Source organism: Terrapene carolina, unplaced genomic scaffold, assembly GCF_002925995.2.
Source record: "Terrapene carolina triunguis isolate 2854851 unplaced genomic scaffold, T_m_triunguis-2.0 Scaffold374, whole genome shotgun sequence".
NCBI classification, from domain to species: domain Eukaryota; kingdom Metazoa; phylum Chordata; order Testudines; family Emydidae; genus Terrapene; species Terrapene triunguis.
This window is the reverse complement of record NW_020664725.1, coordinates 9,665,713-9,737,801: the sequence shown is the minus strand read 5'-3', so window position 1 is coordinate 9,737,801 and position 72,089 is coordinate 9,665,713. Positions and strand designations below refer to the sequence as shown.

At 43.2% G+C, this 72,089-nt stretch overlaps 1 protein-coding gene across 2 annotated transcripts; it reads left to right on the top strand.

Moving 5' to 3' along the window:
• Window positions 1–12,188: 12,188 nt before the first annotated feature.
• ATP12A (ATPase H+/K+ transporting non-gastric alpha2 subunit) lies at window positions 12,189–44,878 on the top strand. Of its 2 annotated transcripts, none has more exons than XM_026657910.1 (23): window positions 12,189–12,197; window positions 21,055–21,204; window positions 24,737–24,796; window positions 25,917–26,120; window positions 27,159–27,272; window positions 28,261–28,395; window positions 28,977–29,094; window positions 29,874–30,142; window positions 31,769–31,967; window positions 32,603–32,712; window positions 33,523–33,657; window positions 34,415–34,607; window positions 35,179–35,354; window positions 36,562–36,698; window positions 37,251–37,401; window positions 39,274–39,442; window positions 40,248–40,402; window positions 41,198–41,321; window positions 41,775–41,920; window positions 42,863–42,996; window positions 43,813–43,914; window positions 44,562–44,653; window positions 44,850–44,878. In XM_026657910.1, the coding sequence occupies exons 1-23, from the start codon at window positions 12,189–12,191 to the stop codon at window positions 44,876–44,878; spliced, it is 3,111 nt and encodes a 1,036-aa protein (XP_026513695.1). The 2 variants fall into 2 exon arrangements, with proteins under 2 accessions (XP_026513695.1, XP_026513694.1); XM_026657909.1 differs by lacking the exon at window positions 12,189–12,197 and adding an exon at window positions 18,973–18,981.
• The last annotated feature ends 27,211 nt before the right edge of the window (window positions 44,879–72,089 follow it).

Below are 72,089 nucleotides of genomic sequence, written 5' to 3'. Positions count from 1 at the left end.
TGGGTTAACAGTCCTATAAAGAATCAGAATATCTTATAAACACTCAAGTTCTTTTTGCAATCATTAAGCCAATGTTACAAGCCATTGCCTCCAGTTTCATACTGACAAACTAGCATCTGAACTGACAGTATCACAGGTAATTGGGTAATAAGATCCCAAATTTAAGAGTGCTTCAGACCATGGGATTTGATTGGGCTCATTATAGAAACAGGAGCTGTAATGTAGCCAGCCTTCTGTACTATAACTTCAGAGTCTGAATCATACCTTAGTGAAACCCTGTGTGATGATTCAAGAAAAGAAATGAATCAAAAACTCAAAGTTCTGAAAATTTCAACCAACTCTAGTGATAGTGTAAGAGCCAGGGAGAACCATTGGGTCTGTCTGAGTCCATAAACCTCAGTAAAGAATCCCCATTATATTCATTAAAAACGAATCCTGTCTCTTCTATCATGAGGGACACTACAGGGCCGAGCAGGGAAGTTCCCAGGATTTTGATTTGGGCCCCCACAGTAGTATAAATATATATTCTAAGTATCAGAGGGATAGCCGTGTTAGTCTGGATCTGTAAAAAGCAACAAAGAGTCCTGTGGCACCTTATAGACTAACAGACGTATTGGAGCATAAGCTTTCGCGGGTGAATACCCACTTCGTCAGACTATACTTCCTATGACCAGAGAAGAGCCGAAGACATCACTAGTGACCTCATCTCAGCCTCATTGAGCTACAATCCATCAGAGCTCTTCATGGAAGATGTTTAACCAGGATCCTCCCAGCACAGGGTTATCTGCCTCCCACTTCAAAAATTGGTGTTTTGCCAAATGTGCTTCTGGGTATTATGCAAGAAGTCAACTAGTTGATTTTAATGGTTCCTTCTGGCCTTACAATGCATGAATCTAAATTCTACAAATCTAAAACTTTTCACCTACTTCCTTCAATGACTGACAGCACCATGTATATTTGATTATGCAGTGTCAGCCTCACTCCTTCAGATGGAAAATCTCCAGCCACTCTCACCTTTAGCCCGAACATGAAATGGATGCGCAAAAGAAACATGTTACATCCCAATGGACAGACTACTCAGGGATGGGACAAAGACTTCCCTTTATATTTCCGGGCATATCCCAACTCTCAAGAGATGTGAAAAATGGGGTCCAGGTTTCCTGTTAAGGATGGTCGAGTCTCAGAAGGTTTGAATGGATGTTATTCTGGAATATAAAAGAACCCATGGAAGCGCCTGCTAGCCCAGTGGTTCTCAAACTGTGGGTTGGGACCCCAAAGTCGGTCGTGACCCCGATTTAATGGAGTTGCCAGGGCTGGCATCAGACTTGCTTGGGCCCCGGGCTGAAGCTGAAGCCCAAACCCCACCACCCAGGGCTAAAGCCGAAGCCAGAAGGATGCAGGCGGGGTTCAGGTTACAGGCCCCCTGCCTGGGACTGAATCCCTTGGGCTTTGGCTTTGCCCTCCCCCGCCCCCCTGCATCCAGGGCGGTAGGGCTTGGGCTTTGGCTCTCTCACCCAGAGCGGTGGGGCTCAGGCTTCGGTCCCCCCTCCTGGGGTCATGTAATAATTTTCATTGTCAGAAGGGGGTTGCGGTGCAATGAAGTTTGAGAACCCCTGTAGCCCATCCCTTGCCAACAAGGCTTTAGCTCCCACCCACTTTCGCCCCTCCTCTTGCAGCCTCAAGCAACCTTGGGTCTCATTTCCACCTTCCCAAAAGCATCTCTGACTTTCCCTACAGTCTGGGCTACCCTGTCTCTTCTAGGGTCCCAGGTACAAACAAGTTTTGGAGCAGGATTCATTAATATATGTTTGGGTCCAGGTGCCTACACTGTCCACTTGCATCTGGTCTAGGGAGCTACAGAACGGAATGCAGAACCATAGACTGCATTGTGAACCAGAGCTAATGAGACCTTACAGCAGAGGCACCCAACAGCAGGTTATGCTATGCTATACAAAGGTAGGAGGGGGAGAAGCTGATATTCAAAGGGGGAGGTGGAATTCCCAGGCAGACAGGCATGTTACAGGAGGCCTCACACCAGTGCACTAGTGAGGGGATGGAACTGGATAGAGGGGATAGTGACTCGAGTATGTTTTCAGGGACTCTGCTTGGGGTTACTGAACTGATTCCCAACCTCACCAAAGGATCCACTTTGGACTGATTCAAAGAAAGGCCTGAACTGATTTTAGTCTTAAGTATTGCCAACCTCTCACTTCCACTTACAAGACTCTGTAATTATCTTTGATTTTAAACACAAACTCTCATTGACTTAAACAAGGTGGCACCTTAAAGACTAACAGATTTATTTGGGCATAAGCTTTCATGGGTAAAAATATATACACTATCAACAGAACATTCTGTAATTGCTATGGATACAAATGAATTACTGAACAAGAGGAATATGAAATAAAAACAAATGTTCATTCAATTAAAATACTAAAATATATATTAAAAAATAAAACAGATTTTTATACACAAATGCATGTGCAACATCAATCAGTCATGCTATCCTTGATGAGACATTTCCAAAAATCTAATAGAGTACAATAGATTGTATTTGGTACATAGTGAATTAAAAATGTCAAATGTCAGTATCCCTTCAGGATCTTCATTCCATCAGGCCTGGAATCCTGTCTCTAGCTGCAGCAATTGTCAGTACTTGATGTTTTAGGGGAAAAAAAGGGGGGGGGAGGGGAAATCACAATGCACCTGGCTAGCTGTGTAATACTACATAACAGAAAACAATTCCTTCCACATCCTTGCTGTGATCAATTTTTGCCCTGAAGCATGAGAATTCGTCAACTTTATCATTATCACTGGTCACAGAGAATTAAATAGAACACATATTCTCTGTCTACTTGAGAGTGACTTAGATGAAGAGAAACAGCAAGAACGAATGAAGTAGGGACTGAGGCTAAAGCCTTGTGATTGTGATAGTATAATGTGCACCTCGCTCTGCCAGGAACTGGAGTCTGACGGTGAGAATCCCAATTCAAGACAGCACTTGAACACATGCTCGGCTTTACGTATATTTAGATGCAGTCTTGAATCAGGGCCTGAGTCACTTCTTATAGAAATCAATTAGCTGTCAAAAGATAACCGCTTTTATTCACTGTCAGCGTTAGCAACAGTCAAACTGGGAATTTAGAAACAAAAAGGTCTTGTATACTCCTTGAACCACAAGCTCCCGCTAAATGTACTTTAAACCACCTGGAAGTGGACAGAGCACAGGCCCGGCTGGCTGACTTAGAATCTTGGCACCGTCAGAGTTTCTCATTTAATTGCAACTTTGTCTCTGTTTGCATTTAACAGGTGGGTAGACTGGTTCTGAGCAACCCGCTCAACAATATTTAACATAAATCAAATTAAAAGGTGTTTGCTTCCATGAGAAAAGTAGGTGAAAGGTCCTGGGTAGCATGTTAGGTCGGATGGATTTTCCCATCACAGCTACGCCAAGCTGTAAAGAGCAAGGTAAAATACCTCCCACGTACAGGGGCACGTACAGCCTTGGTGTAAGTGGATGTAACTGTTCTGAAGTCAAGCAGGCTCAGCTCCATTAGATCAGAGCTGCATTTTTCCCATACAGTCCTGCATTTTAGACGCATACTTTGGGGATGGTGCTGGATGGATTGCAAGAATTTCTCCCCAGCTCTGTCTTACTCCCCCCCCCCTTACACCCCTCCTCTCCTTCTCTCCATCATTACACACATACACGTCTGTATCCAGAGGCTATAAATCACTGCACCCTCCCCTTTCCCTGGAAGGAGGTTTCTTTATTGTGGAGTTTATTCTTTACTGTGACATTTTTCCGGTCTTAGTGTGTATCCAAATCCTGAGGTCCTTACTATACTTTTACTCAGTCCCTTACTCAAGGACACTCTTACTGAAGTCAATGGGAATCTAATGGAGTAATACACGCAAATTTGTGAAGCGTTCCATATTTTTATGCTCTAATAAATTTGTTAGTCTCTAAGGTGCCACAAGTACTCCTGGTTCTTTTTGCGGATACAGACTAACACGGCTGCTACTCTGAAACACTGAACAGGGATCTCAAGCTTTGCACCCTGCTAACATAAGTCCATAAGTTTAAAATCAGTAGCGGACAATCAAAGAGGCTATATTTGCAAAAGCAGTGAGAAAGTGCATCGTGAACTTAACACATTGACGATCCCCAGCACTCCAACCGATTGCCCCATTCCATGAAAAGCTGCTACATAAAAGGGTTTAGTAGCCATGCACTTTACCATTTAAAATTGTTTGTCACCCACCGGGGAATCGCTAACCATATTTCTGCCTGTAGAAACATTAAGTGGGGCTCAGGGATAGGAATAAGACTGTTTCATCCTTCTATAGCCTCCAGGCCTTGAAATTCAAGGCCCTGTACACATTTTGGTCAACTAAACCTTACAACCCACCTGTGAATCCTGCACCTATTATTACAGATGGGAACACTGAGGTTCAGGGAGGTCGTTCTGTGCCAGAGTCCTGGTTCTTGGCTGGAAGCTTTTGCCAACCGTGAACCAGTACTTTGGCATTCACCCTTCAGCTCTTGCAAGCTGTGACGAAGCACTCTGGCACGCACCCGCTAGAAGCAGTTGCAAGCTGTGAGCCAGCATTCTGGAATTCTAATCTGGAAGCGCTCACAATTTCTGTGCTAGTGAACTGGCATTTTCATCTAGCAGAAACTCGCAGGGGAGATTGCAACAGCTGACGGTGATGGAAAAAATTACCCCTCTCTGTGAACAACCTACATGGGACTAACTGACTCATTCTTAACCACCTTCCAGTAGAGGTCATGCAGATTGTAAACATCTGGCCACACACACCTTACAACTCTCCAGTAAAGGTCATGCAGCCAGTCCAACAACTGGTCAATTATTGGTTAATTGGCTGCTTACAGTCTTAGGACCATGATGACCTGCTTTTCCTTCTACAACAAACCACAAGATGAAAGCTCTGGTATGGTAGCCCAATAGGCAAAAGAAGCATTTTTGCCAAAGTAACCATTTTGATTATTGTGCTTTCAATATCAACGCAGGAAATAAGTATTGTCCAACAAAGGATTGACTTTTGATGGGTCCTAGAGATATTTGTGGTGACCCTGGCCATTTCTATATTCAGAGACCCAAATATAGATGCAGAGGGCAACATCTGCATTTGGAAACCATTTCTTTGAGTAGATTGCCATTCATAGTCAATTATGGATGGGATTTTCAAAAGCATTCAAGTGTTTCTTAAGTGACTTAGGAGCACATATCCTGCTGACTTTCAACAGGACTTGTGTTCTAAAGTCATCAAGCATTTTTGAAAATCCCACCTTGTGCTGATTGTTAGGAGTATTGCTGACATGTTATGACCGATATGGGTTAATAGGTCTCCTTCTTTAACTCTGTAGACTTGTGTTCACCACAGAATTAACTGTTGCCCCGAACTCAAATCCCATCCAAGCACAAATACCCTTAACTTGAGTGTGGTGGTGCCATTAACTCGAGTTGGCTGGCCAGACAGGAGGTATAAAGCTTGAGTGACCACAATTCATCAGCCGCTAACACAACCACACTGTTCAGCTTGAGTGTTATTTCAGTGTGGCTTCTTTACGCGAGTGTAGATAATTCTGCAACGAACACAAGCCCTACATCTTTGTCCCTTCATTTTGGGAGGGCGGGGGGAACTGCTTATTCTACCTTGGTATTTCTACTAACGTGGCCATTATCACCATGGCATCTGCGAACCGTACTGACTTTTTGCTTCATTATCAGTATATTTTATCATTTACATTTGATACAGATTGTTCACCATTAAGACGTCTATATTTACCAGTTGCTCCCATAGCATTACATGTCAGGTATTACTCTCTACATAAGAGTAGGAGAAATCTGCAATATTGCAAATACCCCTACGTGGGAACCTTGATAAATGTTGACTTTGTAATGTCTCCCATTTTAGGAGAGGTGCAGAATGCTAAATTATTGTTAGCAGCAAGATTTTGAATTACACATTATTGGAAAGATGTGACGACTTCTCCTAAGGAATTGTGGCATAGTAAAATATGGACTGTCCTTGTAATGGAAAAGCTTCCACACCAAGTATGTACACAAGAGAAGCACCAAAAAGATGAGTATTTAGAAATTTGGTCACCCTTGTAAGAGTACTTAGAGGAGGAAGGCTCCTTTTTAGCCAAGTTCTTTGAATATTAATCGGCTTTTGAATAAGTTATAAGTAACGTACAGTGTGTTATGTTAATATTTTATTGTAACTTTGCCTTAATAAAAAGTTAAAAATAATAAAAATAATGTTTGTTGGCACTCAGAGTATAATTAAATGTTTTACTATCATTAGCGTGTATCCTAATATTCCTAAGCAGAAAGTCCTTCGTCCTCAAGAAATAAATTGGAGCGCAGGGTGACATTTTTCACATTTGTAAACAAAAATAAAATAAAATTCCAGTTTTTTTATTTGGAGAGGAGAAAACACTTCTCTCAAGATTTTCGTCAAAGTTTTTAACTCGTTATAGAGCTGGCTGCAATTTTTCTAATTTAGGTGGGGAAAAAATGAAGAAGAAACAAAAACTCCTGAACATCTCTAGTAGACTCAAGGGACCAAGTTCTCCCTTTAGCTGCATACATGAAGCTTCGCTGACGTCGGGGTGACACCCACAGTACGCCCCTGAACACTGCATGGGGTAACTGAGCAAAGAATTTAGCTGAAGGAATCAAAACATCCCAAAGAAACAAGGGACTTCCACAGTCCTGTGGGATAAAACTACCCTTTTAACACCACAAGAATTTTCAGTGCACAAGACTCTTCTCCATCTCTCTCTCAAAAACAAATTTATTGCATTAAGTGCATATATGCATTACATGTAATGTAAAGCTTTTAAAGAGCCACTGTCAAGATATTATTCGTATTTACACATTCTTTCCTCCATCTCCCTTACTGTTGTTTATAGATCTGGTTGAATTTGTTCCAGCTTCAACATTTCAATGAAATTCAGGGGGAACAAAATAAGGACAAACTTTGATTAGGTTTTTCTGAAATCCCCCATCAATATTTTTTAACTAACTTAGAGCTGGTTGAATTTTTTGGTTCTCAAAATTTTAATGAAATTTCAACTCCCCCCCCCAAAGGGCGGGGGGCAAGAAGGAGGAGAGACGTGTGCGATTTTGCTTCCTTTTATTGACTAACTCTATTATTTATTAGAACCCCCCTGGGAACGCATCGCAGAAAAAAAGTCACAATTGGTTCTCAATAACTGACCACCTCAGCACAGATCCCAGTGGTTGACTAGGCCACTGTTGCCAATTTAATGCAGCAGCCTAATGTGTCATACCACAGCTCCTCATGATCCCTACCCCGCACCCTTTTCCTCATCTCACCTATTCCCTTCCTCTGCTCTACCGCTCCCATTCCAGTGACCCAAATTCTCCTTCCCTCTCACCTTTTGTCCTCAGCCATACTCTACCGCCTCCCTTTTTCTACCTCATCTCCTCCTAATCTAGTGCCTGTGGCGGTAACTATCCACCCTAATTGTTGATTTAACATAACAGTTTTAAAACAGCAAAGATGAATGTACTTAAAAAGTCATTTCAAAAAGAAAAGAAAACTAACCAGACGAGTATATAGCCAGCAAAGAGAGTGAGACAATGTTGGACCGAGCCCTTAGACTGCAAGCTCCTTGGGCAGGTACAAAGTCTTATTTGTCTATGCTGCACCTTGCACTCTTCACACTTAGGCTATGTCTAACTGCAATCAGAGATGGGACTGCAGCGTGTGTAGACATAACTAGATCCAAGCTAGCTGGGGTAATGCCAATAAAATAGAGGTGAAGCTGCAGCAGAACAGACTAGCTACTGAAGTACATACACACGGTCCAGGGTGCATCTGCACTCTCGTGGCTTCACTAGTATTGAGCTATCTACATCAAAGCTAGCTCAGGCATGTCTACAACTCTGACTGCAGTAAAGACATCCCCTTAGAAAACAACAATGGAGACCAAATTGTGCTGTCCCCACTAGAGGTGGGAGATTCCACGACGGGGTTGGGGTACGTTGGCAGGGATGGAGCGGGCAGAGTTTTCTCTAGGGTTGCTCATGCTGACTCTGGATAAATAGTGGACTTCATTCTCCAGAGTTATCAGTTCATCACATTTCCCCAGCACTAAATTCTATTGTAAAACACAAAAATAGGATCATTTCCCTTTGAGATGAAAATCTCCCAAGCAACAAGAAAGTGAATAGTCAATAAAAGAAAGAATCTGAAAAATCCAGTCAGCTTCATTTGGTTGTGAGAAAAACAAATATTGTTTTAAAAAAATCACTGTGTTTAGGGAAGACATTTCTATGGCTCACACCTTGTTTTGATACCACATTGACCATACTTTCATTGGCTGCTAAATGCACCACAGGCAGCTATGGAGGAAATGGTGAAGAGACCATCGCTCTCAATTTTCCTCATTCTTCTTGCATTTTGTGCAATACGAGTGAGGTAACTACTCAAACAAATAGCTCCAAGAAGGAGAAAGAGGAGATTGAAAGAACCAAGAAAAGTTCCCTTGTCACTGTCTTGCTTTGTGTCTAGCTGTTTTCCTCCCAAAATAACCTCCCAGGACAGCGACCCCCCAGTGAAGGTTCCTTCCAAAACATAAGTGCCTTTGCAAGACATTTTTGTGCTTCATTTCCTTTTTCTTTTCTTTTCTTTTTCTAATTTATATTTTATTGACCCCTGCCCAAATAAAAGAACCCTCCCCATAAAATAATAAATTAATGGAAAGAGAGGGAAAGGAAACGGGGCAGGGAGGGGAAAGGAAAATCACACCTAGGTTTCCTTACACTAGGAATTAAATTAAAGATTTATAAAAAGTCAGACCAAATCTTTTCAAATTTGTCTGAGGTCCCATTTCTCCAAAGCATTATGCACTCCTTAGCTGCCAGGTTAGCCAGGTCGCTGTGTCAAGCTTCTATCCCTGGAGGCAGTCTGCTCCTCGATCTAAGCAATACGAGTCGGTTGGCTATAAGCACTCATCTAGAGTTAGAGAATTTCCAAGATGATGGGAAGTAATTTTTAAAGACCAGCTGTAGCCTGTTATGACTTCCTGTCCCAAAAGACCCTCACTAATTTAGATTGCATGTGCCAGGCCTACAACAAGGATGCATGTATAACCTTCAATCCTAGCCAATGTGGAAGTTCCTTGTAAAACGTTAAAAGCTCCACTATGAGTAAGGTTGATTCATGCTTCATTTTCTTTTCTTGCTAGGTTTCCCTTACATTTCCTTTATGAACAGGGCTATCAAATTATTAGGTACAGAATGACTGGCTCAGAAGTTGGTAATAGGCCTTGGAGACTTTCCCCTCTAGTTCGCTAGTTGAAATTAACCCAACCGTAGTTTTTGAAAAATGTTGTCATCCAGTGACTGCTTGGTGGCCTGTGTGAAATGCGTTGGTGAATCTCAGCCCATCTGGCAGTGAACAAATGTCCGCATCACAAAGATCACCACCGCAGTTGACACAAACTGACAACTTGCTGCTGTAGCAAACTAAACAGAGGCACCAAGGACTGAAGGAGGCACAGAGAACAAACTCCTCCCTCCCACTCAGCTGAAGCCCCTCCAGCTCAAGACTAAAGGACACTAATGGACAGGCAGCCGGATCTTTTGTCCATGCTGTTATTTGTTATATGGATGGTGCAGAAAATATCAAAGGGAGTCGTTTGCCTGGAACAGGAGCAGAATATGGCCCACCACTTGCAGCTGGGAAGTAAGATCTTTTTGCGTAATGATTCCCCACACACATTTAACTAACACTGATTATCTTTCTTGTGTGTCTAGTGCAGCCTCACATGAACCTGGCACTTTCTCTGTTAGGCTCGGCGATGTCTGACCTTCGCGCTGGTGAGGGGGGACAGAGGGTGCAAGCAGCCTGCTTGTTGTGCTCCTCCACCTGGTCCTCGTGCTCTCCTGAGCACAAGGTCGGCTTCCTGCTAGGCCCCTTTTGATTACAAGCCACTCCAAACAGGATGGAATGGGTGGAAGCAGGGCCAAGGGTTAACATAAAGGGAGCAAGGGAGAGACAAGGCAACATCTCCCCGTACTCTGTTAAAAGGGTGATTTTTGCCCTCCCTAGCTTAAGGGAGCAGTGCCTCCAAGCAGCTCCCCCTCCTCCTTGGCTGGTACAATGGGAGCTCCCTCTTCTGTTTCAATCTGTCTTCACCACTGATGCACCAGCCAGTGGAGCTGGCTGGCTGCAGTGTGGGCACGCTGCCTCACTCAGCCTCCTAGGGATGGTGCTTAGGTATGCTGCTCTTGGTCTGTGTGGCAATACATCTCCCTGGCACACAACACATCCTGGTTCTCCCCATGGAGTGCTGTCACTTGGCAGCACTCTCAAGGATGAGCTTCACAACATCAAACCAGTCCTTTCTTTTTAGTTTTGGTTTCAGGAAGAATCCTCCATGCATTCTGCCTTAAGGAAAAATGTCGCTTGATAATCAAGAGTGAGCCTGCCGCAACCTGCCAGAGCCAGACGCCCTTCCCAGATCAGGTGTCTGAAATCAGAGCTTTGTGGCTCAGATCCACTGCTACTGTTAATGCAATGAATGAATGAAAACTGGGGTTGTTATTTAACTCCTGCTCCCTCTGCTGACTCCCTCAGAGAGGGAAGCAGCACACCTATAAACAGCAGCTTGCGAAACCACATAAAAACACAGATCCATTCACAAGGCCACACAGGTGTCTGCTGATCTCGGTATGACACAACAACACTATTGTTAGGGATGCAGGTCCCGATTCAGCAAGATACTTAAGCACGTAAGTATCCCGCTGAAACCTACAGGACTACTCAAAGTTTAGCACACACCTTGCTGAGACTCCAGTCCAGCAAAGCATCTAAGCAGATAGAATCGAAGAATTGTGGGGCTGGAAGGGACCTTGAGGAGTCATCTAGTCCACCCCCTTGCACTGAGGTAGGACCAAGTAAACCTAGATCATTCCTGACAGGTGTTTGTTCAACCTGTTCTTAAAAACCTCCAGTGACAGGGATTCCCAACCTCCCATGGAAGCCTGTTCCAGAGCTTAACTACCCTGAGAGTTAGAAAGTTTTTTCTGATATCTAACCTAAATCTCTCTTGCTGCAGATTAAGTCCATTACTTCCTGCCCTATCTTCCGTGGACATGGAGAACAATTGACTAAAGTCCTCCTTATAACAGCCCTTAACATATTTGAAGACTTATCAGGTCCTACCTCAGCCTGCTTTTCTCAAGACTAAAAACATGCCCAGTTCTTTTAATCTTTTCTAAACCTTGTACAATTTTTGTTGCTTTCCTCTAGACTCTCTGCAATTTGTCCACATATTTCCTAAAGCGTGGTGCCCAGAACTGGACACAGTACTCCAGATGAGGCTTCACCAGTACCAAGTAGAGCAGGACAATTACTTCCCATGTCTTACATACAAACACTTCTGCTAATACATCCCAGAATTTTAGCCTTTTTTTCAGCTGCATCACATTGTTGACTCATGTTCAATTTGTGATCCAGTATAACCCCCAGATCCTTTCCAGCAGTACTACCACATAGCTAGTTATTCCCCATTGTGTAGCTGTTCATTTGATATTTTCCTTCCCAAGTGAAGTACTTTGCACTTGGCTCTATTGAATTTCATCTTGTTGAATTCAGACCAATTCTCCAATTTGTCAAGGTCATTCGAATTCTAATCCTGACCTCCAAAGTGCTTGCAACCCCTTTCAGCTTGATGTCATCTGCAAATTTTATAAGCATATTCTCCACTGCATTATCCAACCCATTAATGAAATAGTACCAGACCCAGGACTGACCCCATTACCTATGCCCTCCCAGTCTGAACCATTGATAACTACTCTTTGAGTACAGTCTTTCAACCAGTTCTGCACCCACTTTATAGTAATTTCTCCTAGACAGCATTTCCCTAGTTTGCTTATAAGAACGTCATGTGCGACTGTGTGAAAAGCCCTACTAAAATCAAGATATATCACCTCTACTACTTCCCCCACATCGACTAGGCCAGTAACCATGTCAAAGGAGAAAGTAGGTTGGTTTGACATGATTTGTTCTTGACAAATCAATGCTGGCTATTCCTTATAACCCTATTATCCTCCAGGTGCTTACAAACTGAATGTTTAATGTGCTTAAGGCCATCCCTATTCAGCACAACACTTAAGCATATGTTGAAAGTTAAGCATCTTTTTAGGTCCCATTCAAATCAATGGAACATATACTCATGCCTAAAGCTAAGCACGTGCTTACATGCTTTGCAGATTAGGGACAGAGTGCAGAGCTGGGTTGTCGTTGCAGACAACCATCAAATCCATTAGATCCTAGGTCTGAACCACAAACACTTTCACCAATATCTCCCATCTCTCCTCCACCTCCAAGACCACTGAATGTCCCTTCTATCACTGCTAACCTAATGTGTTATAACCTAATCCACCTATTGAACTGTGTCATAATGCTAGATCATGAGCTCTCTGGGGCAGGGACTCTCTTTGTTTTACTCCTGTGTACAGCTCCATGCACAATGGGTCTTCTAGGTGTTACCACAATATAAATACATAACAACAAAACAAGGGTGTCAACTGGTTTTAAGAGGAATTGCACGAGGGCATAGCTGAGGTAAGAATTTGGCCCACACATTTCAATACAGGAGAAAAACAAAACAAAATGTGATAATTAGAAAGGCTGGATTATTATTTTCCTAGACAGATGTTTAGAATCTAGAGGAAACATCCATTAATTCCCTTTTTTACATTCCACGGTGATGGGAGCTACATAGATGAATTAGATTAATTCTCCTCCAGAACACAACAATATTAAGTTTGGTTAAATAATCAGCCTACATTTACTGACAGCATCCCTCTAATTTTGTGTACACATTTAAAAAAAAATAAACTCAAACATTTCGGAGTTTGATTCTCTATCATTTGTGGCAGCTGATGGGGAAGGAAGATTTGTATCACTGATTATTTGTTAGTTCTTGAGTAACCATGGGGTATTTGTGAAAAGGTTCAAGAATTCCAAAAGATTCACTGATTTTAAAACATGAAGGGCTCATTCATATTCATATTCATGCCAGGAAATGAATAATTCACTATACTACACACCATCCTACCATTAAATAGCTATCCAGAGACTGGAAACAATACTATATGCTTTAGGAAACCAATCACTCACCACAAATAATGAACATTTTGCAAGCAACCCAAAGGCTGAAGACTACTCCAAATATTTCATGAATGACAAATATATTAGTGGTCATTGGGGTTAGTTTGTGATCTTAAAAATAGTTAAAATGTGCAATAAATATTATTCATAATGAAGATATGGAGGTATTATTTATTTGTATTGCAATAACACAACAAGGCCACAATCAGGGATTAAACCCCCATTGTGCTAGGTGCGGTATACACATGTAATGAAAAGACAGAATCCCTATAACTAGTCTCTGACATAATTTTTTTGAAAATCACCACCACTATTTCTACAAGAGAGATATTGCCCAAACAGCACAGAGATCACTCAAATACCGCTATGTGTAACAGGAGGGTGAACGTTTGGTTGGCATCTCTAAAGCAACAGTCTCAACCCTAACCTCTTTCTACATTATCTCATCTCAGTCTCATCGTAGTCTGGGGAATTAAATATGGATTCTTATAAGTTCTATAAAAGTAGCATTGTTTCCTTTGTGATTCTAAAGATTATGTGGATTCCTTCTCTTGAACTGGAATAAAATTCTAATCGTATTTGACAGTGCAGATGGTCTGGCAGAATATGTTTCCCGCTTCACTAAAAGCTGGTCTATACACAGTTTTTGTACTGCTTGGAAATCTCAATAGTTACAAGGTTACAACCCTATAATGTAGCTATACCAATAGAGTTTATTCCTATAAATTGAAGGGAACAAAATATATGGGTCTAAGTCACCTTTAAGCCACTATAGTTGCAACTACACTAGGGGGTGTCTCAGTGTAACTATTTCAATAATAAAACCACAGCCCCAAACAAAAGAGTTAAGCTAGTACAAAAACCATGGGTAAACTCAGTTTAAACGTTTTGGGTGCTCTGCTGCTGTATATTGTGGCTAATCTGCAATTTTAACACTGATCCTCAGGCAGAATGGTCACAATTTATAGAACACATTTCTTCCATCTCCTATTCTTTGCCTGCAAAACCTGCTAGGGTGGCACTGATAAAATTCCAAACCATGGATAATTACTAAAAATCATAGTCTGGCCTTTATCTTTGCAAATCTGTGGATGTCACAATACGCAAGGACACCGAATCCTGATTTCCATCTACCAGTTCTTACTTGTTCCTGGATTACAACTCTGAGTCCCCTGTTCATTGTTCTTCCTGGCTCACAGTTTCTATTTTGTAGGCCCGTCTGCACAGTTTTCATCATATCATTTTCAAATTAGATATATTTGCCCTTGCATCCCCTAGTTCCCAACTCAATCAGATCCCTGGCTTCCATTTCTCAATTTGCAAGTACATTTCCCCCTCATCCCCAGTCCCAATTCTCTGTTTTTAGGTCTATTTGGTTCTGTTTGTGTCCCCCAGGCTTCTAGTTCTCTAGTCCCTGGTGTGTATTTTAGCAACGTATAGGTTAATTTCATTGCAGTGTACTAATTTACAGGTCTGGACTCACTGGAGATGTTGAACAGAGCATTACTTTTGTGAATGACATATATTGTGAAATCCCAGTTACTTATTTACATACGAAAGAGTTTATATTGTAGCTGTTCCCATTAAGGGCCCAATCCTTTCTCACTTAAATCAACAGCAGAAGTGGGCCCTAAATAAAATTAGAATAAAAGCCTTTCCATTTATCTGTCTGTATATTTATCTTGTGCCATTGACCACATGATCCAAGGGCCAGTTGAATCATGCTGAGGACAGGGAATTAGGAAACATGAACCAGGAATTAGGAAGCTGGAAAAGGAATCTGCTTCAGTTTCAGAATATTAGTCATCATATTAAAGAGACTCGACCCCCATTTTATTTGGAATTTGCTCCTGGTTAATTACAGTACGGATTTGATCCTGCTTCTGTAGAAATCAAGAAGTGATTCACTGTTGATTTCAATAGGACTACAGCCTATATATTTTTAAAGGGTCAGTGTCAGTGATTTAGATTAGCAACTTTAATCGCCTATCAGAATTCAAAACTCATGCTAGCGATTATGTATCTTAGCAACATACAGAACAGTGCAATTCAGTAGTTTCCTGAGTTATGCCATTTAAATGGCCCATTATTGAAATACTCAGCCTTACTGCAAGACCAGTTTAGTCCAGTTAGAAAGGAATGTATTTTTTCTAAAAAATATAGTAAAAAGGAATCTTCCCCATATTTGATTTGATACTTTAAAAAAAAATCTAGAACGGGGGGGGGAGGGGGGAGAATGAGTCATTTCTCGTATTCTGGCCTGGTGAGAAGTCACGTAAGCATTTTATATCTTTTATCCTGATTTCCATTTCCTCCACCAAACATCAGCAAAGACAGAAGTTACCATTGCTTTGGAATGATGGGAAATGGAATTTATTTACCTGTACCTGGAAGTTCTTCGAGATGCGTGGTCCTCGTCTGTATTCCACACATGGTTATGCATGTGCACCATGCTCTTGAGTCCAGAAATTCTAACAAGCAGTGTCTGTTGGCCTGCAGATGCACAGTATATCTCCTTGTGCTTCCGAACTAGGGCATAAAAGGCAGTGCGGGCTGACGCCTCTCCAGTTCCTCTTCTTACCATGAATCCAATAGGATCCGAAGCAGAGGGGATGGAGAGCGGGTAGTAAAATACAGATGGGGACCTCATATCTCAAAGGACTTCCAGTTACAGGTAAGTAAACTCCATTTCTTCTTTGAGTGCTCGTCCCTATGTGTATTCCACATATGGGTCGTTGTCAAGCACTGCTCAGACTGGAGGGTGGTATGAGGAAGCCGGCAGCAAAGATGTTTTCAGTACTGCAGTTCCCAATATTGCATCCATAGCAGAGGCCTGAACTAGTGTGTAAGCCTAGCAAACATGTGGCTGGAGCTCCAGGTGGCTGCTCCGCATATGTCTAGTATTGGAATGTCCTGCAGGGATGCTGTAGAGGCGGCTTGTGCCCTTGTAAAGTGTGCCCTGACTCTGTCAGGACGAGGTATGTCTATTAACCTGTAGCATTCGATGATGCACCCAGAAATCCACGGAGAGATTCTCTGAAAGGATACTGCTTGACCTTGCTATGGCGAGAAAAAGTCTTGGTGATTTTCTGATAGGTTGGGTGCTTTGCAGGGCACAATTGAGGGAATGAAGTCTTCTCTCTTTAGCAAAAGTGTGGGGTTTTGGAAGGAGAACAGGCAAGGAGATACTTTAGTTGAAATAACCTTGGGGAGGAACTTAGAATGGAGGCAAATGGATACCTTTTCCCTGTGAAAAACCATGTAAAGAGGGTCTGCCTTGAGGGCTCCCAACTCACTAATCCTCCTGGCCAACGTGATATCAACTAAGAATGCAACTTTCATGGACAGTTGTGACGGATCTTTCTCAGAACCTGTGGTAGTTCGGGAATGGGAAGGAAGGCGTACCTGAGATAATTCATCCATGACAGCAGGACAGTGTCACCCTGGGAGCTGTGGCGCATAGCTCCTCTGGAGCAGTACAGAGAAAGTTTTCTGTTCATTTGGGACACAAAGAGATCCCATTGAGGTGTACTTCACTTAGTGAATATTTCTCCAGGACAGAGTCGTGAATCTCCCACTCATGGTCCACAGAAAAGTGCCTGCTGAGGTTGTCTGTTAAAAGAGATCTGAGCATCTGGAAGGTATGCAGCTTGGATAGTGGTGCAGTTTCTGGGGCACTCCTTCCTGATGCTTGGAGATGAGGCAATTTCTGAGACGCTGAAGTAGTATCATCCTCGGGGGTAATAATGTTCCTCAGGAGGGCTGGGCCGGAGATGATGGGAGACTCCATATGTCCTGGTGTCTAGGGAGTTTTGCGGTTGGGACCAATGGTTCCAGCACATCTCAGGAAGTAGTATGGTCCTTGGACAAGCAAGCTGGTACCGACGATGAGTCTGGACCTGCACTGCTATATGGAACTGGTGAGTGATGGTCCTTGTGTTTTGGAGCTAGCATCACTGATGGAACTGGCAGATCTTTCTTCTTGTGTTCTTTGCCCTCCAGCCTGGAGGTTTTCAGTGGTGCTGGTCCCTTAGGATCGACGCATGAAGGCTCAACTGCACTCGACAGGCTCGGGGAGGGATTGCGACTTTTGTGGATGGTCCTGGATGGGGATCTGTCCTTGCAACCGTGAGTGTGCACCTACTCTCATAGGAAGCCCTGGAGGAAGAGTCCTTGGGCTTAGGAGCTGCAGACTCCGCTTCTAAGCTCATACTTCAGGGGGCTCGGGGTGCTGCTCATCTGTTGGGGCCAATATACAGGGGATCTCCCTGGCCCGGATCAGTGTGGGGCCATATAGCTTTCTCCATAAGATGTTTCCTTAGATGAAGCTCAAGAGCAACAAATACTGCACTTTGCAGAGATATGCATCTCACCCAAGCAATAGAGGCAGTGTTGGTGATCCTCACTCTCAGAGAAGGTGCAAGGGCAGGAGATACAATTCTTGAACACTGGGAGTCCGGGCATAGTCCCAGACCATGGGCAGGGAGTCCCCAGTACGGGGGAAAACGAGCTATATTAACTATACTATAAAACGCTAGCTATCCTAATATAAAAGATATGAAGTATAAAACTATTTACAAATCAATTTGCAGGTTCTATCAGAAAAACTGCAGAAATCTGTGGACATAGGATTCCGACTCTGGTCAGCAGTGGTATGAAGGAACTGAAGAGACATCAGCCCGCACTGCCTCTTATGCCCTCGGTCAGGAGCACGAGGAGACCTACTGAGCATGTGCAGACCAACGGACACTGCTTGTTAGAATTTCCAGATGTGGGTGCATAGCGTGCATACATACCTGCGTGCAGAATACAGGTATAAAAAGTTTCATAAATCTTCTCTCTCAGAGCATATGGTATTTCACTTGGAGAGCTTGTGACTGATGCAAGATAAACACTTAAAAAATTACCCTGTTCTGATAACTGCACTTGCTTAGAAAGCCCTGGGCAGCAGCTGCCTCTCTTTTTTCTTTTTTACAACCTCGGGTTAAAAATCAGAGCAAACAAACCCCAGCTACACCAAGAATAGAAAAGTCAAAGTATAAACTTTTAAAGGAGCACTCTGCCCCTTATGATATTACAATCCAAAGTTATTGACTGAATATATAGCACCTATCCTGTTGGTACCTGAATGGCATAGTGATGTTATTTTTAGAGACCCCGTGCAGATACACGTCAGATCACTTAAAGGAGTGTAAATGACAAATGTTGCCCACACCCTTTCTGCCCCACCACATGTTTTGAAGACACTGGGAAATCATTTGCAGGAGGTCAATGCTGGCGAATCTCTGAAGGAAACTCATTGCTTTTAACAAGGTGAATAATGTACCTGTTCCTCAGTTGGAAGCAAACATTGCAAAGGAATAATTAGAAGCTATTTGACCTGAAACCCACATGCCCATTACTGTGGTATTTTTCCACCCTACTGCAGGTGAAGCAGAAGATGGGCTGGACCTGAAAGAGGAGGGGAGGAGTGGCAGAGCAAGTGCTTATTTATAAAGGGACATAAAGAGCACTCTCTCCCCACAGGCTTTGGAAGGCAAACCTGTCCTGCCTGAAGGATGCCTAAGTGCGGGGAGGATTCCAGCTAACATTGGCTTTCCAGTTGGGAAGAGGCTACAAACCCTGCGAGCTCTTGCACTCTGACAGTCACAACGATTCTGAGCTACTTGCATCTTGTGTTCATCATACCACTTTTCCTTTTCATCCAAGCACCTTACCTCAGTATATATCTTCCTGCCTGAGAGATCCTTTGCTCCACTAGAGCAGGGAAGGAATAAACTCACAAAAATGGGAAAGGTGAGTGAGCGTTCACTGAAACAGCTGCTATTTAAACATCTGGTTTCTTCTGCTAAGCTCTAAGAAATAGAATTTATTTGAGAAATTAAAAATGTATGTATGTTTGAAATGCTTTTCTGTATACATGCCTGCTAAGGCAGGAGAAAAAGGGGTCAGAAATGCAGGTTATTGTGTTTCATAATGATGGGAGATCCAAAGAGATTTCTGTCTTTCACTCTGTCTTTGCAAGCAGTTCTAATGCTAAGTGTTTTAAACCCAGAAGAGCAGAAAGATCAAATAGGAAGGGGAAATACTGTTGAGAATGTCTCCTTTGCAAATGGATGAAAGATCAAGCCAATATGAGAAGGTCTGAGAATTCAGGGTTAAAAGGAGGAACCCCCAAACCTTTCTAGGAACTAAAAGGAGATCTTGCATAGGAGGACAGAACAATTCATTAGCTTTTACTTATCTCCATGAATCTTCTCTCTTATGTCTGCTAAAGTTACTATAGTCCATAGAGTTGTTTACTAGTTTCCTCTCTTCATGGAGACTTGAAAAGCTGAGCAGATTTTTGGTGGGATGGGGAAAGGAAGGTGGAGAAAGATGAGAGTGAAAAAGATAACTCCAATAGATAACCCCAGCTTCTGTATCTTGCCCTGCCCCCCCATGCACCTCAAAAAAAAAATAGTCAAAATTGCAGCATTCCTCAAACTCAAGTGCACCTAGGGGTTGAAATGTGGCTCTTTTTGGTAGTTTTTAGTTCAGAAACATAGGAATTAATATTTTCTCATGTGCTTATCAGATGATATACACACCCATTATTTTAGCTGTTTGCCTTTGTATTTTTTTTAATTAAAATGTTCAGTTTTAAACAAATCTGCTTTTGTCAGTGTGGAAGTCCAAACATGGAAAAGCGTTCTGCAGAAGTTTACATATATGTATTAGATACACATTGTATGCAAACATAGCCAAGTAGAACAAGCCACTACCTGAAGTTCAGCCAATAAGTATGATTCAGTCTGAAACTCAAAAGATTAATCCCTAAGGAATCCAGTGAGAATGGGGTCAGCCGATAGCTCTTCCAAAGTATGGCAGGCAGTTTACAGAATAATTATGATCTGGAATTATGATTATAGAAACTGGTGAATTAACAACGCAGGAAGCCTGCCCTTAAGTCTGGGCTATTAGCTTGTAGTGAGGAGGCAGCAGAAGAAAACAGCTTATCAATAAATCTAATGCAGTTAAATAGGTTTGGCAGCTTCTCTGTGCCGGGGGTTGCTATTCAACTGCTGTATATACCCTGCAGAAAACTGGCAAAAACTGGGCTAACAGTTCACCAGCTCCTGATCTGTTCTGTGCTCTGTGCACAAGGAAGCAGAGTTCTCCCAGTATTCTGTGAACAAGAGGATCACTCTGACTAGTCAGTGCAGTTTTTGCCTCAGGGTATCACTATATGACTGAGAGGCCAATTAGACAGTGCTGCTAAATGTCATGATTTTATCATGAGTGTGACAATATGAGGTGTTTTTTCTTAAAGGACAAGCTCCTGGAGTCAGGTGAATATGAAATCTTAGCTTTTATTTGGAAAAAAAAAGTTAAAGATGAAATCACAAATCCTAAATATGCCAACAGCAGAAATTAAATAAAAAATCCCACATTTTGTTATTTTTAAAATTTCATGATTTTTAAGGCAATCTAATGACTTTTGGGGGGCCTGACTCATGATTTTTGAGTGATTTGCATGGACAATGGATCTTGGGCAATATTTTTACCCTAAGGGCCAGATTCTCAAACTCACCTAAATTGCCCTATCTCTACTGAAGTTCATGGATCTATGACAATTTGCACTAGCTGACGATCTGGCTGTCACTGTACGTTAATGCTATAGAAATTTCAGGTACAGGACAGCACCAGGAACTATCAAATTCCCAGGAGGAAGAGACTGCAGCCACCTCTAAAACATGGAAAGCTTAGAGGTCCTGGCTAGGCACAGTATTTCCCACTCCTGTTAGCTACAGTACCTATGATCACATGGCAACACGAAGCGTAATAAGACCAGTTAGACCTAACTTGCCTTCTCATTTCTGATTCTAGAAAAGGTCTGACATTTACTCGGTCGAGATCCATGGCACACAGGATCTGGAGAAAACAGACAAGGAAGATGAAGAGGAAAAGTACAAAGACCTGAAAGGCAACAAGAAAAAAAGCAAGAAGACAGATGACCTTAAGAAAGAACTGGACTTGGTGAGTGTTCTTTGGCGGGGGGAAGGGGGGCATATTTTGCTCCTATTGATGGTGCAGGATCAAACTGACCTGTATAAACAGAACGATTCTTGCAGAAATTAGCTGGTGTTGGAACAGTATCTCCTTTATTCCCAGCACTTCTCATCAGGTCTGCATTTTCCTAGGTGAAGTGGTTATAGCAGGATTTTACCATCACCTCTTTGGGTAAGGTTCCATTGGCATAGAGCAGACTGACAGAAAGATAGAAAGGCAGAAGCCAAACCTCTCAGTTCAGAAGCTGGTAATGGAGATATCCCATCCCATCTCCTAGAACTGGAAGGGACCTTGAAAGGTCATCAAGTCCAGCCCCCTGCCTTCACTAGCAGGACCAAGTACTAATTTTGCCCCAGATCCCTAAGTGGCCCCCTCAAGGATTGAACTCACAACCCTGGGTTTAGCAGGCCAATGCGCAAACCACTGAGCTATCCCTCTTAATATGTCTAAGAAATGTGTACCAAATTGAAGTGCAACTTTTTCAGGCTGAATGATTGCAGAGTGGATTAGTTGCTAGAGCTCTGGGCTAGGACTCAGGAGAATTGAGTTCTATTCCTAGCTCTGCCAATGACTTGCTGGGTGACTTGGGGCAAGTCATTTCCCCTTTCTTTGCCTCAGTTTCCCCACCTGTAAAATGGGAATAAGGATACTGACTTCCTTTATAAAGTGATTTGAAATCTACTGATGAAAAGTATTAGATAAGAGCTAGGCATTATTACAGTACCTTCAAAGGGCACTGAGTTACCACAAACGTGTTTCCAAGGATTCTACTAATAGCAGTACTTGCGTGGTGCTTTTCATCTTTCAAAGGTCTTTACAAACACCAAGTAATTAATTCTCAATATCCATCTCCTCCAATGAAGTGAAGGAGTGTTCTTATTTTCATTTTACTGATGGGGAAACTGAAGCACAGATAAGTTAATTTACTCAGTCAAAGTGACAGAGAGTCATTGTGTCAGAGCTGAGATGAGAACTTGAGTTCTTGGCTTCTAAGATTGAGTTCAGAATACTATACTATGAGTAAAATTATCAAAAGTTCCTAAGTGATTTAGGAACCTAAATTCTATTTTCAAAAGTGAATTAGGTACCAACAGGTCAACAGGACTTAGGCTCTCTGGTGCCTATGTCACTTTGAAAATGGGACTTGTGCACTTCAGAAAATTTTATCCCCTGTCTCTCTCCAAAACCAAAATGAAGTCCACAAAATTCCTGTTGGATTGTGTTTCTATCATGCCTAGCACAATGGGCCTCTGATCCATGACCAAGGTGCTTCAGTTCTACTGTAGTACAAATAAACAACAATTTCACTCCAATAAACTAGATTTCCAACAGGATGAGATGGAAACATTAATAATCTCACTGTCATATTTTAACACCTCTGATGTAAGTTCTGCCTTTTATAGTCCAGAAAAGGAAGAAAGTATAGTTAAAGGATTTGTGGGGGTACCATCTGACTCATTGGGGTCCTTGGCCATGTTAACCTCACTGTGACTCGGTTCCCCCATATGTAAAATGGCTATATGTCTACTTCACGGGGGTATTGTGAGGCCTAATTAAAGTTTGCAAGCTCCTCCTACTTTTTTTAAATGATGCTGTTATGAGGGGAACTGAGGGCAAACTGCTGTCATGTTAATGGATGATCTGGCCTGTTTGCCAACCCTGAGAACATCCCTTTACATCGAGCATTTAAAACTCCCATACTGTTTCCTGAATGGTATCTGTTTGATCTCTGTACTTCCTCCTTCCTTCATTCCAATTCCGATCTCTGTAGCTACACCCTACATTTAATCAAGTGCATTATACCCATGGGATGTCATTGCAGGGAAAGGAGAAAAGTTGTCAAGTCTCCCCCTACAACCACCCCTTTCTACCAATGGCAATAACCTGCTGCTTCTGGCTAGAAGACTGTAGTGCATGACTGCACATGAGACATGTTACTGCTACTGTTCAGACCCCATTCCTATCAGATAAGGGCGACGATTTTTAGTACACACATACAGACACTGTAGCACTTCTTAATTCAGCATGTTGACTAAAGTGCTTAGTGTTTTGAGGCCTACAGCATCTGGGGATTTTAAGATTAGTTATCTTATCTAAATGAAGCAGAGTTATTCATCATAACCAGCATCACACAGGATATGTCTACACTATAATCGGAGGTGTAACTGTGTGTAGCAGACACACCTGAGCTAGCATCGATTGAACTAGCCTGGTGTAACAATAGCAGTGAAGCGGCGGGAGCACAAGCTAGCCATTTGAGCCCTAGGCAGGGTTATATGGAGTGCCGTCCAGAGGCTTTCTCAGACCCAAGTCCACCCAACCGGACCCAAGCCTGAGATGGTCGAGTCGTTTTCCGACCTGACCCTAAACCTGAGTCAGCGCTGCCACCACTTACTGCCCATGGGGTTGGTATAGTGGTGGCCGCGTGTGCTGGCAGCTCCATGCCCCACTTCTGCCCCCTGCTGCACTGGACGCATGTTGCAGAGCAAGAGGCACTGCAACTCCAAGGTGAACACAGCACAGCGAAGTGGCGGTGGCCTGTGGGAGTGGGGCACGTAGCCCTTGCGTGCCAACCCCACAGGCAGGAGGAGGAGAGCTGATCTGAGCCCGACAGGGTCGGGTTATTTTCTGAACTACCTGAGCCCCACACTTGGGGTCAGGTCCTGTCAGGTTGCAGGGCTCTGCTGCAGTCACACCTCAGATTGCCATGCAGACATACCCTGCAAAGAGTTTCTCTGTGGAGGAGGCTGGGGGGAGAGGGAGTTACAAAAGTGCTGAAAAAATGAGGACGCCATTTCCCAATGCTAATTTGCACTCCACTAGCTTTTAAAACCTGACAAACTCAAAGCACTTTACAAAAGTGGGGTGGATATTTGTTGTGACTCCCATTTCACATTTGGATAGGTACAGAGAGGTGATGCGACTTGTAAAAGGTCACACAATGAGTAAATGGCAGAGCTGGGATTAGAACCCAGAAGTCCTAGCTCTTCAGCTACAGCTGCTCAGAAAAATTTGAAATTTTGATAAAAAACTGTTTCAGGGAGGGGAAGGGGGTTTGAGAAAAAAACATTCCCTGACCATCTCTACTCCCAGTGTCTCATGCTAAGCCAAAAGATTGCACTGCGTCTATTTTTGTATGTAGATGGCTACCCATCACTGTAGTCTCTGATCTGTCAAGTATTTCAAAATAGAAATTATGCTTTAGTGTCTAAGATGATGGATGACCTGCAGCCATGAAAGGGGAATTTCCAACTCCATCTTCCAAGTATGCAGCCCTGTATAATTAGTTGTGTGGTTATGGAGGTGAGTCTTGCTTTCCTTTGAAGGATCAAGCCTTTACCACCACTCCTTGAGGCATACCACCATATACTGGCAGCTGGACCAGTAGCCAAGAACCCAGGGCAATTTCAGTGCTCCTCAACCCCAGAAATACTGAATTTTTCAGACCCATTTTAAGACAGTCTGCTCACTTCTTTTCTCTCTTTCTTTTGGCCTTCAGGATGACCACAAACTCAGCAAAGAAGCGCTGGAGGAAAAATACACTACCAGCATCAGCAAGGTGAGTGAGTAAGATATGAGCAAGGAACGGTATGAATCAAGTATCCTTAGTTCATCTGTGGCCTGATCCAAAGCCCACTGAGCTCAGTGGAAAAGCATTGATATCGGCTGGCTTTGTAGGAGCCCCACAGTCATTATTAAAACAAAACATTTTACAGGCAGGAGGTATTAACTCTCAATAGATACTGAAAACAGAGATCAGCCCAGATAGAGTGATTCAGATCTGGATTTTGATATGAATATCTCTGAAGTTTGAAGAAATTTCTGAGCATTTTAAATCAACACTATTGGAAAGCTTGGACCCCAATGTTTGGACCTGATCTAAACTTTCCCAGAGTCTAAGGGAGTTTGGACCCGGTATTCAGAATCGGATAGGTCTCAATCTAAACAGATGGCTTCAGTAAAACAATATAGAATCATAGAAATGTTGTGCTGAAAGCGACTTCAAGAGGTCATCCCTGCACGCTGAGACAAGTAACCTAGACCTTGACAAATGTTTGTCTAACCTGTTCTTATAAACGTCCTGTGGCAGGGATTACACAACCTCCTTTGTAAACCCATTCCAGGGCTTAACTATCATTATCGTTACAATGTTTTTTCCTAATATCTAACCTAACTCTCCCTTGCTGCAAATTAAGGCAATTACTTGTTGTCCTACCCTTGGTGGACATGGAGAACAATTAAATACCACCTCCTTTATAAAAACCCTTTACATATGTGAAGGCTCTTATGTTCCCCCTCAGACCTCTCTTCTCTAGAATAAATATGCGGAGTTCTTTCTACCTTTCCTCCTAGGCCTTGTTTTCTAAATCTTTCATCATTTATCTTATATCACAACTGTAGTGAGAAAGCTCACTGCAGATGACTTTACCTTTAAAGAAACCCGTGATTAGTGGAAGTCCATGGACTTGACTTCCTATTGACCCCCCTAGGGGATGCACATGCACATCATGGCATTAACAATACTTAGGTATGAAAGCACCTTGAAAATATAAGGTCACAGACTATGGACAATCAAACCCCTAGTTGGGGAAGAAAGAGAGAAAAGCAAAGTTCCAGGTTTCGAATATGAAGTCTGCATTGTCTAACTCAATGTTTACAATGTTTTTTTCCATTTGCAGGGTCTCACTAGTGCAAGAGCAGCAGAGATTCTGGCCCGAGATGGTCCCAACGCTCTCACTCCTCCTAAATCCACTCCTGAAATCATTAAGTTCCTCAAGCAGATGGTGGGAGGGTTCTCCATCCTCTTATGGGTGGGGGCTTTGCTCTGCTGGATTGCCTTCGGGATTCAGCTTGCTCAAGGCGTTGCTTCAGCATTTGACAATGTAAGTACTATGCCAGCTATCTGGTCATCACCTCTTTATAGTCTGGTAGGGCTTTTGAGAGAGCTGGGGTCTCCAATCCTCCTACTTCAGTATTGAATCATTCCAATAAATGACCGATTTATTGGTATACTCTGTCTGCTCTCTCTTTATCTATCTTAGGCTTTTGTATTGCTACCCATCACCATAGTATCTAAGCACTTTCAAGTGCAACAGTGAAGTCCCTAATGGACTTTACGGAGTCTGACTCTTCTCCTCTTTTGGGGTAAAAACTCTGCTTGGAGCATGTTCTCTTTGTCTGCTTCTGGTTGGTTGGTTGCAGTTCTTGCTTTATTTTGGAGATGATAGATGGGGCTTTGAAGACACAAAACAAACAAACACAGCTTAAGTGTGGTGGTGGTGGGGGGGTTGTCTGTTCATTTTTATGGTGGCCTCTGCATCTCCTGTTTTGGGGTAAAATCTTCAAAAGCACCTAAAGGATTTAGAAGCCTAAGTTCCATTTTCAAAAGTCATGTCGGTGCTTTCAGAATTTTATTCTTTGTCGGATGAAGAAATAATAAAGTATCATAAGGCTATTCAGTTACTACTCCCAATCCAATAGTTTCCAGGAATTACTGGAATTCTCCTGAAAGCACTTATTCCTGTGAGCTCTGCAGCCCGATGTCTAAACCCAAAAGATTCAAAAGTTTGGATGAGCACCCAGTCTTCTAGGTGCAAATCCAAACTGGAGGGTGTGTAGTTCATCTCCAGCCTTCTAATCACGTGCTTCCACCCTGACCCCCAAACAGCTGGCTTGGCCTCCATTTAGATGAGATTCTTATGAAAACTCTTAAAATCCTAGTTTGTCATTTGAGGTCCGTACTGCTTATTAACATGCATGAGCAGACAGTAGAATTCCACAGTTCTCTCTTAACCAGTTAAAACTTGTTCCACCTCTGCCTGAAGAGTTTATTTTATCAAATTGTGTTATTATTATTTGTATCAGGAACAACAGTAAATGTTGTTTTTAAACTAACTGGAATCATTTCTCTTATCGGTCAGCTGTACTTGGGAGTAGTCCTCGCTCTGGTTGTCATCCTCACCGGTATCTTCGCTTACTACCAAGAGGCTAAAAGTACCAACATCATGGCCAGCTTCAGTAAAATGATTCCACAGGTGAGTGGCCAACTTTCCTCTCTGTTTCTGAAGAGCAAGGCATCAAAACAGTTGGAGGTTGAAGATTTTAAATGTATTAATGGCACAAAACTGGCCTCAAACAGCCTGTGTTTAGAGGGGGCACCCTCTTTAATAGTGAAGGGAGAATTAAGTTTCCCTTTTAACTCAATAGTGGCTTTGCTCATGGTATTCCCATCATAGAATTCAGCCCCCAGGGCTTTCAATGGATGAGAAGCAGAATCCGGTCTTAGAATACAGAGTTGGGAACTAATTTTTCTCCAAACTCCATCCTTCACCAGAAGGGTCCAGATCAGTCTTGGGCAATTTATCCTCTCTCTTACTCAAACATGAGATCCTTTAGTTTGTTTTACTGGTGTAACCCAGACTAATGTTAACAATTATCAAGAGTGCCAAGCATATGTGGTATTGTATGAACATGTATTGCTACCAGGCACCTTGCCCAATGAGCTTGCAGCATAATATGGAGTTACTGCTCTGTTAGGTTGAAAATTGAATTAAAAAAGAATTCACCAAAGAGAGCTGGGCAGCAGTATGATTACAGCAAGGGAGACCTCCCATTCCTATTCCCAGCTCTGTTACTCATGGTGTATAATCTTGGGCAAGTGGCAACCTCTGTGCCTGTGTTTACCCATCTGTGAAATGGCAACAGTATTGCCTCCCTTGTAAATCTCTCTGAGATCTTTGAATGAAAGGTGCTATACCAAGTGCTAAGTGTTATCAGCTGACCTTGGTGATCTTTCATTGGTGACTTACATGGAATTCAGTAGATGATGAGGAAGAAAGGAATTATGCTGATGTATAACAAAGGGGAACCAGTAGGGGTGAAATTCAGCCCCTGAGCAGAGCTCAAAAATGGGGGTAGGTGGTACACAGGCCTTGTATCTGCTCTCTGCACGGGGTGAATTTCACCCATGGTGAAAGCAGGATGTGGGACTGGTTACACTCTTGTTGTTCTCTTGTCCCATAGCAAGCTCTTGTCATCCGAGATGGAGAGAAGAAGGAAGTGACTGCAGAGCAGCTGGTGGTGGGGGACATGGTGGAGATTAAAGGTGGAGATCGGATCCCAGCTGACATCCGTCTGATCTTTTCTCAGGGGTGTAAGGTAAATACCAGCTTTAGGATGTACGGGGATGAAAAAGGATATGTGACGTTTATGCCACTTTTTTCAGAGAGGTTGCAAGAAAGGAGAGACCATTTGTACAGAGAGGATAGCTCATCAGCCAATAGAAACCTTGGTTTTACATCTATACTGTGCCTGTGCAGAAGGTCCACTGTAGCACCCAGTGCACATGGGACAGAAAAGCCCATTACTTATAACAATTCCCCACACCAAGGAGAGTCAAGTGCATCTCCTCTCCATCATGATACCACAGCCAGTCTCCTGCCAATGCTATTTCCCAATGCAGTGATGGAAGCACTGACCCAGTAAACCTCTCTGCAGTATTGGAGGTAGCTACCTGAGTTATGCTTCCCTCCAAGTCACTAGGCATGACACTGGTTTGACTCGATCTCCATGATAATAGAGGCATTTGCCCTGTCATACTCTCCTATCAGGAACAAAGTTAGACTCTTCTGATTACTATATCCCTGCCACCTACCACCACGATTGCTGCAGCCCTTCCATACAGGTGTATGTAAGCGAGGGTTGCCAACTGCATGAGTGTGTCTTTTGTTGACTGACAGGTGGATAATTCCTCCCTCACGGGGGAATCAGAACCACAAAGCCGTTCCTGCGACTTCACCCATGAAAACCCCTTGGAGACTAAGAACATTGCTTTCTATTCTACAACCTGCCTGGAAGGTAACCTGCAGACTGAAGGAAGGGGCTGAGGAACCTGCTTGTGTATAGGCACCCCATCACACCTGCTACTAATTCTCGATGGTGCTTTTTCTAGGAATCCCCAGAAAGGTTTAGGGCAAAGACAAACAAATGAGCAATTACAAAAAAAAGAAACACACCCTGCAAACAAAAATAAAACTCAAAGCACTGGGCTGGGCCCCTAAGTTCTACCTAGGACCCATAGCTGACATGTATTTTTGGCTGTCTGGTCTGGCGCTAGATCTAAGCAATAGCTGATCAACTCCTGCTCGCTTTTGGCTTTCCCATCATTATCCTAGGTCATGGAAAGTCAGAGCTGCCCATAAATAAGTGCTTCAGATGCTTGAGGAAGTTGCTCTTATTTTCAGAGGGGGGAAAAAAAGTATTTGGTGCCACATATATCAAATTATTTACTACATGTTTGTCTAGCACTCTGTACAATGGGTCCCTGATTGTTGACTGAGGCCTTAGAGTGCTACCGCAGTACAATTAACGATCACCACTGATGAAAATACACTGCGAGACCCTCCCTTCCCTGATGTAGATAATCCCCCCAGATTTCTGAGATGGATGTAAATAAAAGGTTGAGAAAGGTCCCTAATAACAGGGCAATATTGCACACGAGACTTGTAGCACAATGGGGCCTGGGTCCAGGAATGGAGCTCCTAGGTGATGCAGTAATATTATATTTCTTTACTAATTGTAATTCTCTTTAGGGAACCCATCCCACACTGTGGTGATAACCTCTCCTTTTCTTCCAGGTACTGCCACTGGCATGGTAATCAACACTGGGGATCACACTATCATCGGGCGCATTGCCTCACTGGCATCTGGAGTTGGGAATGAGAAGACACCCATTGCTATTGAGATCGAGCACTTTGTGCATATTGTGGCAGGAGTGGCTGTTTCTATTGGGGTTCTCTTCTTCATCATTGCTGTGTCCATGAAATACAAGGTTCTGGACTCCATCATCTTTCTCATTGGCATCATTGTGGCCAATGTGCCCGAAGGACTGCTAGCCACCGTTACTGTAAGTCTACACAGGCCATTAGCATGCATTGTACAGCTTTGCTTCTGTTTGTATCAGAGTTCATGTCAGTGTGTGCATCACAGTACAAGGTGGTCTAGTAACAGGGCCAGTCCTAGGTTCCTGCAGTTAACAGCAGGGGATCCCCAATTCTCATAATCCCTTTGTAGAGCTAGGATTAAAATGGGTGCACTCTTATTGAGAAATGGGCTAAGGATGGAACTGTTTACTTAAATCCATCTGAACTTTGGGGCCTTGGACCCACCCAGGTTTTGGAAAATCCAAACTCAACTCCCATCCCAGTATCACCATGTTCGGCCATTTCTAGTTTTTGTGATCTTATAGCAGATGCAACAGCTGCTGCAAGATCAAGTATTCACAGGTGACCTCATGTGAACTCACGGCAGCCCTGAGAAGACCTTACAGAGGTCTTTTCAGAGCTGAGAATTTCCCAATTCAAGATAGGGAACTCTAGAATTAGCAGAGACCTTAATCTCAAAGACTTCAGCACAACAATCCCATGTACCTACGTGTACACATCCACACACCCTTTAATATAGTGTTGGGTACCATTTCTGTTCCCGTTACTGACCCGCTACATGACCTTGAGCAAGCCACTTCTCTTCTATTTGCCTCCATTTCCTCATCTGTAAAATGGGGGTATTTCTACTTCATGTGTGTATGAAAGATTCAGTTCAGTAATAGTTATAAGCATTGCAAAAGCCTCAGATAGATGGTACAAAGAAGTGCAACGTATTATGAGTACCATTAGTAATAGTCCTAATCCTTTCCTCAGCATCGAGCTACCTATGCACTTCACGTGGAAAGAACTGCCACTCACACATCAGTGGTCTTAGCCACAACCATACTCAAGATGTGAAACCATTGTCAGTCATCTTTGGTGACAAACAACTATAATAATTATTAGTACCAGGACACCACAGTGATGGTCACCTTGGAAATATTATGACAAAGTTAGTGGTAATGTCAACTACCATTAGCTTTGCAGTTATGAGCTTCTCCCAAATTCCAGTCCTTTTACTTGAAATACGGTCCTAATGGCTGTCATGCCCTCCTCCTATCATCCAGGCAATAATCATCTTGTCTAAGCACGCATGAGCCTGTGTGCCAGATGCAGTATTTGCTAACTGCATCTGGCACACAGATTCTGATCTCAGTTACACCATTATAAATCTGGAGTAGCTTCACTGGCATCAATGAAATTACTCTAGATTTACATGAACATACTGGAGCTCAGAATCAGGACCTATTGCTTTAGCAGGACTATGGTTGGTTCAAAAATACCATTTTTTAATAAAAAAAATTCAGAACTTTTTTCCCAAAAGGTCAGTGAACATTTCCTGGATTTTCAACCAAAAAAAAAAAAAATCTTTCGAAGAAAAACGTTTTGGCTATGTTTTTTGGAAAACAAAACCCATTTTTCTTCAGTAATTTTTTTTTATATTTTAAATGCATTTTTCAGTTTTTTTCCTTGAAAAAATGTTTTAGTTGAAATTTCAAACAAGCTCAGGTTACAATCCACGGAGTCGCGTTGTGCACAGCTTTATTACATTACTCACTGTAATGGTACCTCACTAACAGGGAGCTGCAATTCTCCCATTCCCCTAGGTGAGTTTGTCTCTGACAGCCAAGCGAATGGCAAAGAAGAATTGCCTGGTAAAGAACTTAGAAGCTGTGGAAACGCTGGGCTCGACCTCCATCATCTGCTCTGACAAGACAGGGACCCTCACACAGAACAGGATGACTGTTGCCCATCTTTGGTTTGACGATCAGATCTACTCGGCTGATACCAGTGAAGAACAAACAAGTAAATATATATGGGAGCTGGAAAAGGGCAACCGGGTGGCTTAGACATGCCACAAGGTGGATGTCAATCTGAATTTAGCTGAGGCCGATGGTGGCGACTTGTAGTCACATCATCTGATGGCTCTTTGGTGAACAGCTTTCAAACAAGCTGGTGGGACTCAGGACAGGTCCCACTGGACAAGCTCCACTGGATATCAGAAAAAGCAATCCAGCTGGTAACAAGAAGTCTCCCCCCACACCTTGTTGACCATTTTAGTAGAGATGGCAAGGACTGGGCGGAGCCTGAACTCCAATCTCACCCCCGCAGATGGTCCTTATAAAATCAGGTTGAGGCACTTTGTGTGCGGAGGGGGAAGAGAGCCTGTCCTACAGCTGTTTTCTGGAGAAATAGAATTCTTCAGTCTAGGAAGTACTAATCCATCCCCTCTCTTCAGCACTAAACAAACAAGGCGTCTTTGCCAAAATAATTCTGGCAGGACTGGTATCGTGTGCATGGGGGAAGATATGGTTTGAATTTCTATATACCTGAATCTGATAAGAATGGCTGTTTTCTCCTGCAGCTGCTTTAACATAAGGATTCCACTATCCAGCATCTAAAAAGCTGCAATATTTGTATGGTTTTTTGCTTCTTTTCAGCCCAGTCCTTTGATCAAAGTTCTCAATCATGGGCAATTTTATCAAAGATTGTAACCCTCTGCAACCGAGCCGAATTCAAACCAGGACAGGAGAACGTTCCAATAATGAAGGTATTTCTGAGCTCATTTGTTTTACACTGAAAAGACTGCATGCAAAGTTTGTCTTTGTTTTTAGTGCTGCCTTTCATTTTAAAATTCCCATCACTTTTGTGTTCCTTGCTTTACCCTTGAAAGAAATATAAAGAGGGAACAGACAAAAGCAATATTCATTTAAGTCAAAAGACAGCTCAGATATCAAGATTAGTCTTTCCACACTATTAATCTAAACTAATAAAAAGATAGAAAGAGTAAGAACTTGAGTTATTTCCTTGTAGAGCATTTGTTATAGGGAGTACTCTGATTAGAACAGGGGACTCCAGATTCCTGGGCTCTACTCTTGATTCTGTCACTGACTGTGACATGCAATGGAACTCACTTGACAATTGGGTAAACCGAGGCACTGACATTAAGAGAGTAGAACATTCATTTGCCCCAGAGCAGCTTCCAGCAGAGCAGAGAACAGCCACAGATCTTTCACTTCCACTGAATTAAATGCAAATCTCATCTCTTTGGAGTAGCTTTGTCACAACAGCAACCCTAAAGAATGGCTCAATATCACTACCCTAAAGACCGCAATTAATAAAATCAACAGCAATACAACCCAAATGCTCCCATGGCATAATTCAAGAGAAGGATGGAAAATATAATCTCTCATACTGATTGCTTGCTTTAGGTAAACTGGTTGGTGCTTTGCTGCCAGAGTGACAGCTACATTAGAAAGTACACACTCTATCACACATGTGTGTAAACGTCTTTCAGTTCCTTGGATGAAAGTGCAAAAGTATTACTACTAAAAATACATGTTTGTTCTTCTCTGCACAGAGAGTTGTGGTGGGCGATGCCTCAGAAACAGCCCTGCTGAAATTTGCTGAAGTAATCTTGGGTGATGTAATGGGCATTAGAAAACGGAACAGAAAACTGGCCGAAATTCCTTTCAATTCTACTAACAAATTCCAGGTGTGACTTTCTTCTTTGGAAAATGAACCAGTCAATCCATATATTTGTCCAACCCAGTGTTTGTGGCTGGGGCATGGTGACATTAATGGGGAAATTCAATATCCTATGCAGTTTAAGCTCAGAAAACCAGAGCCACGTATTTCCATGGAGGCAGCTACCCTGCTGGGACTTTCATGCAAGGCCATGCAATTAGTTCCAGGGAATTCAGGTTACATTGCGAAAGAGGGAATGGAGCTGTAGCCCGTGCAGTGTGGCCAAGCTGCCTTGAGCACTGTATGTAGGAACCTATAGTTTCTATAAACATTATTAAAGATGAGGGTGAATCCAATCTGCATCATTTTATGGAAATAACAGTATTGACAGCCCTCAGGCTCCTAGAAAGTTGACAATGCTGCCTAAGACTGGGCAAAGTTTGGGCACCTGTGTCTTATTATTAAAATAAGATTATTATTATTATCACACAGTGATCTAGTATATGTCATTAGAGCAAGGTATTTCATTCTATCAAAGACCAGATTTATCACTTCAGAAGAGATAATGTACATTAGTGAGAAAGAGGAGGAGAAATATTTCTTGGCTCCAAGTTAAATGGACTCTTATGGCCAAATTCTGCTGTCAGACAAGCATGGCCAATTCCCATTGCCATCACAGTGGGGGTTGCATATCTGAGGGCAGAATTTAGCCGTCGGTGGGTTACGGTGGAAACTGAAGGGGACCATACACTGTTTCAATCATTCCATCTTCATGGTGCACACAGCTCTCAATCCATGAGACCGAAGACCCCAATGATAAACGCTTCCTGCTGGTGATGAAAGGAGCCCCAGAGAGGATCCTAGAGAGATGCAGCACCATCATGATCAATGGCGAAGAACAGCCACTGGATAGAGAGAGGGCTGAGGCTTTTCAGACGGCATACATGGAATTGGGAGGCCTGGGAGAGAGAGTGCTGGGTGAGTTCAAAAGGGAACTGAAAATGGATTGCAACAGAGAAAGGAATTGGGAAATTAAAACTGAGTTAAACGCCAGTGGCCCTGGGCAACTGGATGTTACAATAAAGGATGCATTAGGTGTGCATGGGAATATTATACATGTGACAATCCTCATTCCAGTCTTGGAATGACAGCTGAAAATGGGTGCAGTCTCAGAGGAAATAGAAGAGAAACGACCTGCTCATTCATGGATGAAATGATAAAAAACCCTTCAAAATAACTAGAGGGTTAACCCACATCAACACTGCTGTAAACTCTTTCCAGCAGGGACCTTGGGACAGTAGCTTGCACTATGGGGGGGAGGGGCAGGTACTAGCTACATTTCTTTGAATGCTGGTGCTGTAAAAGAACATTAATGCAGCTGACAAGGGATTAAAATTCCACCACAGAGGACATTTCATGGTTGTTTTTTTAAAATGCAGTGGTATAACATAGAGAAGAACAAATAGTCATGCTGTACCAAGTCTTCCTTTCTCTTTTGACCCTTCCCCTCCACCCTGCTCTCACACTGCTCTACTGGGTTTCATTCCAGGCTTCTGCCATTTGTACCTGCCAGAGGATGAGTTTCCAGACACCTACCCCTTTGATACAGACTCCATGAACTTCCCCACCTCCAACCTGTGCTTTGTAGGGCTCTTATCCATGATTGACCCACCTCGCTCCACCGTGCCAGATGCCGTGTCAAAGTGCCGCAGTGCTGGGATCAAGGTAGGGTTTCTGCCAGTCAACAGCACAGCAGGTCTACATAAGGCATTCCTAAAGCGCCCATGATATAGCCTCAAGTTCTTGCTGCATCATGGTCGCATTTTACTGTATTCAGATTAAACACACATCAGGAGATAATTGAAGTCTTATTATCTCATTAACGTTGGCCTGGGGTATTAACCTGGGAGTAAATTTTACACCCACTTAAAGTCTCCTTTACACCGCCAGCGTGGTATGAAGAGGACTTAATGTAAATGGGCCCATTGCAAAGATGGGCTGAAACCAAAACCCCAGATGCAAAAGGATTCCAAAATTGGGGGGGAAGTGCAGAAGTTGATCCAGATCCAACCTTGTAGCTCAGGCCCATTCCTAATACATAAAGGAACCGATGGAGCTGGAATTATTCACCCTAAACCATGAAAGAGTGACAAAAGTCCTTCAGAAAGGGGAAGAACTACATTTAGATCATAAAAACTGAAAACTTTTCTAGTCTATGCAAAGCAACAGCTTCCCTAACTGTCTTGCCAGGACAGCCTCAAGTATATATTCAGCTCAAGGCTAGTGATGGGGAGTGAGTTTCAATTGCATATTGGATCAGGAAAGGGAAATCAGCCTTTGAAGCAACCAGCCTAAGGCAAAATGAAGGCTGTCCCAATATTCGGTAAATTGCTGGCATTCTGCGGCTGCTAGGCCTGCTACCAAGCAGCTTTCTCTCCTAAAAGGTTGAATAGACACGTGTCCCAATTTTCTAGGATACCTCCTGTCACAAGGACCTATTTTACGTTGCAATATTAATCAGTGTTTCCAACACACCATGCAAACTCTTTATTCTACAGTATTGGTCCCCATCAACTCAATCGCAATACAACAGCATTTGGGGTTATTAGCGTACTATATACAAATAAATACAGGACCTCTGTTTAGGAGAAGGAGTGAGGCAGATCAGAATTAGAGAAGGACCCTGGTTTCCTGAACCAAGCCTTCCCTTTCACTTTCAATTCAACAGTGCCAATGTCACTTGGCTTAGGAACTGGTGCTAACATCGGGCTAGCAGGTTACTAGCAACAATCTGAATATCTTTGAAAACCTGACGGTATGCTCAGCATGCTAAAGAAACAAAGCCATTCGTTGGTGGAGAATAGCCACCTCAGTTCATCTTTCCTTCTGCTATTCCTAAGTTTCTCATTCAATGCACTTGTCCCTTCATCAGGTTATCATGGTCACTGGCGATCATCCAATCACAGCAAAAGCAATTGCCAAGAGTGTAGGCATCATTTCCGCCAACAGCGAGACCGTGGAAGATATTGCCAAGCGCCTCAATGTTCCAGTCGAGCAAGTCAATAAACAGTAAGAGCAGACAGCACGCACCTGTAGCTATCTGGAAATGAAACCTTTTCTTCTCCTCTTATGCGTGTATTAACCTGTTTCTACAAAACAGTCACTTTTTGCTCTCCTGCTTCTTGGTACTTTCCTAGCCCTGATATCCACCCAGCTATTTATCTCTTCTACCCAGAACCATCCATCTAGTTTATTCTGAAATGTACTGAGGCTGAATGGAGTTTTGATGATTCAGTGAGAGAAGAATAAGATAACCCATTCTACCATTCCACCTCTTCCAGCCAATACAGCATTGCTCCCTACAGCACATTCTCTGTTCTTCTGCAAGGTCTACTGATGGGGCCTACTACCACTTTCTTCACTAGGGAATTGTAGTAATACCTTGCATTTCTACAGTGCCTTTCAAGTAATTCCTGCTGACAAACGAGTAAGGCTACTTAAATTTGACTTGCTTATTGCTCCCATGCCCAACCCACTGAATTGAGTACAGTGTATGAATGTATGGTTTGCATCTAAGCTTTTATGTCTGAGTTTCACTGTGCATTCCTGTGGCTATTACAGGGATGCTAGAGCTGCTGTAATTAACGGAATGGAGCTTAAGGATATGACCACAGAGCAGCTGGATGAGATCTTGATCAATCACTCAGAAATAGTCTTCGCTCGCACCTCACCCCAGCAGAAACTGATTATAGTGGAGGGCTGCCAAAGGCAGGTGAGTGAGAGAAGGCAACAGATAAACATATGTGGCCCTAACGGATTTGTACAGTGATGGTATTTGCTCAGATGTCCTCCTCAGCAACAGACAGAAGTGATAACCTAGTGGTGTTAGAATCAGGTAAGAGGGAGGGAGGTGAGTTCCAGGTTCTCTTTTCATGCTGTAGCCATCTGAATCTACATATTGTAGTGAACTGGCCAGTGTGCCTTTGGCACCCCATCCTACACTGGATAGAATATAAGCGGCTCCATTGCATGTCAGGAGTCCCATGTTGGTACTGGCTAACTGACACTCTTCTGTGGTAGGGCCTGGTGCTTGAGGGGAAGTAGCAGAGCTGTAGCTGCACTTTGGGTGTGAAGTTCTAGTTGTGACATAATGCTGGAATCCCTGGGGCCAAGGATTTATTATTTAGGATGCCCCCTTCCCCAGATGGTTCTATAAACCCAGATGAAAGCAGCATTGTGACCATGCCCTCTTGTCCCTCCCCTTCAGTCTCACTTAGGCCTTCTATACAGCCATGTTTACCAATACAGGGCATGAGTCTCAATAAACTGCTTTCTCACATGATTTGTCTAAACTGCCTCTTAAACTGTCTTATAGCTTAGATAGGAGACTAGTGTAGGGCAGGATTTTAAGAGTTTTGTCCCATTCACCGCAGTTATTTTAAAGCTGTCTGGAGTAGAACCAACACAGTGGGTATATAGTGCACCATGAAAAAGGTGAGCAGAACACCATCCAGAATTCCTCCAAGGGACTTTTCACGGCTGTGCGATCCCCCTGCTTCCCCACCAATGCAAGCTGTGACTTACCCGATGGCTCTCCCTCAAATTTGCAAGGAAAGCAGATGCAGCATGGCCCACTTTTAATTTTTGTAGCTTTGGCAGAGCTGAGCTTTCCCATCAACATCAGCTCTTTGGGTTTAATCCTGAATTGCTTTCAGGGAAACAATGATATTGCTACTTAAATTCTAGTATCACCCCTTGTTAGATGGCAAGCTCTGGGTACACGTGTTCTGTGCTGTGCAGATGTCCACACTCCAGTAAGATTTGGCTCTTTGAAGGATGAAGAGCAAAAAAACTCAGTTCACGTTCTATGTTTAGTAGCTAGAGCCTATAAGCCCTTCTGTTCATTGTATTATTTATAACTGGTATCACGTAGCAAAATCCCCCAAGGGACAAGACATTCAGTATTTGTCGTAATCAGTTTGCCACATTTTTTCCTTTGTTTTTTTCCGATTCTGCTCATTGCACTCCAAATTCTCCAGAAGCCAAAGCATCTTTGAAAGGATACTTGGTTATTTTAGGAAGTTTCATCAGAGAGGCTAGTCCAGAGAACTGGGGCCTTTTCTAGTTCACCAGCTCAAATCAGTTCAGGTTCACAAACTAAAAGCGAGGTTAGCATTTAGTCGCTGTTCAGTAGCCTTCATTAAAGTTGGAGTGGGAGTGGGGTGGGTGTGTGTCTGAGCTATCTATACCACAAGCCACCCTAAAATTGATATCCTTCATAGACGACTTAGGAGAGAGGCCAAGGAGGGGATGGACCATAGTAACTGAATCCCCCTTTGCCCCCCCAAGAGTATCTCTGGTTTCTTCAGCCAGGGATGGGATTCATTTACAAGACATTGTAGAGGAAATGTATGCTATCACTGCCTATATTCTACCTGGCTAGATGAAGAATTTGGCTTCAGGCCAGGGCTGCCCATCCAGCACCTTTCACCAGCACACATTCACTTTAAAAGAACAGCTCAAGAGCACTGACATTAATTTTAACTTGTACTGAACTCTGCTCCAGAGGCTTTAAAGGTGGGGGCTTTTCCTTGCTGGAGGATGGACTAATTTCCTCAGTCACCTGAATCCTACTGTGTTCCAGGATGCAGTTGTTGCGGTGACTGGAGATGGAGTCAATGACTCCCCAGCTCTGAAAAAGGCAGATATTGGAATTGCTATGGGTATCGCCGGCTCCGACGCAGCTAAAAACGCAGCTGACATGATCTTGCTGGATGATAACTTTGCTTCTATTGTCACAGGAGTGGAGGAAGGTAAAAATAAGATTCACTACTCTCATCCCTAATGTAAGCCGCAAGTAGTCGCATTGGACTTATAGCCACTATCCTCTATCTTATTATTTTAAAGAGGCCCACTTGCTTGCACTATTGTTCACTTACATTTGCACACACCATTACCTGGAATATGCATGAAAACTGGGGGACTGCATGTTCATTTTGTTGCAAATGTATGTATGCAATCACACATTTGTGCATACCAGAATCTCTTTCTTTTTAAAAAGGCATCTCCTAGGGCTAAATGGTCAGTTTATTGACCTTTATGGTAACTACATACCCAATTCTGCATGCACTGGTCATGTGTCCCTTAATATCCTACACAATCCAGTCTATATCTATGGACTTAATTTCCTTATTCAAACTTCAAACTCTATGGACCTATCAGAACCATGGTAGCTAACCACTTTGAAGTTAGAGACAGACGTGAATCATCTCCAACCACAAACACATCTTAGGGTTTTATGACCTACTCACAAAGAGCAAGGCAACATTACACAGATACTATTTGCTCAGTGCTGCTATGCCTATCAGTTTGAATCCTGAACAAAAGCCCTTCATTCATGTCTGATCCTGTATTGCTTTCAGCCTCAAGTGTTGCAGCAATCTCTTGTACCCTTTCTTTTCTATTATTTGTTTGCCACCCTCTCTTGCTTGACCCCAGCTATATTACCACCTATTCTAAACGTTTTAACTGTAACTGCTGAAAAAAAGATGGTGGGAAATTTTCAGCCAGCATTGGCCTTAGTGAGTATTTTAAAATAAACTTTCTGTTTTTCCTCAGGCCGCTTGATCTTTGATAACCTAAAGAAAACCATCGCCTACACCCTGACCAAGAATATTGCCGAGCTCTGTCCCTTCCTGATCTACATTATCGCCAGCGTCCCACTGCCTATTGGCACAATCACTATTCTGTTCATCGACCTGGGCACAGACATCGTAAGTTGTCTCACCCCAGACATGGTTAAAACCAGCTGGGCGCCCGAGCAATTTCACGTGCATGTTATTGACTCTGAGAATGAGTAAGTGGCTAGGGTTTGAGTGCCAAGGAGACTCTTGAGCCTCTCTGGGTGTGAAGCAATTAGATTTGATGTACATCTTTGCGGGATTAGTCATCAGTCAGGAACTGAGAGCCTAATCACATGGGATATGCAGGATAGCAAAACAAGCAGAGGCCTAGAGTGAAAGCAGCTGGATTTGGAGGAGGAGAAAAAATAAGGTGAGGAGGGGAGCAAGGGAGAGTAGAAAGTAAAGGCTTCGCTCATGTGCATTGACCAGTAACCCACTCTGGCCAGGCCTTTTGATCAAGACATGCAGGCAGTGAATTATCAAGAGAGCACATATATTAGCAGTCAGATCGTCCTCAAATCACCTGTTTGCTACAGTATAGGGAATGACCACCAGGCATACAAATGAGGCATCCTCTACCATCCCCATAAATTCAAAAGACCCCTCCTCTCCTTTCGGTTTCATCCAACCCACTGGGGTGGATGAGCAATATGTTCATGGCCCCAAGGAATGTGTTTCAGACCTCACCCAAACCTTTCTATGGTCCTGAACTGCAGACTTCATTGAAAAGAGCCTTTTATCATTTGCTCCTTGACATCTGGGGCACTCAATGTTTACATAATCCAGCTAACAGACATTGGAGAAAGAACAGCCAGATTTTATTGAGTCTCCCAGAAGCAGGCAGAGGTGTGCCAGTGATGTTCTGAAAGACAATTTCTCTTGTAGATTCCCTCTGTCGCATTAGCCTATGAGAAAGCTGAAAGTGACATTATGAACAGGAGACCCCGGCACAAGAAGAAGGACAGGCTGGTGAACGAGCAGCTCGCTGTGTACTCCTATTTGCAGATTGGTATGTTGGGTCATTTACATAAGAGGTGGCTAGGCTGGATGAGGAGAATGAGAGTCACTGAAAGGCTCTTGAATTCGGTTCCTGGCCACAGGAAGGAGTGTAGAGTGGTGTTAGAGCAGGGGGGAGGGGTCAGGACTCCTTAGTTCCATTCCTATGATCTCAACTCATTGTGTGAGCTTGGGCAAACTTATTTAACTTCGCTCTGATTGTGTGTGCACCTATGCAATGGTTACAGAAATGCTTTATCCATAGGAGTTGGGAGGCTTAATGTAGAGTGCGCTGAGATTCTTGGTTAAAAGGCTTCCTATACGATCCATGCAAAGTACTATGGATCCAGAAAGAGCTAGTTCACTCTGACTCTCAGCGGATTTTTTTCTTGTTTCCCCTCCCTTCCCTCAAATACATTAAGTCTCACTCCATCCCTTTCTTATTTCTCCCTCTTCTACTTTGCAGGGATCCTACAGTCGGTTGGAGCCTTCCTGGCCTATTTTACCGTGTATGCTGAACAGGGCTGGCTTCCTAACACACTGCTCGGCTTACGTGTCAATTGGGAAGATGATTACTATAATGACATAGAGGACAGCTATGGACAAGAATGGGTAAAGCATCTGTAAAAAATCCTCTTCAGTTAAATCCCGTGTTATAACTGGAAATGGAAGATTCTCTCCCCTCACTGGGGGTGAGATGGGGGGGATGAAGGGATGCTTAGAAATGTTTGGAGGTGGACCTGATGGGGAAAGATTTAATTTTAACTTTATGCCACTAGATATGAACTAAAGTTTCCCAGGTTAGATTTCTTGGAGCTGTTCTTTGGCTTTGGTCATTCAACTTCAGAGCCCACTAACTCAACATCTAGAATTCACCTCTTTTTGCTTCTCTCCTACCCCTGACACCAAACATCCTCCCCTATTTCTGTCTCAGCTATAGGTTTTTGCCAACAGGAGGCTCTCCACCACTCTTCCCTCCCTTTCTAGAGTATGTTTAGATCCCCTCTACTCCCCCAGTACTGCTTCTGCACACCACTACTGTCCAGCTGTGATGATACTCTCTATAGTACAATACCGACTCTCCCCTTCCCAGCACTGTGATGCAATGTTGCTTAAATTCCATAACCTCTGGCTGACATTAAATGAGTGTTAAATAGAACCACAACCTCAAGATTTAATTCCAAAACCCAATACTGAAACTAGGTCCTAACAAACGCTGTTCCCTAGAGGAATTCCTGCTGCCCAAGACCATGATGGTTGTGGGGAGCTCCCATCCTTACACTGTTCCCTACAGCAATCACCATAAGCAGAGGCAGTAGGTGAATTGATGTGAATTCCCCACCGCCAAGGCGCTCAACGTTCTCTACCGCAACAGCTAATGGGAGAGAACAATGGATTCCAAGCTGTTGCACAAGTGTAAAGGTGGAATTATTCCAGACTTATACCCATGTAACTGGGAATCAGTCTTCAGACTATGCAGCCATTCCTATAATGTAAGTACATACACTTCAGTGCCTCACATGTAACAAAGATACCTTTTTTATTCCTTTGCAGACTAGATACCAACGGACATATCTGCAGTGGAGTGGCTACACTGCCTTTTTTGTCAGCATCACAATTCAGCAAGTGGCAGATTTGATCATCAGGAAAACAAGGAGGAATTCCCTTTTCCAGCAGGGTCTTCTCAGGTGGGTGCTAAATGTTCATTAATGGGAAGGGGGTCTTAGCCTGGAGGTCTAACAGTCTTATCCAGCCTCTGTATGTTCCTTAGGTGAAACTGGAGTCAGAAATAACTTCCTCCATTCTTCCTTCTCGTTCCTACCAACTTCGTCTCTCTCCAGCTTTTCTCTATCATCCAAGTTTCAGTTAGCAATGAAAATAGCCCCAAGAAAAACAGCTGTTCAAAGTTGTTTGAATACTGACATTTCAACATTAAAAAGTTTTAAAATGGGATTTTTGACATTTTCGCCGTTTCACACACCTCCCCACCTCCTTTAAAAACAAAAGAGAACTATAGAGCTAATCAATATTTTGCAAAATTTCCAGAAAGGAGAAAATGGCGTTAAAGCTTTTTCATTACTTTTCAGCCAGCTCTGGTAGACTTTTGACTTCCAGGAGCTATCAATAGGCCAAACTCTGTCATATGCTGAGCACCCTTCAAGGTCAATTGAAGCCAAATGATTGAGGGCATCTCACAGTACTGAGGCCACAATTTAAAAGCCGACATCTTGTCTATATGACCTTTATGTTCCAGGATGAATGGGCTGTATTCAGTTTTGCATTCAAAAGGAAAGACACTGTATCTAGCCAGCATGTCTGTCAGAACCGCTGTCCCTTCTGAAATGCTCATTATGGACTATAGCACAGAGCCTGCACCTAGTTAAGTAGGGCTTCTACTCAGATTTGTACCTTTGGGTTAGATGGTGTTAGAATGGTACCAGCTAATCTTAGATACTAGTGTTATACAGATCACATAACCATCTTCTTTACTGGTTTTCTTGTAGGAATAAAGTCATCTGGGTGGGTATATTCTCCCAGATAGCAATCGCTCTGATTCTCTGTTATGGTCTCGGAAGTGTTACTGCCTTGAACTTCACGCCCCTTCGGTGAGTTCCAATTCTTCTGTGTTCTATCTCTTCTTCGAATGTACATATACACATTACATGGTAGGAAATCTACACTCAGTGGCATGGCTGATTGGAGGGGCATGCCATGTGGAATAAACTTCTTAGATAGCAGAATTCAAAGACTAAGCCTTAGGACAGAATTACTGAGTTGAGTTGGCTGAAATTTCTCAGTCAAAAAAATTGGAACACATTTTTCATGACCTTTTTCCCAAAAACATGTTCCATTTTTTGGCCAGCTCTATTACCAAGGCGAGAGAAAACAGTTTATACAGAATAAGAACCTCCCTAGCCCTTATTCCAGAACTCACGCTATTGGGTGAGGCTATAAAACGTTTGCTTGACTACATTTTTATTTTAAATGACTTTCCTTTCATATGCCAATCCAGTTTCTGATGTCTTCCATTGTGATGTATCACAAGACAGCCTCATTTTGCAGCCCAATTTTCAGAGCAAACAAGTTCTCCTCATTTACAGATTCAGAAAGGTCAAAGGGCCAGATTTTTTCTCTAGTGACAGCATCAAATCAGCTGTTTGCACAGCAGGCCCTCACAGAATTCAGCTGGAGGGACTGCTTCTTTCAAATGGTAAGATCTGATTCATGAATCTCCTTTCTTTCCCTTTTCCAGGGTTCAGTATTGGTTTGTGGCCATGCCTTATGCCATCTTGATATGGGTCTATGATGAAATCCGCAAGCTTTTCATCAGGCAATACCCAGGAAGTAAGTAGAACCCTCCCTGGACCTAGAATTCCATTCTCAGTCCATTTCTACCACCACCACCCTTCCCAACCCCAGCTGTATCATTTTGATAGAGATGATTTTAAATGGATTATCTAGATAATGCCTTATTTAATTTTCTTCTACTGGAAGAAAAAAAATCCTAATTCCTTGATATTTTCCCCTCCTCCTATCATAGGTTGGTGGGACAAGAACATGTATTACTGAAACAGCCGTCATCACTGTTCTCCTTTCTCCCTGCTGGAGAGTTCTTTAATTGTCTCAACTGGCCTCTGCTGCTGAATGGTCCTGTCTGTGCAATATAAAATAACCACAGGGGTTCCCCTCATCATGAAGAAACAAGGACTTACGAGGCTGAAAAACCACCTTACACTGTACTGTAAAGCTTAGACTTGGCTAAAAATTTAAATGCTATCTATTTTTTTATAAATACTTTTTTTTCCTGTTTAAAGTGTATAAAGTTAATGGAAAAAACCTCTTATGTATATAGACATTAAGGAAATCACACATTTGTAACTTAAGGCATTGACTTGCACTAGGTTTGTTCAAGCTGTTTTATTTGTTTGCTGTTTTGGTGCAATTGAACTGTGAGCAAGTGCATATGCAGATCTGAGTTATGTCACCAAGGATGACCAGACTGTATAGGCACAATTTGATAATAAAAGGACTTTTTCCAGAAAGCAGCTCTCTTCATTAATCATCTTCCAAAGGCACAGGTAAAAAATTGCAGTGGTGTTGGATGGCTCAGGGGATTGGGAGTAGGTTACAAGGCCCTTCAGTCACTGGACAGAGTCCTGCACAAGCTTAAGAGTGACTGAAGGCCATTTCCATGAGATGGACTACGGAAAATAAATTCAGGCTCCCAGCTCCCACTGAAGCCTATGGAATGGATGGTGCTGGCACCTTGCAGTATTTGCTGAGCATTTCACAGGATTGGTACCAACAAGAAAACTTTGTGAAATAATTTGGGGCCAATCCTGCACAGCATGGCACAGGAACTGAACGATGAACATCTTTCTCCTTTACTCTCAACAGTTACAAGAGCTGCAAGCTTCAAATGTCTACTTTGGCTCTGATTAAATTAGGTATAGCCTCCGAGACTTTGTCTTAAACTAGTTTGTAAAGGTGTGATGCTAGCTTATATAACTAACTTGATCTAATACACACCTAAGACTCTCAGCCAGGCAAAGCAAGTTGCAATGCAGCATGATCATGTTAAAGCTTAGTAGGGAACAGCAGAGCATCTGCTGAAGTATAGTTTGCCTTGTCTGAAGAAGAGCTTCAGAAGGTGTTACTTGGACAGCTAATATGCTCTAATAATACACCTTTAACTCCTAATCCTCCAGACAAAACCTTAGGGAAAGAGGCAGGAAGAGCAAGGGGTAGGGAGAGAGACAACAACTAGGAGAGGTACATTTCTACCCCGATATGACGTGACCCAATATAACACGAATGCGGATATAACGCGGTAAAGCAGTGCTCCGGGGGGGCGGGGCTGCGCACTCCGGTGGATCAAAGCAAGTTCAATATAACATGGTTTCACCTATAACGCGGTAAGATTTTTTGGCTCCCGAGGACAGCGTTATATTGAGGTAGAAGTGTATAGTGAAAAGAACAGGGAGGGGGAAGGAAAGTGAGATGCTTTCAGCCATAAGGACTGAATCTTTCAAGAGACCCACACCCGTGCAAGTGCCAAAAGTGACTCTGAACTGAACTCTGAAGCCTCCCTCCCCAGACCTCCTCCCTGCATTCCATCTACTGTCAGGATAGCAATCACATGTGGCTATTGGACAAGAGATCTTCATCCTCATGCACTTACACAAGTAAAAGGACTTAAAGCAGAACGAGGAGCAACAGCAGCGCAAACAAATAAATTGTGAGGGTGAGTCCAGATTCTAAGCATCCACCATCTCAAGCTGCTTATCACACAGTCCACAACCCAGCTGAGACCTCAGGAGCCAAAGCAAGGGCAGCTAGCAGCAGAAACCAAATGCTGAGTGGAACAGAATTGACTCAGAGGAGCAGCTGTCAACACCATTGTCCTCCCACAGATGCAAGGACTGAAGTGGGCTGTTCTGACACACACACACACACACACAGAGTGTCTGTTGTGTTTGGGTGTATATAAATACCCTCCCCACAGTTATAGACTAATTAAGTCAAAATCACTAGCTAAAGTGGAGGCCAAACAAGATATAAGCATACATTCCCATACTAGACCAGGACAATGGTCTCCTGAGGTTTGTTCTGTTTCCAGCACTGACTTACTTCAGAGGAAAGAGGCTTTTACCTAGACTGTAAACCTTGTGGGGCAGTGACTTTTTTTTGTTCTGTGTTTGTACAGCTCCTAGCACAATAGGGTCCTTGTCCATGACTGAGGCTCCTACACAATATCACAATGCAAATAATAAATCCAGCAATGTGTAAAATACTCATAACAGTGCTACACTGTTTGAAATTTGAATAATGAGAAGAAAGGGGTTGCATTTCATTATGAGCTCAAAGATGACCACAGTTTTGTAAAACATTTTGTTAAAGCACCAGGTTCTTTTGAGTAAACATGGCCTGTTTTCACTGCAAAAAAGTAGACCATTTTCAAGCAAATGAGGGGCAAATAATAAACAAAAAAACAAGGGGAGAACGTACTCAGTTTGGGAATAAAAGAAGGTTCTTCATAGAAACCATCATCCAACAATTCACTTTCTTTTTTAACGCAGCTTTTCAATGAGAAAAGAGCCATTTTGTTTAAACTATCAAAGTGAAATCAAGAGGTGTGTGAACTTCCATAGGACGAAGTCTGTGAATTTTGCACAGCTCTGCTAAAACCCAGGCAATATTAGACAAGCATTGTCTACCACACACAAATTCCCCAGTAGTATAAAATAACCCGAGGCACCCTTCCAACTGATTTAGGTTAGAGTACAATGTGTGTAAGGAGTTGACAATGCTAAATGACAAAGACTATTCTTACCCAGAGTCCAAGAGATCATAAAAGCATTGAGAAATCAAAATGACAATCTGAAAAACAATCTTAGATTAAGAAGTCTGATGTCTCCTGGCTCCAAGAGATGCAGTCTGGGAGGAATTCTTATAAAGAAGTTATCTTGTTATGCTTAAATTCTGCCTGCATCTTGGTATTATAAACACTTCAGGTTAAGAGTGGGAGAATGTGGTCTTGTAGAACAGGGGACTGGGAGCCAGGACTCCTGGGTTCTATTCCTGTTTCAGACCCAGCTTGGTACATTATTTATTATTTGTACTGGGGTAGCTCCTAGCAGCCCCAGTCATGGACCAGGACCCCACTGTGCAAGGCGCTGCACAAATACAGAACAAATGATGGTATTATCATTATATAGGTTTTGTTGATAACATTGCATTCCACAATAATGAGCAGAAATCTTACATTGAAAGCATGCTGGCTAGGTAGAGTCTTTGCTCTCTATGCAGGACTGAATAAAGATCAAAAAGGAGCAATGCCAATTCTTTGTATTTTGTATAGTTCCCCACCAAGCCCATTTTTCTAAAAGAAAAGTGCTTATGAAGAGAGCAGTTTTCCTTTCTAAAACTTTATTTTCAGGTGATCGGAGAGACTGGGGGAATATGAGGAGCAGCACTTCCTCTGTTGAGGAGGTATAACATAGCATCCCAGCCATTACTTTTCAAAGGCAATGTAAAGTGCTCTCTTAAGAAGAGATGTCTGATCAGACAGAGCTGCTGGGGATGCAAGGAAGGTTTGAAGAAAAGGCAAGTCACTCAGTGAATGGGGAGTGAAATATTTGTATTTTACTTACACATGGGAGAGGGGAAGTCCCTACGTGATGGATGGGATTGAAGAATGTGGGCTGGAGGGATGACTCTGTACTAATAAAAAATCTAACAAAAAAACCATACAAAATCACCAAGCCTGAGAGAAAGAACTGTCCACGTTTTCAAGACCAAGATGCAGCATGGATGGGTTCAGACCTGGAAGTGCATCCAGCTTTTAATTTTGATTTCATTGGAGAGGATTTTTTCCCCACATGTCACAAAGTGTTAGCTCTTGGCTTGGCAAAAGTTGCCTTTGCTACATAGGAACCAATTCCTCTTAAACAAAGGAACAAAAAGATTCTAAAGCAATATATTCACAAATCATCTAATGTCTCTTACAATCAGTTGAGGGCATGGTCTAGACATATGCCTTGGCAGAGTTAAACAGGGTTAGGTGAGAGGTTTATACACATACATGCACAAATCAAGGAGTGTCTTGAGGTGATATTTCACAGAGTCAGGGAAACAAAATTAAAGCACTTAAGTGTGGCAGCCTCTTCCACCCCAAAGAAAACCTGCAAGGCCTTTTTGTGCCTTATTTATTAATGAAACAATTGAATCAAAGAGACTTGAGGGAGGGAGGAGAGGATGTTTCAAGATATGAGCCTGACTGTTCCAAGTGCTGAGCAGCAGAACTCCAACTGAAGACAGGAGTCCATAAGAACGGCCATACTGGATCAGACCAAAGGTCCATCTAGCCCAGTATCCTGTCTTCCGACATTGGCCAATGCCAGGTGCCCCAGAGAGAATGAACAGAGCAGGTAATCTTCAAGTTATCCACCCCCTGTCGCCCATTCCCAGCTTCTGGCAAACAGACGCTAGGGACACCATCCCTGCCCATCCTGGCTAATAGCCATTGATGGACCTATCCTCCATGAATTTATCTAGTTCTTTTTTGAACCCTGCTATAGTCTTGGCCTTCACAACATCCTCTGGCAAAGAGCTCCAACCTTGCTTTCGATCAGTCCAGTAAGTGGCTGTGCCTCAAAGACACACGGGGAGGGGCGCAGAAGTTACATCAGAAGGTAACTTCTTTACACAGTCAGTCATGTATCTTACTACAGCTATGCTGCAAGGATGTCAAGAGTTAAGTTTCTAGCTCATAAACTAATGCCTTTTTTTAAAAATATGAAATTGTGCTTTCTTGCTTCAGCCTTGGCCAAACCAGTTGGGCCAGATGTCCTTACTGCTCACATTTGAACTACTTAACTTTCCATTGCCTTCTTTGTCCCCTTTTACACTCTATTTCTTTGCACAGTTTGCTCTGGTTTGAACTAGCTTTCACCACCCCTCCCCCAACGCACACACCCTTCTCTTTTTGTGTGTCTTGTTGCTAGGGTATTTCTGCCTGCTGGTCCAGAGGCCACAAGATGAAACCTGAAAGTTGGCTTAAGGTGAAGTGTTTATCTGCATTCAAGTGAGGGGAATTCTGCAGGGACAGCCGAGCTTCACTTTATAAGGTGAATGATTCCTTACAACTATTTACACAGGCGAAGTGTGCTGCTTTCTGAGGCTTGAGGTCTGAATCCAGGCACTACCAATGTCCTGCTGTGTGCATCAGCGCATGCATGCACACCCTGCTTCACCAGGAGATTGGGAGCATGATCCCTACTAAGTAGTAAGCTCATGCATGATCCCTACTGCATTCAGACACTGGGAGTTTGTATTATCTTCTAAGCACTCGGATTTCAGAGGAGTCAGAGGCATGGGCACTTCATCCTGTCATTAATCCATCTTAAATACTATATTAATAATATCATCTAGCTCTTATGTGGCTATAAGCACTTACAGCTATAGCTCTTATATACAGTAGGATAGATGCTGCTCTCAGATTCACACATGCAACTCCTAATGGAATCAGCAGGAGACTCACATGCCTATATGAGGGCACTATTTGGCCCCTTCTGTCAGCATCTCAAGTAGTATATAGTTCCCATCCTCAGAAGCCAGTGGCTCAGAGTCTGAATCCTGAAAAGTTATAATCATGTTCCCGCACTCAGACACTTTCAGTGCTCCCTGCTGCTATGGAAACAGTCTTTGTGTGATCGGACTATTTCAATCCATAGACTGATGAGCTAGCAGTTCACAGACACTACCACAAGAAACACTCACCAGCCTGCATATCAGGATATTCTTGCTCCATCATAGAATCACAGGAGAGGAAGGGACCTCTAGAGGCTATCTAGTCCAGTCCCATACACTCATGGTAGGACTAAGTAATATCTAGAACACCCCGACAGGTGTTTATCTAACTGTTTCACTCTTCCCTCATAGGTCATGTTTTCTAGACCTTTAATCATTTTTGTTGCTCTTCTTTGGAATTTCTCCAAATCTTTCCTAAAATGGGGCACCCAGAACTGGACACAATACTCCAGTTGAGGCCTAATCAGTGTGGAGTAGAGTGGAAGAATTACTATCCTAACCCTAATGATCAGGAATCCTAATTCTAGCTTTGGCATTACACATTTAATGACCAAATAGGTCATAAGATGACAGGCCACTTAAGAAGGCCTGTCATGACTCTGGGACTTATAATTTTAGGGAGTGGAGTGCATCTCCACTGCCATTAACTCAGAGGTAGGGCTTGTATTTTGAAAACATAACCATAGCCAACTTACATGGGTGAAGAATTTTTCCATTACCTTTCCAGCAGTGCCACCTCCGGAAGATGGACCATCTCAAAAGATCAACACAGCACAGCTGGTCAGTGGCTACATTGTTTGTGGCTGTGGGTAGAAGATCAATGTAGCTGTTAACTTTATTTCCCCCAGAAATCTCCCAACCGCTGTTGGCTTTCCACTAGGTTCATTACAGTTGCAACATCTATTAAAATTAGAAATGGCCATAGTGATGCTGGAGAGACAAATCCAACCTACTGTCTGCCTATCCCTGTAACTGCAGGGTTTTATTGATGGTGAACCTTATCAGTGAGCAGTAGCTAGTCATCTATCAGGCATGATAGAAATGCAAGACATTCTGACTGTGTGTCTAAAACTATGTACATTCATATGCACATATATTGCACTGCACACAAAATATAATAATGATGATATTCAGGGCTGACAAGAGGAAGCAAAAGGGGGACAATTGTACCAGGGCCCTGAACTTAGGGCTCCTCCATAAACACCAGTAACGCCCGTGTAAATAAAGTGAAATGGGAGAGAGAGGGGCTCCAATAAACGATGTACCAAGCTCCCAAATTTCTCTCAACGGGCCTGATGCTGCTCTTGGGCCTTGACAAGGTCCCAGTGTGGTCTCGAGCACTACACAATTTGAGGCACCCTGATTTAAAGCCAGGCCCCAAGCCAACTACTAGGTTCCAAAGATTAACAGAAACACTCTGTCCTTGTGAACTCGCAAATTCAGGCATTTCCCCCTCTGCGGGTACTAGAGCTTTCACACACGAAAAATGCCTTATCTCCTGCATCATGTCTGTATGTGCTTGTTAAACCTGCTCTGATCAGGAAAACTTATGAACTGTTTCCAAATCAAGACAAATCAAAGTGACTGAAAAACTAGTACAGACCCACCAGTGCAACAGATATCCTATGAATGGAGGCTTTCTGGCTACATTGCAAATTTCCATCTCTGCTCTCCCTATAATCACTCGATCTATCTAGCCCCCAGGTCACAGCACCATAGAGGAATATGTAGTTTGCATTCTTAATGGCAGTTGGTTCCTTACTCAGACATTAATTGGATTCCATTTGGCTTAAGATTGTAATCATTCCATTTATAAGGTGAGGCAAGAAATCACAAATTTCAATTATGGATGAAAAATTGTGGGCTGGAGAAAAGACATACAGGCTAAAAAGAAATGCCAGCTGCAGAGATCACTTTCCCTATGTGCTTTGGCTATACTATAAAGCCTGGTGGAAATAATCTCTAGACTGAATGACGGTAGCTGAAGAGCTGTGGACTATTGTGTGGTGTCCTTAAACCCCCATGAGATGTTATCTTCAAAGCTTATTAAGGATCATTTAAATGCTAACATCACTAAGCATGGCTATTTATGAAACAAAACTCAACTGGAATCGACTTTGACTAGTTCAGTGCTGTTGGATTATCTTTGTATTTTACCAGAAATTTTCAATAGAATGGCAATAAGCCACTTCATTGCTGCCTAACGCATCGGGTACACTAGACTGCAGGCACTGCCTGGGCTACTCCATGCACTGAAGTGTCAAAAAGAATGCTATTCTGGGATAGCATCCTGGCTTTTATATAGCACCTGTCACCACTGAGGTGCAGCCATGTTTGAGGTGGAGAGTGGCAACTAGACTTGGTCAAAAATGTCTAGAATTTGCAATTTCAGTGGGAAAAATGGGTTGACATTTTCAACGAAAAATTTTGCAAAAATTCCATCCCAATTGTTTTCAACCAGATTTGGAGCTCACTTGAAATTTATGACAAAGTATTTAATAGAAACTTAAATTAAAACAATCACACACACAAAATAAATAAAATGGTGACACTGGAGTGAAAACTAGGAACTTGGATACCAAAGTTTGGTGCCCACTAATTATAGCCCTGATTCTGCTCCTCTATAATTCTATGTGGAGAAGGGGATTGCCAGTGAATTCAAGGAAGCTGTCCTTACATGAAAGGAATTCCATTGACTTCAATGGGTTATTCACAAGTAAGGGTTGTAGAACCAGGTCTTATATATTGAAGTCTCTGGGACTACTCACATGAATAAAGTTTGCAGGATCAGGCCAACTGTTTGTAACGTAAGACAGAAAGGTAAAGGGGAATAAAACCTAGCACCTTATGTCCCAGTCTCTCCCCATCACTGTCAGAAAAGGTGCTTTCCCTCCAGCCCCGTGTCTCCTACATTTAAGAACAGTGTAGTTTTGAGGAATTATTATGATTATTATTGGTATTAAAGCAATACCTACGTTACAGCAGTGCCCAATGAGGATCAGGACTCCACTGAACCAGACACTGTAAAGACACCTAGTAAGAGATGGTGCCGACCCCAAAGAGTTTACAAGCTAAACAGAAAAGACAACAGAGGCACAAAGAAAATGAAGTGACTTGTCCAATATTACACTGTAGGTCAGTATGAGAGCCCTGGAGCCCCACTCCAGTGCTCTAGTCTCTGGACAGCCCTTCCATTCGCTCCACTTCCATTTAACACTTGCAAAGAATTCGGAGAGCTGCTGGTTAAGAAACAGAAATCATATGTGTTTATATCAGAGATCCCAGTTAACAGGCTGATTCTCCAACAGCGAGTGTCCGCAGGGCGGAAAGACATTCCTCCAATCAGGATTTCAGTAGAGCGAACACGTCACTAGATCAGCATGCATCGACAAGCACTTATATGTCTAGTCATGGACCCATTTCCCCCCAAAAGAATGGTGGAGAAACTGGATGTACTGGACCCAAACATCCCACATGTCTATGAGGTTTTAACAGCAACCAAAATATTTGTGCTCCTTGATCTTGCCTGGGTATCTTGAAATACCTAACGCAAACGAAAGGCCAATCCTGCAAACCTTATACATGTAAGTAGTCTCACTGAAGTCAATGGAACTAAGGTGTGCAGGACTGAGGACAGCCGGCAAGGCGCTTTGTGTTCAAAGCCCCAGTACACGGCCGTCCTGGGCCAAAAGTAGAATCATAGGGTTAGAAGGGACCACAAGGGTCACTTGGTCTAACCCCCTGCCGCGATGCACGATTTGTTGTGTCTAAACCATCCAAGAGAGACGGCTATCCAGCCTCCTTTCGAAAACTTCCAGTGAAGGAGCTTCCACAACCTTCCCCTGCTGTGTGCCTATCAGTTGCCACCCTGCATTTAGAGAGAGCTGCATTTTGGTGTTGTTGCTATTAGTCACTTAATATTTCTTACTCCAAGTGCAGGAATCCAGCATGGTTACTGCAGATATGCAGGGAGGAAGTGTTGAGTTTTTGCCTCCCCCAGGTAGTCAGTGTGTTTGATTCTAATTGAAGCACTCTCTTTTCCCAGAAAGCTTGACATGCCGAAGCGGATTTAACATGAAACAAACCGTGCGGTGGCACAGGGCACCCAACGATGCGGGGTGGGGTGGAGCCCAAAATGCAGGACAAATATCTGACAACCTGCCCCCCGAGTCCGAGCCAGTGGTGCAGCAGGGCTCAGGCAGGTAGGCTGCCTGCATGCCTTGGCCAGTGGCCCCATGCCGCTCCCGGAAGCAACTGCCTGCTGGCACATCTCTGCACGCCCCTGGCAGGGGGAGGTGACTCTGCGCGCTGCCCCCAATTCAGGCAGTGCCCGGAGATCTGCTGCCCCCCTGCACACAGAGACATGACAGCAGCATGGCTAAGGCGTCTCCCTGCCTCCCTCCCTCTGCGCTGCTTTGCTCCTAGAAGCGGCCAGCATGTCCCTGCGGCCCCTGGGGGTGGGGGAGTTTCTCCGCATGCTGCCCCTGCCCCGAGCACCAACTCCACAGCTCCCACACCCCATCCCCCTGCCCCAGCCTGCACCCAGGACCAAAACTTCCTCCCAGAGCCCGCACCCCTCACCGCCCTCCACACCCCAACCCCCTACCCCAGCCCGGAGCCCACACCCAGGATCCAAACTTCCTCCTAGAGCCTGCACCCCTCACTGCCTTCCACACCCCAACCCCCTACCCCAGCCTGCACCCTGGACCCAAACTTCCTCCCAGAGCCCGCACCCCTCACCACCTCCCACACCCCAACCCCCTGCCCCAATCAAGGTACTTCACTTTTTTTTCCATTTACTTCCCATTACTTATAGGAGGAGGAGGAAGAAAAAAAATGAAAAACTGGGCGGGGGGATAAAGAGAGAATGTTCTTTTTCTTGGCTGGGTCCCGGGGGAGGGGGAGGAGGAGCACCCAAAAATGAAGCTGCACAGGCCCCCACTAACTCTAAATCTGCCACTGTTGACATGACTTGAAGGATCAGGCAGTATTTGCATTTATATGTTTATTAGCCTGCAGCCCTGTTCTCCTTCCACCACCCTGACCGTGTCATATTCATTCAGTAGATATTGCTGCTGCAGCAAATAAGAAAGGTAATTCTGCTCCCTAAGGGGGAAATCCTCCCCCCAACTCTCAGCCCATGTACCCTTATGCTTGCAATTTCCACTGAGGCAGGGGTGGGTAAAAAGGAATCTCAAGGCAAAGGCCACTACTCCAAGTCTAGCCTCAGGTCAGAAATGTTCTCTGCTGTCCTCAAAATCCCTCCTAAATTGGGTCAATACCCTCTGGCTCCAACCCCTGCCTGACCCATCCAAGAGAGCCGCTGCTGCGTATGGACTCCTAAAATCCCTTTCCCCAGAGGAGTCGATCTGTATCAATTCTCCTGCAGGCAGGGCTCTCTGCAAGTGGAGCCTGATCCAAAGCCCACCGAAGTCAAAAGGGATATTTCCATTGACTTGAGTTAACTTTGGATCATGCCCATGCAGAGAAGGGAAGGGTTCAGATTTGGGTCTTAGAGGCTGTTTCCTAAGCTCCACAACCTTGAAAACCATAGTTAAGCTGAAATAACACTCTCTGTAGACATGGCTAGGTTGATGAAAGAATTCTTCCATCTACCTACCTACTGCCACTATGGGAGTGGATTGTCTACACCAGTGGTTCTCTACCAGGGATATGCGTACCCTTGGGGGTACTCCAGGTCTTCCAGGGGGTACATTAACTTATCTAGATCAGTGTTTCTCAACCTAGGGGTCACAGGACAGGTTTAAAGGTGTCACAAGTGCAGGACTGGCCTTAGAAGGTGGCAGACAGGGCAACTGCCCGGGGCTCCACGTGACAGGGTCCCCAGCAATGCTAAATTACATACTGCAGCCCTGGGCGGCTGGGCTCAGGTTTCAGACTCCTGAAAGGGACACAGTAGTTGGGAAAGGTTGAGAGCCACTGACCTACACGGACAGCAAAACCCCCTTTGTCGGCGTAGGAAGTGGCTACAGCACTGTAGCTGTGCCACTGTCGCACCCGTAGTGTAAACATGCCCTGAGTCAATTGAGAGTTTAGCCCTTACCTTCACTGGTGGACCAATCACTTGTACATAAAAGGTTAGACCAGAATTCCCTGAACTTTAAAATCCACAGTGTGGAAATGGAAACCCAATTCCCAGGCCTCCAAATTGTTCATCCAGTCATTTCTAATCCAAAGTAATCAACTTTAGCCATGGAAATACAGCAATTAGTGCTACACCAAGGAGTACAATTCAGTGCTCGTTAGTACTCCACATCACAGAAGGTACTTAGCTGAGAACTAATCAGAAGATATTAGTTGTTTTAGCACATAAGACTGAAAGTGTAACCTGGGGCAGCATAGTCAATATAAGCAAAAAGAAATAAAGTTCAACTCACTTTTATTAGTGTTTACACGGCACAGCTCCTCCAACAAGTAAATCACTTCCCTACATGGTTGGTCTGGTGCGGCATGATTTTCAGAGAGGCACAGGTAGTTCTATTGACTACAGTAGAGTGAAAGCTAATGATTTTTGAACACCTGGGGATGGCACTGCTCCTGTGGTCTAAGGCCTTGTCTGCAGTAGGGACTAGCCTTCATTTCAGCCATCAGTGTAGCTGAACCAATACAAATTGCAATTTTCCAGGACTAGGCTTGGAGCTTGCCCCAGGGTAGTTACACCAATGGCTAGAAGGAGGGTTAATCCCCATCCTAAATACCTGATATTGGCATGCAGGCTTTACTCACAGGAGTATTCTTTCCTTGTGGCACTCCCTGGGCAAAAAGGCGTGTTCTTAACTCCAGGTAAAATCCTTGTGAAGACAAGGCACTTTGTCACTTGTACATGAGTTAGCAACTCAAGGTAAATACTATGTGGGACCCTTGGGTTAAACTTGAGTTGCTGACTCCTGTAAAAATGGCATACTGCCTTATCTTCACTAGGATTTTCCCTGGAGTTAAGAACTCACTTTTTCCCCCAATGAAGACAAGACCTGGGAGGGCGGGGGGCGGTGTTAAGGGCTAAGTAAAGATTACACCTGTGAGTAAGGGTTTTACCAGATCAGACCTTCATATTGTCAGCTCTTCAAGGCAGAGATTTTATAACTCTGACTTTGTGTTAAGAAAATTTCAGTCCTTAGATACCTTGAGTTTACACCATTCACCGTTGCCTAGCTCCAGTGTGGAACAACACTCAAGCTACACACAGCGCTTGTGTTAGCAGATGATGAGTTGAGCTCACTCAAGTGTTAACCTATGCCCCCTGATGGGCCAGTCAACTGGAGTTAAAAACATAACCACATTCAAGTTCTGGGTTTACGAGGGTGGATAGAACTCAAGTTAGGGGCAACACTCAAATTAACTCAGCAGTGAAGATGAGCCCAAAAGCACTAATGCACACCTACAGGCCAGCCTATGTACAAATGCACAGGGGCATGGAGAGCTCAAGGAGCTCCCCACCCATTGTATCTTGCACAGAATATTGTTGGGAGCAAATTTCCTGATTCCTCCTGATACCCTGTTGATTGCTATCAATCTAAAGGCAAGAGCAGAGTCTGACATTCACCTCTTCTCCCCTCCCCCAGTGCTAAAGCAGGCTAAGCACAGAGGAGGAGCATAATGCTGCCCCTCTTTCTAGGGGTGACTAAACTCCTGCTCTAGCATACGTACCCCATCAGCTTCCACCAGGAATTCTGCTGATTCAACCAGGATGGACCCTAAACGCGTCAGCCATGGTGCAGCACCAGTCAGACTCTTGCCCTTAAATGAATAGAAAACCAAAAACTTAATCCACAACACTCTCAGAAGCACTGATTTATTCTGATTACCCCTTTCAGCTCCTCACTTTGCAATGGCTGTAACTTCATAGCTTAGCAGTAGTAGCTCCTTTAACTAATGAAGGCCTCCAATATATCCTTAGTTCAGAAAAGCAGAAGAGTTTCATATGTTCAACATACTAACTCAAAGGCAGAGCACATTGTGAGACAGCTATCAACAGCCAGCAAAGAATCAGAACACTTCCAAGCAGCCCAGCTGTGCTTAATGTCTCATGATTAACAGTTGATTAGCACACCTGGTTGCCGGTAGCTCGTTAAGGGGAGCTGTTTAAATGCAGGGGAGTTGACAAAAGTCAGCAACATGAAATGAGAGCAAAGTGCTATCATCTGGACACCAAAGAGTAATTCCATGTTATACCTTTGGTGACAGACAGTGATTGAATAAAACATCCTCTATATGGATGCAATATGTCTATCTGCATCTCTTAGTGAGCTCTTGAAATCAAAGCATGCTTAATTTCTGTTTGCATACTAATATCTAAGATCAATTCATTACTGGAAATATTTTATTTCTTAAAAGGTCAAACCTTGAAGCTCTTGCTAAGTATTGATTTAGGCAAAACTCCCAGTAACTTCAATTGCAGGCTTTCTTGAATAAAACCCTTCAGGATAATTTTATGTTTTATTCTTACTGTAGGAATTATTCTTATTGTAGGAATTAAACAATATATATTAATTGCCTATTTACTGAAGCCAGGGTATGTTTTCAGATTTCTGAGCAAAACATGTTTATAAAAAGCAAAGCAATGTATTTGGGACCATAGACCTGGTTATTAGAAAAACATTCAGGCATAAAGGCATCAACAGAATTGGGGCCTCATTCTGCTGGGCACTGTGTAAATGCAGGTACTAATTCCTGCAAACAGTTATGCTTGTGCACACGTGGACAGCTGCCACTGGTTTCAATGGAGTATAAGCACGATTATACTTATGGGAAGGATTTAGGGTCATAAAAATCAAAGTGTATCTCTGTTCCACTGAGCTTACAGTAGGAAGACAATGTGCATGAACATAAACTCTTCTGGGCATGGAACACAGCACCAGTATTAATACAGCATCCTGGATAATGGGATCTCATTACTGATTGGGATATCTTGCTGCTGCTAGAATATAAATATTTTAAAATAACTCATCTAACTAATGGGATGGATTTGGCCCAATGTGTTTTCTGCTGTGCCCCACAGACCAGCAAACTTGCACTGCCAAGCCAAATGAGGTCTGTTCAACATATCCTACCCATTGTCAACAGAAAGAGAAATAGGCAGAGATTCACATGCCCACATTTATGAGGCAAGCAGCATGGTCTTGCGGTTAAAGCACAAGCCTGGTTTGTCTTCCTGGATCTGCCACAGAGCTCCTATGTGACTAGGTCCTGGCTTTCAGAGTTGTGGAGTACCCATAATCCTCTTGCCTTTAAACAGAGTTGTGGGGTATCCAGCATTTCTGAGAAATCAGAGTCTCAGCCTAAAATAATATAGGAGCTCCCTGCCTCCTAGTAGTGTTATCACATGTAGATAAAAGTGCCTAGCAATCTTGAGCCATTTGATTTTTCAGTGCCCAACCTGAGACATTTTAAAGGAGGTTGATTTTCAAAGGGTGGGAGCTCAGCAGTTTCACATCCTCTAAAATGTCTCAAGTTGGGCATCTAAAAACCACTAGCTGTTTTTAAAAATGTTCACAGTAATTGATTTGCAAAGAGCTTTGGAATTCTTGACCGGAAAGCCCTATAGAAAGATAAGAGTATTATTTTTTGAGCAAGTGAGACATAACATATATGGAAGGATGGGAAAGAGGTTTGGATAAAGCAAAGACTAGCATGAACCTTTGCCCAGAACCTCCAGTTCAACATCTTGTTGAGGTCTGAAAAGTTTAGCTCTCCAATTTCTCTCCATTACCTTTTGTAATGTTTGTTGCCCCTCTGAAGTGTCTTCTTGTGTCCAGAGCTGAAGCAGAAGTGAGATGGGTTCTTCTTGCCTTATTTCCAGCACCAGTGGAAATGGAAAGGTCCAGAAATTTCATGTGCAAAAAATTACTACTTGCCTGACCTGCAGCCCAAATCTGCATAAGCCTCCAACCCCTCCACCCCACCTCACCCCATGGATCACCTAACACATCTACCATAGCCACAGACAGACCAAAATGCAGGACTGCACTGTATATAAGAATGGAACTTCAGGCCAGCTTCTGGTCCCATTGAAGACAATAAAAGACCTCCCATTGACTCCAATGGGAAGATGATTTGGCATTTTACCAGTCACCTGGTGAGAGATAACAAGGAATGTCCTGATCCAAAGCCCATCTTGATAATGAAAATACTGCAAATGATTGAGTTATTTATTTTTCCATTTGGGGAACTCAGGTCATCCAGAGCTTCTCAGTTCTATCCCCCTACCCTAGCACCACATAGTCTCCATACCTCCCCAGCCACTAGTCTTGTAAAATTTCCCACACTAGAAAGCACATGGCTTTTCAGTCCATATATCTGAGAAGCTACTAGAAAAACCACATTGTTCTGTTCACGCCAGCCTCTCCTGTGAAAGTTCTATCGTGCCAGCTTGCCAGGACTGAAGCCCTATGGAACTGCATTATAATATTCCAGACCAGGGACTGAGATGGGCCGATAACACCAGCCACCTTCTACTCTGATACCCCAACCGTCTAAGTGACTCTATAGCAGTCTTGCCTTGGCCAACATGCTCAGTTTGCTTTATTTAACACCTATTCCAAACTCATGATCTTGGAGCTGAAAGCAGAGCTAAACACAGTCAGGCATGGGCAGCCTGTTACGACATATCAGAGAGAGCTACAGCAATAGTACAGGAACTGTTCTGTTCAGTCACTAACGAGTCAGTTCCAAGCTGATCTTCTCTAGCTCAGAGGCTATGCCTGCCAGCCATCCACAAACCCAGACACCCCATCCACGAATCTTTGCACTAACCCCTCCTCTGACGCATCAGTGCATCCTATGCAGATTCAAGGGCATATCTGGAAACCGGCAGGCCTGTTACAGATTACAGAGCAGAAACCGGGACAACGTCATTTGAAGATAGCAAAGCAGTGAGATCTGGTTCTGCAAGTTTTGCATATGTATGATGCCCATTGGCTTCTCCGAATGAATTGTTTGCAGGATTAGGTCCAGATTCCAGGGATTAGGTAGGCGGAACGTACATCAGATCACAACTTTACCTATGTATTTAGGGCTGGCCCTGGCTGAAGGACAAGGGGAATACATTTGCAAATAAGAATCAAGCATTTAGATGAGCAATTTTTTATTTTCTACCCCCCAAAAGTCTCTCATTTCTCTCACTCCCACTGTGTGTACTGGAGCTTGTTCAGAGACCTATCTGAGACAAGTTTGGTGGGGCTAAATCCCATTTGAATACGTGCACATTGCAAAAAAACACAAAACAAAATACAAAACACCATTGTAATTGACATTTACTGGCCCCTTTGGCCTCTCGGCAGAAACGGTACCAAGCATTTAACGGGGAAACAGGGCCTGGGCCAAAGCCCATGGAAACACTCCCCTGGATCAGGTCCAGGGAAAGCAAAGGATGCTCTGACCTCTGACTCATTCCTAGGTCATTGTTGAGGCCACCTTGATGGAGGGAGCTTGTCACGGCCACTACCATGGGTAAATAGAAAACTTTAGTCTCCTGGGCCACATCTGCTGGTACCAGCCTGTACCTGAGACAGGAGATGTGCTGGTACCAGCAGAGAAGGGGGGCAGGGGGAAACTGTCTGTGATGAATGGATTCATGGATAGATTGCGCCTTCTATTCTCTGCTGGTACCAGCAGATTCTTCTGTCTTTATGCACCACACCCCCCTCCAGGCACCGATGCCTCCTCTTTGTCACGCAGGGCTGTTCATGCTGGGTCAGATGGGGTCAGGGCTCCAGCAGCACAAAATAATCACTCTCAGTTTGTGCTGGGGGAAGCCTTGAGTGCATGGGGGATGGTAGGTGGGTGAGAAATGAAGCAAGGTAGCTGGGATATGGAGAAAGAGAGAGGGGGAAAGAACAGAATTATCTTTATTTAACCCCCCTAAAAGACTCACTTTTCCCATGTGGCCCCACAAACTATACATATTTATTATCTATGTAAACTCCCTCCTATGGGTATCTCTACACGGCAAGTGGCAGCAAGACTCAGAGCCTGAGCTGACAGACTCTGGCTCGCATTACACTGCTAAAACCAGCTGTGGGCTCGGGCTCTGATGCCCCGGGAGGGGGGTCGGCTTCAGAGTCCAAGTCGCAACATCTACATGGCTGTTTACAGCACCATAGCTCAAGCCCTGCAAACAGAGTCTGTCAACCTGGGCTCTGAGACTCGCTGCCCCAGGCTGTGTACCACGTACCTCACTGCTCCTTCTTCTCCCTCAGGGCCTGGTTTCCAGAGGCGCTGAGCCCCCAATAGCCCCCACTGACTTCCCTTGCAGTTCTGGGTGCTCATCCCTTCTGACAATGAGGACCTCTCTCTCTGTGTTTGTGGCAGTAAGTTTAAGTGCAAATTGAACAGGGCCTAGCATACTCATTGTGCTTAATAAGGTACTAGTCAAGGTGAGAGAAAGAAATGGGGAAAGAGGAAAGAGTGTGGGAGAGAAAGAAGTGAAGGAGAGATGGAGGGAGGGAGACAAGGGAATGGAGGGCTGAGTGAGGAATGGCTGGAGTGCCTGAGACCAAGTAGAAGGATATCAAAAGCTTTGCACATAAAACAAATTGAGTAAGTTTCAAGAGAGCAGTTTTGCCAGCTATAAGCATCCAAAAATTGAGAGTCACAAAATCATGAGAGTGGCTTAAAATCATGAGAGTTAAAAAGATAATAGATATTGGCTTCTCTTATTTGTTCTCTGCATTTAGGCTTCATGTTTTCTAGCTTTTCTCTGTTACCTGGAGGGAGGGAAACATTTCTTTTTTTTAAATGAAAGCCGAAATTCTCAGAATCACAATAAAATCACAAGAGTTGGCAACACTGTAAGAGTGTGGAAAATATCTGCCTGGCATAGGCCAATGAATTAGCCACAGAACAGAAAGCACAACTGATAAGAGAATCTGCCTTTCCATCTCCCAGAAACAAAAGTGGTGCCGGACAGTCGGGGGGGGGGGGGGGCAAAGTTCACAAATACCTTGCTGCACCTCTGGGTCTCCCTTTGATTATCTGCCCACCGGTCATGCTGTTCGCATGGGGGAGGAAAGGGGAACCATGGACTTGGGAGGAAAGGAGAATCATGGACTTGTACTGAAGAGGAGCAGTGACAGAGGAACAAAAAAAAATTATTTAAAAGAATTTACTTTACAAGATACATCCTGAGCAATTTCCTTTTACTTTTTTCACCTTTTTCTAAAAAAGAAAAGCTGGTTTATGAAGGGAGAGCATCAACATTTCAATTTTTGGCTTTTGCTGTAAAAAAACGAACAGACAAACTGCATAACAAAGAACAGGGGTCTGTACGAATGCAAAAGTCAAAGCCAGGGCTGGTTTAGATCTAGCTCTCATCTGAGCTCCTAAAGTGTAGGATGGGGGGAGTGTAGATAAATGGTTCTTATTTCGGGCCATTTTTTGTTAAAAAACAAGCTACTGGCTTGATGCAGTTGTTCAAATGCAACGATGTAGACACCTCAGCAGTTTTTGGGATACTTGGAGCCAGGGTTTTCATTTGGGCTCATCTTTAAAACATGACTTTGAATCTACATAAAATAGTTCAGTGGAGGATGTCAAAGTGCTTTGCAGAGGGCACAAGTACTATTATCTCATGGTACAGAGGAGGAACTCAGAAGCACAGCGAGGTTAAATGATTTGCCCAAAGTCACACAGCCAAAGTCAGTGTCAGAGCCAGGAACAGACTGTACTCTCAACAGTAGAATAGTGTCCTGTGGATCCTCTTTGGGGTCAGATCATGGCAGTATGAACCGAAGAAAGCTGAAATGGGCAACAGAGATAGCACAAAAGGGGCATGACTGTAACATTTAATAAAGAGACTCCAGTGGGTAATATACTGGATGGCACACTGTATATCCTGCTAATTATCCTTTCTCTAGTTTGCTCATTTTTGGACCATCTATATTGTCTCCAGTGACTCCTCAGTATTCCCTCTCTTTCAAACTCTTCTAATTCTTCAAGGGAGTTTATTTCAAATACTCAAAACATGGAGTATAAAATCTAAATGTGGCTGTCTATGGGGATCCTTTCATTTTTAATAATTAAATTTAATTTAAGCCAGTGACTTGACCTCTATTTCTCACTCTCTTCCTGATGCAAGAAGCTGATGTTCCAAAGGGCACTGAGAAGACTCAGCTGTCTGATTCTGAAGGTTACCACCTTGTTGTGCGAATAAGACTTGATTGGCTCTGCTAGTGTGAAGACTGCAAACTACACCACCACATTGCACGTACAGTCTTTCAGCTGAATAGATCAAAGCACTTTACTCATAACACATGGGCCTGAAAAGTTGGAAAAGCAACTGGATCCAAAGTCCACAGCTGGCTCCCATCTCTAAAAATGGGCCAAATCAAAATCATAGATCTGAATGCTCACAATTTTTGCATCTGGGTGCAGATTTTGCATCTTGAGGCCATGTCTACTCACTACACTCCTGTGAGGTAGGTATTTCATTTTATAGATGGAGAAACTGAGGCACAACTATTGAGCTGCTTGCCCAGAATCATGCAGCGAGTCAGTGGCAGAGCAAGGGACAGAACCCACCTGCCCCAACTTTCAGTCCGCAGCTCACATACACATGACTTGCGAAGACAGGCATCCGCAAGCCAATTCAACAGCACACTGCCGTTCTTTTGAGTCTTCATTTCAGCATTTCCAGTGAAGTTGTTATGAGAAATAGCGTGGTGGCTTCTTTACACACTTCAGCATATCCTTGAGGATTTTCCAGTGATGAATTATTATTATTAATGTGTAGGAGCCAAAGTCACAGACACAGAGACACAGAAGAAAGATGGTCCCTGCCCCCAAAGAGCTAAGGTGTCATAGCTCATGTCTTCCACCTCTTCAGTCAAGCAATGGCTTTCCTTTCTGCTCTCACAGCACCGCTGTTCTGTGGGATATTAATGTCTTGTTGGCTCTAGCCATCTCTTGCTGCTATTTGGTGGAAGGCTGCTCATCTTTTTACATATATTTTTATCTCAATTTTCTTTTTAAAGTGAAGTCTGTGCTGGCCAAATATGCCAGTCTATTAAGCTCCCAGGACACTGAAATCTTCTATTTATCCATTGTGCAACATGGGCAGCAGCAATGCAAGACCCCTCCGTTGCAAACCCAACCAATCCATGACATGAAGGGACCCATAATGGGAACCAAAGCAAATACCTGTCCCACACAAGACAGAATCAGTCAGTGGAACTCGCTGCCATAAGATACTTAGCAAAGAAAAACGGTATTGGACATTTATACAGATAATGGATATATAGATAATGAGAATATCCAGAGTTATAATGGTAAGTATTAAAAATAAGCAAGAGTTTGGAGAAGGATATAAATGCTCATGCTTCAAGGCAGATGCTAACCTAGCAAGGGGTTAAGTGGTGTATAAATCTTGTGCTGGCCTTCTGCACAACATTGGGAAGATCATACCCATTCTCTCTTTCAATTGCAGGGGGAGGGCAGGCATTGGTGGAATTTAGTTCTCTCTCTCTCGTACACATTTCTCTACAAAGTGTTTTGTGAGCTTCTTTGCGAATCAGATCACATAAAAGCTGCCTTCTATGTAACTGTGATAAAGGAGACAGAAGTATAAAGCAGAAAACTCCAGCAGAAACCAGGACTGTCACAGGCCTATTGCACCCCATACCAAATGTGTCTCATAATGAAGAGCTACAACAGCATTTCAGAAGGTCTAGTTCTTGTGCACAACACAAACCAATCATCATAACCCACCATCCTAGCTGGCATTCTCAGCAGGAAGTCTGAAAACCATGAAGAGTGAGTTCCCATCTTTGGAAAATAGAAACTGCCAGACTGGATCAGACCAGCGCTTCACCTAGCCCAGTGTCCTGTCTCTGACAACAACCAGTACCAGCTGCTTCAGAGGACGGTACAAGAAACACTGCAGTTATGGGATAACCTGTTCCCAGGAAAAGTTTCCTCCTAACCCTAATTACCCATGTACCTTCAGTCCAAGGTCTCTGCCATGAAGTCTTAAATTCCTTCCCTGAACGATATCTAGGGTGCACATCAGAAAAAAAACAAAGGAGAATAAGTCCAAGTCAATATTTCCTTTCTGAGCTTGAGCAAGAGATCAGGTTGTTTTGCAAGAACAGTTTTCTAGGTTGTGTTGGAGAAGCCAAAGTAACCAGACAGTTTACAGCACAGCCTCAATGTCTTCCTCATTCTTACATTTACCTTCAAGTGAGAAAGGATATGTAAATACATTAAAGGGAAACTGTGTAAGGTGGTAAATCATTAACAAAGTACAAATAGCATCTAGAGTTTAAAACTAAACATCTAAAAATAATTTTCACCCCTGCCAGAAATCTGAGTTCAAAGATCTGCTGAGCACCTATGGGGGGCACAGAATCAACAATTTCCTCTTGAGCATCAATAAAGAATCAACTCTGGATTTCTTGAAGACGTAATACATCTCAGATTCAGCTCTCAGCTAGGGAGCAAATTTTTCAGTATTTCTCTGCAACCATGAAACTAGAAACATCCTTCTGGGCCCCAGTGAACCCTGAACTTCTGCTGTATTCACATGACTCCAGGGTTTTAAACAAACATGCCCCAAAATTTCAAGAGCTGGTAACACTGGAGTCTCCTCTGATCCCCCTGCAGCTTCAGGCTCTGCAGGCTTAGCCCTGGTCTACACAACCAAATTATGTCAGTATAACTATGTCGCTCAGAGAGATGCAGTTATACCAACTGAACTCCCAGGCTTCTCCCATCGACATAGTTACCACATCTCGGGGAGGTGAAGTACCTAGGCCAACAGGAGAAGCGCTCCTGTCGGTGTAGACAGCATCTTCACTAGGCGCTACAACGCTCTAAATGTAGACAAGCCCTTGGTCTTTGCTTTATACTCTCTGGCCCCAATTCATGGCTGTCCTGGGGCCACTTTGCAGCAGTTTGGGTGGCACAAAGTGGAAACAAAGCAGCCATCCTCCCCTACCACTGCCACCTTTATTCTGGGGGGCCCAAGTAGGTGAAAGATCCTCCTCTACCCCACAGGGAGCATTCCATGACACAGAAGAGGTGGCTGGGAGATATTCCACTAGTAGGAAGCAGTGCGGCCAGGGCAGCCCTATGCCCAGACTATTCCCCAGTTAGTATGTACTGCCCAAATGAGACCTAAATCCAGGGAGGGGAATATAAGCAACAAACTTTCATCTCTGCATTGGTGCAGTCACAAATTCCTTCCTTTGTAAGCATATAAAAAAGATACTCTCTCCTCAGCAGGGTAGATAAAAAGCAATCTTTTTTTAATTTAATTTTTAAAATTTAAATTAAATATGAGTTTTTTTTTTAAATTTAAAATTAACAATGTATGTTAAGGCGTAGGCTTATTATAATCAATTAAAATCATTTAAATTAAGTACAAGCAGTGCCATGTTTGCTGCCAAGGTTTAAATAAAGTCACCCCATTGAACTGCTAGAAGTCACTGGCAATCAGAGATTGTTGAAATGCTAAATCAGCTTTTGACAACAATAGCACATGCAGATAGAAAATGTTATTCTTTTCAGTTTATGCAACCAGTTCAGTTCAATGATTAGTCCATTCAAAGTTAAGAAATCAGTTGGGAGTTGAAAAAGCAGGAACTCTCATTTTCTTCTTTCAGTCTGTGAATAAAAACTGGGTGTGTGGATGAGATCTACTAGTTCTAAAATCTTGAAGGCCATGGTGACCAGAAACAATCAGTTAAATTCACTAATTGTAGATAAACTTCCCTTGTTTAATGAAGTTAGTTTTAAATTCAAAGTATGTTTTGATGAACTTTTTTCTTATGTATTCCCAACATTTAAGGCAGTTTTGTGTAATAAAATAATCAGAATGCTGTTTTTGTTTATTTTAATTGCATTTGAATTTCCATTCAAATAGAGCTCGACACAAATGACGAGGAAAAATTACTTATCTAGTAATTAAGAGATGCATCATTCATCATTTTCTAACATAATAAAAAGTGTCACAAATTAAGAATCTGAATAAATGTAAGTGTAGCTATATAACTGTTTAAATAAACGTGTATGCATATAGTGTGCTTTTCTAGTTAGTAAAAAGCACAACATTTAGTGTAATGGCTATATTTAGTTGCAAATCAAAATGGTTACCAACCAATGACAATAAACCTTTCTTTAGGAAAATAACTACAAAGTAGAAATGCAAAAGATGATGAAAATGGATATATTAACTCAACGTTCCCTGCTTGACAATTTAAATCAGGATTAAAATAGGTGATTTAAACTATCTATCCTGCTCCTCAGAGACTTCAACAACTCCAAAACTATCTAGAAAAGAAGATGGAAATGTCTTGGACATGTGTTGAGAATGAAGCCAGAACATCTGCCATGGCAGGTGTGCCACTGGGCAGCTGGAGGAACATGAAAAAGGGGCTGATTGAAAGACTCCCCCTGGAGAACACTAGTTAGAGAGAGAAAACTTGCAGGACTTAACACAGAAGATGTACAAGCAGCAGCCCAGGATAGACAGGGATTGCAGAGCCTTGTTTGTGCCCTAAATGGCACTTGCCCGCATGGGAAGGATCCAGCGAGGGACATCCAGCCAGCAATCCCAATTAGCTGAGATTCTCCCCCTTTCTCACAGAGCCCTTTCAAGTCCTATATCTCAGTTCTTGGAGTTTGTTTTTTAACATCAACCCTCATATTGCACAGAAAACACAGCTTTATGGCATAGTTATGGTTAAGTTATGCAAAATTCTAAGAAGGCAGAGATAAGGAACAAGGATCCAAACTGTTTCATAGCTAGCATAACAATGTAATATATTTATATCACAAATATAATAACGTTAAACTAAATTTACACTGTCACTAATCCTACACTGCATGTTACTTTGGACTTGGCCTCAGAAAGCCTGGTTTCTATTTCAGACCCTACCACTGACCTGCTGTGTGACCTGGGCAAGTCCCATCTGAAAAAAGATATATTAGGCTTGTAAAAAGTTCAGAGAAGGGCAACAAAAATGATTAAGGGTATGGGAGAGTTTAGAGTCTGGGACTGTTCAGCTTACAAAAGAGACGACTAAAGGGGGATGTGATAGAGGTCTATAAAATCACAAATGGTGTGGAGAAAAAGTGCTATTTACCCCTTCACATAACACAAGAACTGAGGGGTCACCCAATGAAATTAATAGGCAGCAGTTTTAAAACAAACATAAGGAAGTACTTCTTCACACACAACACACGGTCAACCTGTGGAACTCATTGCTGGGGGATGTTGTGAAAGCCAAAAGTATAACTGAGTTCAGAAAAGATTTAGATAAGTTCATGGAGGATAGGTCCATCAATGGCTACTAGCCAAGGTGGTCAGAGATGCAATCTCATGGTCTGGGTGTGCCTAAACCTTGGACTGCCAGAAGCTGGGGCTGGATGACAGGGGATGAAAAACTTAATAATTGCCCTCTTCGGTTCATTCCCTCTGAAGCACCTGCTGCCAGCCCCTGTTGGAAGACAGGACACTGGGCTACATGGACCATTGGTCTGACCTAATATGGCCATTCTTTTGTTCTTTTCAGCTACCTTCCCCGTGTGTATAATGGGAATAATTTTCTTTATAAAGCACTTTGAAACTGACAGGTGGAAAGCAATAGGACTGTCATTTTGTGATGTCAGGAGTGTAACTTCGAAACAAGAGTTCCTACTAATTCCCATAAAATTCAACTCCAGGATATTGTCTGCATGCAGGAATTATTAAGAGACATTCTCTGACATGGGTTATGCATGAGGTCAAATGCAATGATCATTGTGATGGATTTGGAGCTGTTCTGTAGTAAGTTATAAATACCATGTATTGATTTGGTTATTGGGGTATTTCCTGTATGAATATATTGGTTTAGCTCAATAGGGGCTGTGTGAAGAAACAGGCAGGAAGGAAAAGAATGGCTCAATATGGTCACCTCTCTGCAAACACTTCAGAGTGGTTAAGGGAGAATGTCAGAACTATTATTTATGTGTATTACTCTAGTGCCAGGAGCCCAAGTCAAGGACCAGGCCCCACTATGCTAGGCACTGTACAGACACAGACCAAAAAGATGGTCCCTACCCCAATTAACTTTGATGATTTTGTCTCTGTCCCAGCCAACACAGAAAACTGCTTGTGACCAGGACAGGAAAACACCTGCCAACACAAGAACAACAAAAGAACTGTGGGAGGATTAAAAAGGGACACTCTCAAGAGAGAGGCAGTAGTCATTCAGGAGGAACTAGATGGAGACACAGGGGCCCGCTAAGGGTGTCTGAGAAGCTAGGCCTGCCTAGGCTGCCCCCAGGAAGCAGTAGGGCTCTGGGTCAGAAAGACGTGTGTATGAACGGTTTGTGGTTTTGAGATCTTCTCTCTCTAAAAATGTTGTTCCTACGGTTCAGATTAAAAATACTTCAGTTTTAAGGAGGCTGTCTAGTCTAGTCACTACATTCACCGCTGGTCAGGGGCTCTCCCTAAATCACATAACACATTAGGAGGTGGGTCCTTAATTTTGAACGTTTGTTTCAGTGTTACAAGGGGCGGGTGGGTCTTGACAGTCACTAAAATATGTTATGTAATTTAGGAACAGCCCCCACCCCTGAGACTCCAGATGGATGAACTGCAGGTGCCCGAATTCAGTCAGACTTGCAGGATAAGAATGCTTCAAACCCAGGGTACTGTAGCACGGGGGCCCATCTAGGAGTGAGAGAATTGCAAAATTTCCCCCTCCTTCCTGAGATAGATACAGGCATGAGCCTAAGACCCAAGCAGTGGACTCCGAGAGGGGACACAGGTGCAGCAAGTCCTGTAACCGTGTCAATCACAACGGTCCCTTCTGGCCTTGAAATCTATGAGTCAATGGCATTAGCACAGAGAATCATCAGACCTGGACATAGGTTTCAAGTTGTTCCTCTTTTTCATTAAGCTCCTAAATTTGCCTGCGTTTGACCTCTTTATCTTTCCTTTTATCCCAAAGCAATCTCACAGCTCCTTTGTGTCCTCTGAGCTCTCTGCTGTTTGGAAATCCCAGAATCCCTGCTCATGTTTCCAGAAGCAAAACATGCCCTTGCGAGTCTAAAACTATCCATGTTAGGCTGAGGGAAAGCTGACAAACAAGGAAGAACAAAAGCAACGTCCTCTTGAGAGAAAGCACAGCAGATGCCTCCTCGCTACAGGCTGCGCCAACTCTGTTAGCAAAATGGCGGCTGGACTCAGCACACATGGAGACTCCTTAGAAACTTAAAGGTGCAGGAGTCAGAAAACAGAAGACATCCCAGTTTCATAGCTACATAAACCACATTGGTTATGTGACTTGAATAAATGAATATCTGATTACTCAATATAACAACTTCTGGTGTATTTCTAGTTTTGGCTGGACTTGCTCTGCCCTGTGCTTGTTGGCTATTTCTTTTGCCCTCCCTCACTCTCTTCATCTTAACTCCACTCCACACTTGTCCCTCTTACCCTCTTCTGCCCCCACCACCTTCCTTTCACTTTTCTTTCCATTTAGTTGATCCCCTCCTAACTAAACCTCCCAACATAATGTTTGCCATCACAGCATTAGTCACTCTGCTCGTGTGTTTTGCCCATTTCCCCTCCTGTCTGTCTTGTCTACATAGACTGTAAGCTCATTGGGGCAGGGACTGTCTTTGTGTCCGCTGTTTGTATAGCACCAGATTCCAGTCCCCTGCTCCAGTGTATATGTAATTATTT

What these genes read in the sequence shown, in the direction of transcription:
- ATP12A (XM_026657910.1), top strand. An exon ending in TCTTTTCTCAGGGGTGTAAG is followed by an intron (nt 28,396 to 28,976) that starts GTAAATACCAGC and finishes GTTGACTGACAG; the next exon opens with GTGGATAATTCCTCCCTCAC. An exon ending in GCCGCAGTGCTGGGATCAAG is followed by an intron (nt 35,355 to 36,561) that starts GTAGGGTTTCTG and finishes TCCCTTCATCAG; the next exon opens with GTTATCATGGTCACTGGCGA.